This window comes from Haliotis asinina, chromosome 10 (genome assembly GCF_037392515.1).
Source record: "Haliotis asinina isolate JCU_RB_2024 chromosome 10, JCU_Hal_asi_v2, whole genome shotgun sequence".
Taxonomy (NCBI): domain Eukaryota; kingdom Metazoa; phylum Mollusca; class Gastropoda; order Lepetellida; family Haliotidae; genus Haliotis; species Haliotis asinina.
The window spans coordinates 16,613,386-16,668,726 of record NC_090289.1 but is presented as its reverse complement, the minus strand read 5'-3'; the positions used below and the strand labels follow the sequence as shown (position 1 = coordinate 16,668,726).

At 39.5% G+C, this 55,341-nt stretch overlaps 2 protein-coding genes across 3 annotated transcripts; one reads left to right on the top strand and one right to left on the bottom strand.

Moving 5' to 3' along the window:
* The first annotated feature begins 8,431 nt into the window (after window positions 1-8,431).
* On the top strand, window positions 8,432-26,317 carry LOC137298375 (peroxisome proliferator-activated receptor delta-like). The gene is made up of 8 exons (XM_067830620.1): window positions 8,432-8,886; window positions 20,371-20,603; window positions 21,205-21,306; window positions 21,560-21,704; window positions 22,303-22,511; window positions 22,947-23,162; window positions 23,555-23,753; window positions 24,039-26,317. The coding sequence occupies exons 1-8, from the start codon at window positions 8,832-8,834 to the stop codon at window positions 24,287-24,289; spliced, it is 1,410 nt and encodes a 469-aa protein (XP_067686721.1). The 5' UTR covers window positions 8,432-8,831; the 3' UTR covers window positions 24,290-26,317.
* Window positions 26,318-40,602: 14,285 nt separating this feature from the next.
* Window positions 40,603-54,617, bottom strand: LOC137299022 (uncharacterized). Of its 2 annotated transcripts, none has more exons than XM_067831494.1 (2): window positions 54,411-54,617; window positions 40,603-43,749 (listed from the first exon to the last, which is right to left on the bottom strand). In XM_067831494.1, the coding sequence occupies exon 2, from the start codon at window positions 43,606-43,608 to the stop codon at window positions 41,851-41,853; it is 1,758 nt and encodes a 585-aa protein (XP_067687595.1). In that variant the 5' UTR covers window positions 43,609-43,749; window positions 54,411-54,617; the 3' UTR covers window positions 40,603-41,850. The 2 variants fall into 2 exon arrangements, with proteins under 2 accessions (XP_067687595.1, XP_067687594.1); XM_067831493.1 differs by lacking the exon at window positions 54,411-54,617 and adding an exon at window positions 47,724-47,903.
* Between the last annotated feature and the right edge of the window lie 724 nt (window positions 54,618-55,341).

Sequence of the window (55,341 nt, the reverse complement as noted above, 5' to 3'; positions counted from 1 at the left end):
TTATCAAATACTTGCACAAATATCTACAAAAAGGCGACGGAGCTGGTAATGAACTGCCCTGGCGAAAGTGCCGGATGGAAAATGTGTGACGGCACCAGCTACGTGATGAATCTATACACAGCTTAATGAAACCATATTCAGCACCTGGGCCATCGCACACCTAACCAGACTAATATATTTACAGTCTTCATACCTGAACAGAAGGATAAAAATGAAGTTGATATTTTTGATAAGCAAAAGTATTAAGACAACTAGACGTTGTTTATGTTTATATTAACAGCGACGTAGCATGAAACCTGTTTCATGAACAACAAAGGCGAAGTGCAAACCGCCATCCGCGACGTATGGATTGTTCTGAATATTCGATGCTTTCAAAATTAATTACCAAACAAGAAAGGAATGGAGCCAATAAACGCCATGCTATTCCGCATTAATCCGGTTTAGTCGACGTGCCGGATTGTAGGGCTGATGTTAAATGTACAAGCCACGGACTGGACTGAGATTCCATGTCAGTGTAGACAACTTGCCGGTTTGGACATATGCCGGTTTGGACAGCTTACAGTGTAATGAGATTCTGGTGAACACAGGTGAAATTCTTAATTATTTGCCACCCTGGAGAAGTGGATTGGTTTTTAAAATGTCATTTGCAGGATGGCGTTCCGGTTATTGTCAGGAAGTGTCAGGTTATTGTCAGGGTGGTGCGTTCATAAGATGTCTGTCTTTGAAAACTTGCGTTACGCTTTGCGTCCTATTCAAGTTGAAAGTTCAGGTTCCCATACTTTTAAAGAGTTTATAATCCATAGAAATGATAATCGAAATGTCAAACATGTTTTTATTTATTTATAACATAGGACAAATCCTTTGACCAAAAAGTATGCGTCACAAGTAATCAATATCCATTTTAGGAAATAGAAATTTATTTGAATTATCCCTCCGGCCTTTTTAGTACTTGCCGTGTGTGACAGACTGCAACCAAACGCTCAAGTCAACGATCAACATGGAAAGTGAAGTGGAGTCAAAATATGCCTAACAGTAAAATATATGTTCTCTGGTTTACACATTGGTACCTTGCTGTCCGCAAATAATGCTATTACATAGATGTCCCTGAGAATACGATCTACGTTCACGTAACGGATATTGGCCTTTACGCCAGGGGCAATAGTCGAACAGTGGCACCTCATTCAAGAACAAGAGTTCAAGAGCCTTGTGTCAAACCTTACGCAGCAATGACTAAACACTAAACACTAAATCAAAGAAGGGTCTGGTCCACCGCACATTGATAAGGACATCGTTCCCAGTGAAAACCCTTCATCTGGCCATATAGCAACGGTTGGCATATGAAGGTTAATTGATCCCCCAGGAATCTTGGTAAAGTTCAAGGATTCTGGTGTGACACCGGATGCTTCCCAACGTCTAATTAATCGTCTTTCTCCGAAAGTAACACTGAAAGTAACATTTGCAACTAATAAAATGAATAACATCAAACTGTGTGATCAAACCTACTGATTATTTGTAAGGTGAATTAGAAGCACTGTTTCTGAAACATCATTCACACATCATTCGTCCTTGGCGGTTTGTCCTAAGCAAGGTAATGAACATTGTCTAAGCTGAAGGTGGCGTTGAACATCCTGCAATAGCCGTTATAGTTGTATTGTATATACTGATTCATTTGTGCAATTCCCTTCGTGCACTGAGTTGCAGGTTAGTACATTTACGTCCACTACCTATTACAAGATATATCCATGCAGAAAGTATGGCCAGTAGGCTATTTGGGAAACCATTTATACGATCATAACACTAGTGTTTCTCTTTCTCGTATTTCGACCTCTTGATATCTCCTAATTTATATAAATATGTACCATGGCCACTTGCATAGTTTAAAAGCTGAGTTAATTGTCGCAAAACATATGGCTGAAAGTCGAAATATTTCAGATAAACTGTGTGATGCTGTAGAAATAACATCCATCCAAATGATTGCATTTTTGTTTTCATTGTGGGCGTGGGCTAGAAGGCATCAATTTATCCTGTTCACCCCTAGAAAAATGTCAAGTTCTGCTTTCTAGAGGCCCTCCTTACACCAATCCAACCCGAAAAGATCCAAATCAGCGTTCACAGAAAGCAAAGCCATCTGTGATTTATGCATACATTTCGAATCCAAGCATCCGTTGAAAAGCAGAAAACAAACCCTGTCTGCACCCTCACCACATTTTCCAGCCCTACCGCAGAAATTCAGCGCCCACACATACGCCATTTATTCAACCACGACCCATCAAAGACAGGCTTCTTCCAGCATGATAAACAAAGGCCAACAAATCCGTTATAGAACCTATCCGCATCTCGCTCATATACATCTCGCACCATACCACTTAACAATGAAAGCAATTTCACAAGCTCTACACAAGTAAAACTTATATCTGAAAGCAAATTTCGGGAACGCTTTAAAACTATAGGACACCAAAAGTGGTGTTTTCAAAATCAACCGCGGCTTCGTCAAGGTCAAAGCAGGTGAAATTCCCCATCCCTTAAACATTAGAATCAAAGACCACAGAACATCTATCTACCTCCAGTTATTATTGTCCTGGTGAGCTACGTTTTGTATCTTTTATAATTTCACTTTTTTGTCGATTTTGTGTTTCAGGAAAACTGTGAAGTTTATTAGCGATTTCAACACCTCTTTAGTATTCTCGTTCTATGACGCGTTGGTCTCAGATCTCCGTCATACATACGTCATCATCATGTGAGGAGTTTATCACATTTCTTAAATATGCTGATGACACATATTGCTTCCATATCAAACATTAATGGTCATGATTTGGGAGAATGGAGGACAAATGTTTCGAACTAGGTTAATGAGTTCCTAAAAGACCTCCTACGTAAGAAGGTACATGCAAACTATTTGACATAATTTAACAAAGTGCGACTTTGAAAGACTAAAGTCTTACAGAATTCCGAATAATGATAATTGCAACATTCTGAACAGGAAGAAAATCCACCACCCAAATGGGTTAATTAGGTGACGGAAGATCATTTTGCTGTGTCCTTGAGTATCGATCGATTTTACCTCCTGGAGAGCTGGATGAAATGTGATGGAAGTGATGGTGAAGCTATCTCACTCTGGCAATCACCAGCCTGTCAGTTCGCCATCAGTTCCAGTCCTGTCAAATCAGGACAGGTAAACTTAGCTTGTTATACCACAATCTCCCTCATGATGCAGCTTTCAGTCCACTGAGTACAACAGTCTAACAAATTAATTTCTTTGCCGAGATGACATATACCAAATGGATGCTGAATCTTTTGCTAACTAAAGTCGCGTCAAGCAAAGGAGCTTATTTTCTGTTTCCAAGAAACCCTACGTGTACAATAAAAATTGATTAAAACGTGCGGTTGGAATATGGGTCTTAAAACTAATATATCCACTATAACAGATAAATGACCACTTTTTTGTCACCATGTAGCTGTATAACTTGTACGACTGTGTAATCTCAGTCATTGAGACCTATGTGCCAAATGCTCGATTTGATATATACTCGGACACTATACTGTTTAGAAGTTTGGCCTTCAGTGTTTGTGATGACCCAAGGACTTGGTGAGGTCGTCATCATGGTACATTTCAGAACAATGTTAGATAGATGTGGCCGGATTACTGGAAAGCGACGTGTTTGATCTAATTTACTAGACCCAAACGGCATGATCAGAAAGAACTGCGACTTTGATTACTGGGCCTCTGCAAGTCTGCATATATGGAAGACAGCGAGAAAGTCAACTGTGCGTGTTTTGTGTCTTCAGTGCAAATATACTATATCTAAAATGGTGTTTCTTACTAGTGGGTAGGAGCACTGGTGTCTTTCATATCGTCTGAAGTGCCAATTGCCTACTGACATTGGCTAGCTCACGTGAGTGTTAGTCAGTTGTTTACGTAGAATCAAAGTACATGAGGTGCGGAGTCTAAACTAGCAACTTACACCTGTAGGCAGGTGCTAATAAAGGTTTCGTGACGGATGAATTTGCGTGGCATTGCTCTCTTCCAGACACAAGCAGTCATATTTATCCACTTGAATTTGGTAAATGATGCCACATATTATGTTCCTTCTTATGTTGGAGTAAAGACCACTGTTTACATCATACATTTATCATTTGGGTCGTTTTTGGTCAAACGCTCTTTTCTTCATTTTTAGTAACGTCAGCTTCTCATGTGCTGTCAACGCGACACTTTCAGACAGGGTGCTCAAACGGTGTTTGTGTTAAGATAGACTTTCACTGACCAACCACACCGGTCATTGGATAGTCCTCAATTCAGCGTCAGTTGGCACCATTGTGCCTTTCAGACCTTGGGTCATCATCTATTATCGCTTACATTCAGCGGTTCATTTTTCATCAGTTGATCGTGAAAAGCAGATATCCACAAACACGCTTCTTATCAAATTCTAATCAAACCCTCGGAGTTGGACTGCCCCCTGGTGGTCAGGCTCGGTGACGTGGATCGTTGTTGACAGTCACTGGATTATCTGACCTTGACTCGATATGTTACAGACCGATGTCAAGGGGTGGAGTATTACTGAGTGAAATGTGTAACAATACAGAATCAATCAATTGGTCTTCAGCATGAGATAGTGCTGACAAACGACCTGCTAGATCCGAGCAGGGAATACGACTCCAAACACTCCAACTCGAACCCTTGATGAGACAATAATAAACTGCACTGTAGACTTAAGTGTAACAATTTTCCTTATCGCAAATATTTCTTGGCAATGGGGCAGTAGGTTATTTAACTTGGATGTTATGGCGAGGCCCTGTCCAATTGCCCACAAAGGTTGACGACGCGATAGGTCTAGAATACCGATGACACATTATTCACTGGCATTGACAAAAAAAGGTTCTAGAAATGTGAATCTTGATATTTAAATTATTCTGACCTAAATTGTTTAGGTGTGTAGTGCTGCATACAGATTTGTGATGATTTCTGTCTGCGTTGTATGAATATATAGTTTATGGAGCGTTGGCTGTGCTTACCAATGCATAAATAGTCTGGGTTTTAACATGAAGCATATGGGATGAATCAAAGTCATATCATCTTCGTAAATCATTTCTGCTAGCAACACAGTGGTTTTGTATGTTAAGCTGTTGCTCCACCATGACACGACGTCAGTATGACAGAATTGTTAATTGTAAGAAAAATATTAATATAACAGCCTGAAGTCAGGTGAGCCATAAGAAAGGTAAGTGGTAACGTAAAAAGATGTTCTCCTGTTTATTATTTAAACACTCCCTTCCCCGTTTCCCCGCCTCTTTTCCTCTACTTCTCACTCCTCTTCAGTCTCTCTCCTCTTCCCCATTCTCTTCATCTGCTCCCCCTCTTTCCATCTCCTCTTCTTCTCTCCTAACTGTCTCTCCATCTCATCCCTCTCTCCTCATCGCGTCGTCACCATATTCTCCCCATATCCTCCTCACCCTTCATCTTCTCTTCCTAGCTCTCTTCCTCCCTTGTTCCTTTTATCTTCTCCTTACAGTCCATTTCCCCTTACCTTCTCTTCTAACGTTCTCTGCTCACCTTTCTCTCCATCACCTATTCCTCTCTATCTGCTCACTCTCTTCCTCTTTCCCCTCCTTCCTGTGTCATCTACCCTGCTCCTCTCTCTACTGGCTCTCCTCCCTCTCTCCTCCTCACCTATTTTCTCATGCTCTTTCTTCCTCCTCTCTCCTCACCCCTCTCTCTTTCTCTCGTATCGTAATATTCATATCTCACAGTCTGTCTGTAGGAAATAACTCCATCCAATAATGACCATTGTATACAATATCGGAAACATGTATATTTGAAGATAAGATCAAATAAAACATCACCCGACGTTAGAGAATTTTATTTTAATTTGATGCTATATGCGATTGAATTCATAACTGTAACATATAATACTCTATTCTGTCAAGACAGTAACTCGATATAATGCACAAGATAATATCGTGTCTATATACTGCGGCTAAGTCAGCCTACCAATTGACACACATTAATATTCACCACGCTTTATTCAGGAAAATGTCAGCTTGTAACGATGTGTTAAATATTGTCAGCATGAGAATATATCTAAGGTTGTATTGAATTTTTCTTTGTGTTGAATATGATGGAGATGATGTGGTGGCAGTGTCTTAGCTGGCAGAACGTACTCCGTTAGATACCTGCTCATACAGTCAATCCTTGGTTTTTCAGGTGTAGATTCGATAACTGTAATATCAGTGGTAACAGCGTTAAACCATTTGACTGTCTTTCGCCTTTTGTATGTAGACACTTTCCTGAACGTATGCACCTTTCGTCGCAGAGAACAGACATGCCATGGAATTGCATATGTATATGATAAGCCCACAGACAGATAACAGTGATCGATCGTACTGTTCATATATCATACCACAGCCGTTGATATCCTACAGCTTCGCGGTAACTACAACACAACATCATACCACAACCCTTGATATCCTACAGCTTCATGGCGACTACAACACAACATCATACAACTGTTGATATCCTACAGCTTCATGGCGACTATGACAGTACAATATCATGCCACGACCATTAATATCCTACATCTTCATGGCGACTACGACAGTACAATATCATGCCACGACCACTAATATCCTACATCTTCATGGCGACTATGACAATACAATATCATGCCACGACCATTAATATCCTACATCTTTCATGGCGTCTACAACACAACATCATACCACGACCGTTGATATCCTACATCTTCATGGCGACTGCAACACAACATCATACCACGACCGTTGGTAATCATATTGTGATTATGCTGATTAACTTTGAAGTTTCACTAAAACAGCATCATCACAGCTTGAAATGGCACATCATAGACCTTTGCATAAACTGATATAAACTACACCTCAATGACCGCAGAACGTTTTATGAGACACTGCTTAAACTGCACTTATTTCCCACAATTAGGTAAATTAGGGTGTTTCGTCCTTGAATTACACGGGCTGACTATCCCTCACATTGCCATTGATCATTGTACTCAGTAATCTTCAGTGAATCTATTCAATGTGTCACTGGAGAGCGCTTGGATTTTCCATGCTCAGTGGTTTCAAATGAGACTTCCATGCTGCTCTCGTCATGAACTTTAATAATCTTTCAATACCGCTTTCATCATGACATGATGCTTTGATGGATGCAATATGTTTCATAAAAATATTTGGAAGAGTCCCAGAATTCATTAGTTCCATAACAGGGAGTATGCTTAAGTGATACACTTTGTAAGTAGCTGAAAACAGCAAGTAATTAGTACAGTTACCCGGGCAACGAAATGACAGCGCGGATAATCATGACAAAGCAACTATTACTTACGACGCCACAAGCAGCTCCTCCTTCCTGTGATGTCGACGGTGTCGTGGTTTTACATGCTAGCTATTGACTTGGAGTTGCAGGTGAAATCAAAGGTAGCACGTGCTGACAGAATGCCATAAATATGACATGCTAATTGGCGATAATGGATATTGGATGAATTGATAAATTGCCATAAATACAGATATCTATATAGATAAATATACGTTGGGAGGTATGTTAGATGAAGCATTCACGTAAACTGATGTTGAAATGCATAGAAATAGGGCTTTAGAGAGTGCGAGCTAGGTGTAGATGTATACATGTACCGTGATTTATACGAGTGTTATGGATGGGTGAAATGTCGGCTGGATGGAGGATGTGTGTGTGGATGGATGAATAGATCGATAGCAGGTAGACAGGAATGGATAGATAGACGACACTGATAACAGCTATATTAATCACAGAGCGTCAGGCCCAGTGTCTTTAATTGTCAGGAAAAACAAAGTACGTTAATTTCTTCTGAACGGGTTTATATCGCGGTGAGGGATATGTCGACCTTTCGTCCCGGCTACGTGCCGTATATTTAAGTCTACGGTTATTACGAACTAGTATTAGAGTTCGTTAAAACCGTAGTTGTTGTATCAGCTGCTGTTGTTTCTGTTGCTGTAGCTCTAACTTTCAGTTTGTCCGGTTCAGACTCGATTCCTTACGGACCTTTATCATAAAGCTAGAATTAAAGTAACTGCGGCTCTAAACAGCCAAGACATAAGCATAGCATGTGGAGAGGAAACAATAGTTAAACCTATCTATTTCTATGCTAGACTCGGCCGGTAACAGAAAGAGGGCACGCGTGCTACACACGAATATCTATCTATCCGAGAAATCGGTGTACAGGGAAGCAAATCAAGGCACATATTACAGTTCTAAAACCCTGCCAATAACTTTATGACCAAGGATTGATTCGCCAATAAAATACTAGTCAATCGCGATCGTCATTTGCAACAAGCTGGTGCGAACAACACGCCTCGTGACCTGCTATGAACACCGACGGTTGGGCTGCGTGCGGCTCCTCGCACGGCCAGTTAAGTGGGTCAGTGTGTCAGTATAACAGTGTGTCAGTGTTACAGCTAGGAAGTACATTCAGCCTCGGGCCAAGCCTCGTTGCAGTACTTGTCGGCTGGCCTACGCGATAGACGTGCATCCGTGCATTGTGCTGGCCTAGTGTTTCAGCGACAGGGGACGTGGAACTCAGTCTCGCCGAGACACCCAAGGAAGACGGTCTAACACCACACTGGTAGGAACCAAGGGAACGCTTAACCGTTATATAATAGGACGGCAGTCGCTCAACTCCCATCAGCTGATCGTACAGCAACCTGTGGATTTCTCCGTCCGACCAACACGGATTTCTCGGCTCGTGATCAACAAACTTGTTCCCGTGTAGGAGCTGGTCTGTTCTCCTGACAAAAAGACTTATCTTCGACATTTTTCAAGATTCGGTGTATAAATGCTACTCCCAGAAGAAAACCCGTTGCAAACTTTGCCCCTGTCTAACCAGTACGGTAAGTTTTTACACTATATTTAAAGGACCTGCTGATATGTATTTCCATGTGGAGGGTTTCCTTTATATATGTCAGTGTGGTTTTTGTAGCGTGGTCCTGATTGATAGTATCTAGTTATGAATTCCTGCCTGTCATGACATATTGTTTCGTTGTTGCTCAGTGTCACGACTGGGTTAGAGTCGCCGGCTGCGAGCGGGCATGTTTTGTTCAGATTGTTTCATATTCCGTATTAATTTACTATGATATTGATATGATTAAACTTGTTTGAATTCACATTTCATCTGCTTTTCTACACATCTTCCAGTACAAATAAAAATAGTGTTTCAGAAACTCGGAAATGGTTTTGACAGTAAGGGGCATACATTGTTATATGGTATCTGCAACCTTTTCCTTCTTATCTACTGTGATGAGTATCAATGAGTGCTACCGAATCTTCTATTTGACAGTGTGGTGCCATGGCAACCGTTGTGACACTTCCACAGAAAACATTTTCTTTCATTAGTTACTGTCAGTCAATAATTTACTGTTTATATTTAACAGAATATTTTTAGAAACATACGTCGGGAAAAAAATCAAATGTCTTAATCAAATCATTTGCTTCTGAGTGCTTAATAGACTAACAGCTAGTCTCTGAAATGAACATAATTTTACTGGATAAACGTCCATAGTGAAAAAAAAATAATATAATGAAATGGAGCCCTGAGACTTTCTTCATTCCTGAAGCTAAGGAAATCTAGACTTGCCACATTTTCTAGACTTTCGTGGGCTTTCTTGGATATTTATACTACAGGGTCTGTACGACAGACTAAGTACTTATAAACGAATACAAATATCAACAGATAAGCATGCCGACGTATTGATCCTTTCAGCGTTTTAAAATGAAAGAAAGTTTACGTCAAATAATTATAGTAGAGGAACTGAAATATATAAAAAATACTGATATTTTTGCATGAAAATAAATTCCAAACCTGATTTCAGTAATACAACTAACTTGTTAGTCCAGCATATCTCTGGACAACTTTTCACTGTACCAAGGTAGGTCTTGGCTTGAATATTTATTTATATGAACTACTCATTGGTGTCATATTGTTTATATTGTAAACATGGAATTATGTATTCATATACTGTTAGCCATTATCATACAGTTAAGGCGATGTGTTTAGGGTTTCAAATTATCAAGTTAAGTACACTGGACTTCATTTCATGCATGCGATAGTCGGAGATATATCTGTATGCATAAGTAGTGTGACATATGTGGCCATCTGTACGGCTACTTAATCTATATTGTTATTGGACTATAGATATGCAATTCATCTTTCATAAACCTATGTTTTATCATGTTTGTAACATTTCATGTAAAGAGTTGGCTTCAACCAGTCAGCAGATTCAGTTATAGATCGTTCTGGTACTGAGCGAAAAGATTTCAATATCCTGTCCTTTATCAATACGTTTTTCTTGTTCAAAATCATTGAACTGATATGAGACAAAATACTTTTAACAACAAGCGACAGACGACGAAGGTTTTTAAACTAAACTTTGCCTTTGAATGATTTCCGAACACTCGGTGTAATAAATGTGCCATAGTGTTGAAAGCTTGCATTGTTTCCACGGTGATTGCATCGAAAATGAATGTGATTGAGATCTTGATCGTTATTTAATTGGTCAGCCTTAGTACACTATTAAATCCAGTAGTTGTAGTGGGAGACTCGTCAATCCGAATGTAAAACAGCTGTTGCAAGCACATGTAAAATGTAGAATCTTTCTTCAATGTGACTCATTGCTTCAATCAAACCATCATTACACTAGAGGTAACATGTGTTGGATATTGTTTGGTGGATGTTATCCCCGAGATGATAATATTCTGCTGTTCCATCCGTGAAAAAGGCATTGTTTAGTGCAGCTATTTTTGACATGTTCATTGGTTTGTATGAAGAGATTCATTGTAGCTTCTGAAACTGATCAATAGCACGTGGCCTCAATGTTTTAAGCACATTACAAAGCACATTAATCATTGATAAAAATCGTCGGTGTCACCAAACAAATGTAATAACACCTGCTGATACTGGTCTAAAACTTTCTCTCTCTCTCTCTCTCTCTGTCTGTCTCTCTCTCTCTCTCTCTCTCTCTCTCTCTCTCTCTCTCTCTCTCTCTCTCTCACTCTCTCTCTCTCTCTCTCGTGTACATGTATCACACATGTTCAGTGACCAGGAAGTTGCCAGATCTGAGGTCGGGGTTTGATCAAATGAAAGATATTGTGGTTATATATATTGTTGTTGGTGTTTGAAGGAGGATATACTCGGAGCACAAGACCGACACTAATAACCATGTCCTTCTTTTGAATACCGGAATTCCATCAAATGTGTTGTTTTGCTGTTTTTCATCTTACAGAGCTCATTCCAATTCCAATGGCGCCTGTCCACGCACCTCAATATAAAATCACTGCTTGACTCCCGCTCCGCTGTGTTCCATTTTCCTTTCACCGATATATATTTAAAGACTTTGAAACAGCCACAGTATATCTTGCAAGAAGCTTTATGTAAGAGCGCTCTAGTGTGTAAAGCAAGGTAGAAGGGTAACAGATGGCCAGAGGTTCGATACACTAGCTGGCAATAAGTGGATGATGTATCTTAAACATACCCAAGTCTTGGACAAACACTTCCGAATGTAATGCTGTATGGTGGTGCACAGTGTTTTTAGCAGTATATTAACAATTATTAATACTCTCTCTCTCTCTCTCTCTCTCTCTCTCTCTCTCTCTCTCTCTCTCTCTCTCTCTCTCTCTCTCTCTCTCTCTCTCTCTCTCTCTCTCTCTCTCTCTCTCTCTCTCTCTCTCTCATGAAGTTACACACTACTTTTCATCGTGTCATTAATTACAATTCTGGATTGGCTAAGATTTGCTGTTGTGTCTATTCATCGTCGGCCCTGCGTTTCATAGCAGGCACAAAGAATGCCTTTCATATCCCGATAAGCTATTTTCACATGACTATGCTACACATGTTCTGTATTGCTTGTGTGCCTGAACTGCGCACTAGTATGACAGGTGCAGCTGTGTCTATTTATGCCATTTTTCCATTGAAAGTGTTTGCATTAAAGTTCCAGATTGCTTAGATATGCAAATTTTAAATAATTATACACATGTTAGTGACTATTATAAAGTTTGGCTGGATTGTTGATTTTCACAGTAAACTGATTACACTAGTGACGTTTGGAAATGAAAGTAAAGACAATTCCTAGGTTTGGGGGTGATATTTTCAACCATTCAAAGAACACGTTATCAGTGGATCCGCACATCTCGACGTACTTGCTCAATTGCTCATTCTACAGTCTAAACTGTCAGTTGTATTGTTCAGATTCCATAGCAATACTCCTGATAACGTGGAACTTTGTAAACAAAAATTGTTTCCACGTTAATCTTAACACAAAAGAAATGTTTACCACTTATCAGTTAACTTTAATTTCAGTTTTTCACAGTGAGTGAGTGAGTTAATATTTAAGGTCACACCGACAATATTGCAGCCATATCGTGACCAGTTTGCCATATGTTTTATGTTGCAATATTATCATTTTAACATTTAAAAAACGCCGCAGAGATTAGATATTTTTGTTATTAGTATTAATATTGGCCTGAGATGTGTTTAATTCAAGGGCTCGGATGAACAGAAAACCGTTTTTACTGTAAATTCGTATCAATGCGACTTTGAAGATTATGATTAAATAGCGAGTTGTCTCCACATATTCATCATTATACCTCTGCAATTTTTATTACCATTCTTATTATCATGTACAGACGGTGATTCACGAATAGACATTTGTGGTCATTGTGGCATCACCATATATTAATACCTTCAGATACACCAGGTGTATCAATACCACGTCTGCATATGTATATTTACCTACTTAAGACTGAATGAACTGAATTAATTATTGAAGTATTATTTCTGAAATGCATCAGAGGCATTTTGTTACTGAAATACAGGTTCAATGCGAACTATCACGGAACGAACGCATACTGAGAGAAAAAGCAGTGTATGCTTAACTTGCTTGGGGAAAATATATTTACAGTGTGTGATAAGGTTCATTTTGAATTAAAAAATGTTTAGAAGATTGTTGGGCTGTCACGAGGTAATTGTTTAATTTTTAGTTACATATGACTAAACATACAGGGATCACAGACATGCAGGTTTTGCCATGTACTTGATGTGCAAATGACGTGAAAATAATGTTCTATATACTATATCATGGAGTGCGTAATTTCAAGAAAGAAATTGTGATTATCCATTACCTTTATTGTTAATCTCTCACAAAATGATATCTGTTTGATAGGACCATGTTATTATTCTGACAATAAGATGGTCATGGAAAATGAATGAACATTAAGCGAAAAGAAACATTCCCCAAGAAACACTTTATAAAACATAAATTCTGTTGTAATTGCACTGCCATATGATGTGTCAAAAAGTATACTCATTTTCACTCGCTTGATGAACTTAGGTTGTATGCCCTTGACCGATTTGACAGTATGAAGTGTGTCTATCTCGTATAATGTTGGTTTGGTATTAATACAAAAGTTGACGCTGTTAAAAGCAAATCGTTCTTTAAGTGAACTACCTGTTTTCGACTGCTTTAAGTCTTAAATACTTCTCGAAGGATCTGGAAACGAAACTTGATTTTAAGACTACAAATGCAGATCATATCCAAACTGGATTGTACAACTAAGTTGTTAAAAGCGATTAAAGTTGTAAAACGATGTCATGGTTTCAGTGTGATCAGTTAACTTTGCAAGAAACAAGCTAGAAGTGAGTAACTAGAAAATATGGTCCGCGAATGAGGTTGATCCTCAGAAGGAATCGTTTATGACAAGACCTTAATAGTTTTGTTTACTTTGGAAACAATTACAGAAAATGTAACATTAGTAAACCTCGTTCTTCTACCTGGAAGTTTCATGTTGACGAAGGTAATGTAACCTGACCTACAGAGAACAAACATACGGATATCCTAAAAACTAATGACTAATGGTTCCGTTACGTGAGCAGCGTACACAGGAATAGGAAGTTGTATACTAAAATTCCGGACCTGGAATTTCAGCTAGCTTTTGTTTTTCTCATTTCTCATTATTTATATATTGTTTTTTTTTTAAGAAATTATCATGTTACACTATCAATTATTACCTTAGAGACTTGTACAAGTGTATGTTCTTCGTAATGTACAGTTATCACTAAATGTAAGAATTTCCACACATCTTGCTCAGTGTACACATCGTTTTGACAGCCTGCTGTGCAGAATGACGTATGTATGGGCCTTGCTTCAGTTGGCACAAAAATCAATAACCCACATCACACTGTATGTGCAGGTCGTGTTTATTCCAGAGTGTTAAGATTCAATTGGAAGTTGTGTTCTGTGAGCAGTTCCCTGAACATGTTACGAATCCTTTAATGTTTTAAACCTGCTATTTCGAAATGCAACACACAATATATGAAGTTTTTATCATAATATTCCTCCATCTGTGAAGATAGTACATCTCCCGGTTTGATATTAACTGGAAACCTCTATTGACAATTTATGATATGACACTTTGAAATGTGAAAATGTGTCGTCAATGCGAATTTGTTTCAGTGTGTCAGTTGCTTTGATGGCATGTTATGATAAGGTGGGGGACATTGTACATATTCAGCTTTCTCTCTTCTTTTTAACTCCGCTCATTACATACGTTAGTCTCACGCCACCAAGTCGTCCCCAATCTACATTCCTTACTATAATCCCGACTCATCGATGAGTGAGAAGAATAAGCTGATCCATACACAACTGTGTATAAAGACGTAGTACCAGCCGAGGTCGCTTCGTCCCGCAGTGCGTGAATTCCGAACCAGAGGGTCTGTCATAGCTAAATATAGATTTGTTCTAGTTTCAGGCTAGGCACAGTAGATCAGTAGGTCACCTGCGATCTGTTGCCAAGGTCGTGGCAAGTTGCCCACAACTTTAATCATTCATGACCTAAATTGAATTTGACTGAATGCTTCGAACAGTGCAGAAGAGTACGCTTTGAAAGGTATTTGGCTGAAAGAGTTTTGCTGCACGTTTCTACAAAGGACGCAATCGACTTGGTGAAACAAAATCGTGGATCGGAGCAAGCTTTCATGTGTACGGTTCCATTACCCTCTCTCTCAAGGTTGAACATGTTGTAGGCTTCACTGGGATGCACGAACCGTTACACATACATGGCTCGGCACCATTCAAGTGTTTTCATATGATGTGCAACCCGCCATATTGTTAGCATTGAACATCTAGATAGATCCAGCTGACGCTGTTATCTGTTCATCAGCGAACACCGTGATCAATCAGGAAACGCATGGGCACAACGTGAGACCCAAATGTCGCCAACATGTAAACTTCGATCCCACAAATTCTGGTCAATACTGCGCGTTGCTATGTATTTTCCTGTCTCAGGACTATGCCCCAACAAACAATCTTTATCCACGTGTTGCTGTCTCACCATCAATTCCAATTTGTATAATTAACATAAATTTACTTTATTAGTCAAATCTAATATCTGAAAGGTAGAAGTACATCGTACGTTGGAAGTAATACGGAAGGTTTGTCTTTTGTTAAAGTTTATGATAAGCCAGGTTGCCAGGGCAGAATTTCAAAGAGGTACGCGTGTCTCTCATACAAATGGAGATATTTATATCCTCATGGTGCGCGGGTTATGGGATAAGGTTATATCACATTCAAAGTTTTAATAATACGTATGGCAGTGTCAATGCAATATATTCACGAAGCCGTGTGTCAATCCAGCCAGTCTGCAGGGGAAGTATAAAGGAATCATGCAGCATGTGACATTCTTCTTGGGTTCTCATTTGCTTCTTGGAAACACATTTTCTCTGTTTACAGTGCTAGGTGTCGTAAATAACGTGGTAAAGTACGATTTGTGGAAGCTTGAGGTTAGAGCTCGATTGTCACGTGACCTGGATAGTGACTTGTGAAGGTAGTGTGTAGCGTATCACCACCGCGGGTTGTTGCATGTACATGTTTGTCATGTTCGCCAGATATTGGGAAATGTGACCTCGAGTACGAACATATAACGAATGATGATGCTTGTGCTATTTTACACACATGTGAAATGAGTGCTCTCGTGATGTGTAGGGATAACACAATGCAACGAAACAGATGTTACAGATGTTTGACTCGAAAGACTTGAATATTTTATTTTTATATATGTCTGTGTATCAAAACAATGAGATCGGACATGATAATATTATGTTATAATTTCGGACAGAATAAATCTTTGTGACGGGAATATTGCTTTTCAGATTGAATGGAAGTGCATTTCCTTTCAACAATCAAACCTTGACTTTGATTCTTGAAAGGCTCAGTTCAGACTTAAATGCACTCAGACAGGCACTTTCTTTACACAATAATTAACGTTCAACAACTCGGTTAGAATTTCGTAACATCCTTGGTGCTGACAGTTCGGTCTCGGCATTTACCGCAAAATCACGTGTAGGCAACGACCTTCCCCTTCGAATTGCTCATTAACGGACGGTAGATCTGGGGCAGACTGATCTTGATTGTGGATCGATATCTCAACGGCCTGACCTAGTTTGTGCTGTGATAGTGGTACTGATGTCTTGTTGATATCGATTTGTGCTGCAGGCGATTTATCTAACGCTGATAAGGTAGAAGACCAGTCTATTACTCTAAAAAATGAGGTTACATCGTACAGAAAAAAATGGCTCGTCTTGGAAAATCTTTCTTGAATTGAGAGGTGGCCGGAGCAGATCGTTGGATGAGGAGTGACATATGTCTATTCCTTTGTATAATACTACCAATAAAGGATATATGATGAGTGGGTTGAATGTTGCGCCTCTTTCAGCAATTCATATCAGCCACCACCAGAAATTGGTTTTTGCACTGGAACCATGAGGCAAATGAAACCTTTTCTTTGACGTGATTAATGATCCACGGGAGGTTGTAATGTATAAAATACTACAGCCCAGCTGTATTGATTGTATTGCACGCACACACCTCTGTAGTGTTTCCTGGTATTGTTCACGTTTATGAATAATTAATAAATACTGGTCCAAATGACAGACGTACCTAGGATAGTATACCATACAAGCAACTAGAATACACAAAGACTAACTTGTTCTTAAACTAAGGATTAGTCTCTGAAATAATATTTTGATGGAAAGAAGTAATTATTTATTTAGATTTTATATTAAGACAGGAAAGGAGGTGGACTGGTAGATTCTGTTCCCAAGGGCGATCTCGGCTTCATTTAGGGATTTGGCAACACAGAGCTGAACGGAAGAAAAATAGTACGCCACAGAGACTGGGAGACGGACTACACACTTCTTTATGTGAAATTATAATGCGCTGTATGAAACTGCGTTAAACGTTAACTGTTTAGTGAGATTTCGGACACGTTTTTTAAAGTTTAAATTTAGAGAAACAATAAGATTCGCGGGACAGTTTGTATATTTCTCATCACACAATAATTTGTTTGAAACTGAAGCAGCAGGCGAATGGGGTGCGATATGATATGTCTCAACTAAGTGATGCTACGTAATGTCTGGGGGTTAACGTCACCATTGCTGGTGTGTGTACACCATCAAAACAAAGCATCTGGTAAATATGGGAGGTAGGGGAGAGCACGATGCTTGTCTATCTTATATACGTATTGTGCCTCGCCTACGGATTCTGAATAATGCATAGCTTCAGTGTTCTGTGTCAAGGCCATCGTGCAGCTTCACAACAGAAACCCGATAAGCTGCGGTCGAGCTAATGGTTTAACCGTACACATACAGTCCAACCAACTGCTGCTGACCTAGTGATCTCTCATCACCGTCTTCTTGATTTGACCAGGGGATTCTGGCTTGACCCGAGTGTTCGCTGCAGGTCATTGACTCAACTAAGAGAATCGGGTTAAAATATTCCGATAATAATGCTAATATCTGTGCGGTATGCTTAGGACGATAAGTATCGTCAACTACACACGTGGAATCATTTGGGCTTGATTTGAACAATGGTCCATTTTGCTTGTTCCTGATTATCGTTATTGATGATGATGATGATGATGATGATGATGATGGTTGTGGTGGTGATATCGAAATATCGAGACACGTTCACATAATCAGTTTCTCACATTTTTCTTGAGAATGTTACAGTCGTCGTTTTTGCCCCAACTAAGTTGTTTCGACGAGGTACAGGATACATGCGTATACTTTGCTATCAAAGCAGAATATGCTTTAGGTCAGTTGTTGTTTTGTTCAGCTTCGTGTCATCGCGGTAATGTTTTTGCTCAAAATCCACCAAACAGATGTTGAACACCATCTGAACGTCATGTTTGCTCCTAAACATGAATGAATTCTTTAAAACATGAAAGAAAAAACATACTACATTGCTTATGCATGTTCTAAATTTTGTTCAAAAGCGAAAGGTCGATATAAACATCAAAATATCGCACACCGCTCTTGCGTTGCGTAACTTTGCACAAAAGAAAATATGCACAGCGTGTAAATTATATATAAGTTTTCAACATACATACATAGTTTGTTTTGTTTATGTTTTACTGTAATGAGCTTGTATAGTATTCCCAGAAATTATTGAGAATCATGTTGCGTCATGTAACTCATTACGTTTATTAACTTCTGGCGTTTTACTTACATGAACATGTTAAAACATCATCCTTTTACAGTCTCAGTCTTGTTTTAGTACTTTGTTAGACCTCCTCGCTCAGCAATGCATGCCTGAATACGCCTAGGCACACTACCCATCAAAGTTTGTAGGTAATCGTGTGACAGGGTATCCCAATATTGGACCACCTCGGCCTTCATATCTTCAATATTTCTCAGTCCCTTTTGGTTTATTCTGTCCTCCATGACTCCCCACACATTCTCAATTGGGTTTAGGTCTGGGCTGTAACTGGGCCGGTCTAAAACTTGAACATTTTCGCCCGACAACCACTGTTTTGTGTATCGTGCAGTGTGTTTTGGGTCATTATCATGCTGGAAAATCCAATCATCTTCATACAATGTTTGTGCTGTCGGAAGAAGGTGACCATTTAGAATGTCAACGTATCTTTCTTTTGTCAAGTTTCCCGTGAAAACACACAATGGCGTCACTCCGCGAGCCGATATGCCACCCCACATGTGAAACTTCGGGCTATGTTTTGGTCGCTGGTAGATAGGTTTGACAGTATCTTTGGTCCAAATTTTCACACAATTAGGGAAAAGCCAAACAGAACTTTCATCCGAAAAGAAAACATTATCCCAGTCTTGATTTTCATGAGCCCGACACCAGTTTAAACGTTTTTCCTTTTGTGCATCTTTCATCAACGGCGAGGGAATTCCACGTTTTTTCACTCAATTAAGTCTCTGTAATTCCTGCCTAACTGTTTCATTGCATACCTGAGGACTTCCTCTGCTAATCATTTCATTTCTGATGTTCTCAACACTTTTCAATTTGCCCCAACTCACAATCTGCCCCAGTCATCGGCGATCCACAACACTGAATTTCCTAGGCCGACTGCCCCTGGTTTGTGCTCTATCCCGGTTCCTGTTTGAATATTCTTCAAAGTTCTGTATACTGTAGACAGAGGAATACCATGTCTACAAGCTAACACTTTAGCATCAGCCTCACCCCTTTCAAAATCATCTAGAATGAGCTTTCTTTTCTCTCTTGCTGTAAATTCTGCCATGTCAACACAGGAAGCCGTCTGCTCAGGCAAGGGAGATAACTCTTGACGTAATGAGCTGCCTTCTAAGTCTTCAAGAGTTGTCTCCCCTATTTAGTATGCTTAGTGCATAGTGAAAGCCCTTTTTCCAATCTTAGCATCATTAGAAAAAAACAAAGATTTTCTCAATAATTTCTGGGAACACTGTACAACTTGTACATTTAGTATTATATTCGATGAATGTCTTAAAAAAGAAGGAATTTTGATATTAAATGTCTAACATGTGTCAATGCTTGCTCTACTGTTTTTCATTTCCTGAAATGGTTTTGAGATTGAAAAATAAGCATTCCTTCACATCCGACTCAGAGCAGTACTTTGCATGTTGTGGAGACATTCAATATAAATGTCCCCTCAGTAGAGCAATATGTATTGTTCAATGCTACACACATACAACTAGATTCGGATGTAACGAACGTTGGGTGTGACGAATAAAATTGCTTCTTTCAGATGCGATATATGACACTTACGTTTATTCCCTGAATACGTATATATTTTTTATAGTAACAAATAACCCCATTTACATTTAGAAGAAGTCCCAGTGCGGGAGGTTCCTGAAGCTGGGGACATCTAGACTAACTTAATTTAGCTCTTTAGCATTGCAGGGATGGTTGTGTATTTGGGAAAATCATATGTTTCAGGGATTGTGAGACAGACTAGCAATATGTCTAAGCTGACTGTATTAACTATACAATTACAGTATAGAAAAAGCTAAAATTTCAAACCATTCTCATTAGTCTCTACTTGTTTTTCAGATTTCCTCGCGGAACTGTATGACAGTTATTATGCTTATTCCGCGTGCTTGATGCCCCCCAATATGTGTGTTGAGGCCTACAGCACGACGATGACAGAGGGTAAGCACAACATCCTGCCTTATGACGACTCCCTGCCATATGGATCTTCATTTCACAGGCAACTCGTAATGTCGTCACCTTTACCCAGAGAGCACCCATCCAGAAGTCCTAGTGTGTCTTCAGACGGGGGAAAAGTGAGTTGTCTCCCTTTTAGTTGTCCTACCAGAGTTATCCCTCTTGTGCGTATTGTAAATATCATCGTAGGCCTCGTAAAGTATATTTTACAGTAAATGCAGCGTGTTCACTATCTCGGATGGTTTATGGTCCTTCTTTCTCACCAGGAGAGTTGTTAATTTCGAGAACAAAGCAGAAGTGTCGTAAACTCGTCACGTTTAAGAAATTATGGGATTATGACTACACGTGCCAGTGTTATTCACAGTATAAGGGTTGATGGCTTTGAAGTGTCATATTAGGAAATTGAGTGTTATGTATCTCATGTCACAATTAATCCACTTGCCACGTTTTGTCACGATCGCACAACATTTCAATATACTTCTTCATAGCCGTATATATTCCATCGTATAATACAGTTGAACTCAAGTGATTTACATAATGAATGTCAGAGAAATGAAGACGACACTGAAAAGCATGATGTTCCAGCAAGGAGATGCTATCGGAATACAATGACACATCTCTGCATTGTGTTTAAGTTTCAGGTCAGGCGGAAGTAAGTGTTGTGTTTGAATTTTTATATGAAAGGATGTGATTCAAACGCGTTGCTCTATTTCCTTGTAGGTGAAGCCACAGTACACAGCGGAACTGGATGTTCTCTGTCGGATTTGCGGAGACCGAGCTTCAGGCTTTCATTATGGCGTGCATTCGTGCGAGGGGTGTAAGGTACGTAGTATGCAATGACGTCATCAAGCAAATATATGGATTTATATTTTTTTACTACCTTGAATATAGGGGATTTTAACAAATGATTATTGAGTTCACTGATTGTATTTTTGAAATGTGTGTTGGTCAATACATGATTCATTTGAAAAACTATAAATGTTTTTAAAACAGATTTTCTACGAACAGGAGACATATATTTAAGCTGTATTAGATAGGAGAAGACATGCTTAGATAGTATTTATTTATCTTGCAGGGATTCTTCCGGCGTACGTTGAAAAAACAACTGACATATCGGCCTTGTCAGATGGGATCGCAATGCAAGATAGATCAGAACTCACGAAACAAGTGCCAGTACTGTCGCTACCAACGTTGCCTCAACGCAGGCATGTCACAAGATGGTATGTGTATCGAATGATCAGCATTAGCTTCTTTCCATTCGTCTGAAACTACTGTGTCTCACACTCTCTTCTCTCTCTTTCTCACACACACAAACACACACAAGCACGCACGGATGCGCACGCACGCAGTCACACATGTGCACGATAGAAGTACACACAATATGTGGTCACAGGTAGTTATTATAGTAATGGGACGCTGACAGAGTTTTGAAGAATACTCATTTAAGTGCAATGCATTCATTTTCAAATGAAAAACAACATACATGCATTAATATTTACATAATGTTATTACATTCTAATCAGGGGATCGTCTCAGGAACAAAAGTTGAACTGACAAAAAGCAAGAACTTTTGTCTGCACCGAAACATTAAAACAATGATTCCAAGTCCTTCAGCGATGAGCGAAAACATTGAGATGCTTCAAAAATACCAATATTCTGCGCTCTGTATATCTTTAAATGAAATACTGAGCAAGAAATCATTCTTAACGTCTCAGAACTGCAAGCATGTCAAAAACAAAGTGTGGACATAAATTCTTGGTTTGAAATGTCAAAAAAGCCGGACCAGGTGCACCATTTTGTTTTTGTGTTTTTTTATAGCTGTTCGGTTTGGTCGGATGCCGAAGGCCGAGCGGGAGAAGCTGGTGGCTGACAAGGAGGTTCTATGTAATACCGATGGGAAACGAATAGTGGAGCTGCGATCCCTATCTGACCTCATTACAGCTGCATTCAGAGAGATCTTTATTGACACCATATTTTTCAAAAGGGAACACTGCCAACCATCTACCTCCATACATCTGGATGCTAATGTAGGTCATAGCTATATATGCTATTTAGTTTCATATCAATATTGAATCAGCTTTCCGTGAAATAATATTATGTTTTTAAGTGTTGCCAAGGTTTGTAGCTGGTGCCAATAAAGAGATGCAGACTTTGAATATTAGTGTATTCTGACTATAGAATGTAAACATTAATTACAGCTCAGCCTTTTGTCCTATACAGTAATATATAATCGTGCACAGTTACATATTTTGAAATTCAATGTAATTATCATGCTCAAATGTATGAATATGGTATGAAATGATTTTGATATCATATTCGTAATAACATCATCGTCATATTCACTTGAATGAAAACACTTATTTAGGGCGTGGTTGATGAACGTATATGGCCCGTCAAGAAGAGCGTCATGTGACATATAACAGTAACGCCAAGATCACCACAACTACCATATTCTATTCCAGATGATGGACACAGAAGATCAGCAAACCATCATGGATGGTATGAGTTCCGAGGAATTCCATGACAGGCAAATATTCGGCTTGTACCAGGAACTCATACTACCTGTGATGGAGGCTAGTGTGAAGTTCGCCAAGAAGCTACCGGGATTCACCAACATCCCCATGCATGATCAGATCAACCTGATGAAACGGAATGGGTTTATGGTTGTCCAGGTCGCGGTAGGTTATCGATTTGACTTTAATATTCAGAATTTCTTTTAATTGAAACTATTTCTTATGTGAGACCAATGTTGTGCTGGTAGGATATATTTTGTTTCTAAACATATCTTGGAATGCGCCTTAGCTGATACTGAATAACCTTGCTGAGTTTCCAGCACCATTAAACAACTCTAATATTTAGCGTTACTGCCATTATTTTTCATTCATACTTATATGCCAGAAGGTCGAATTGTTCAAATACTGATTGATAAGGCCAACTGATACAATTGATTTGTACTGATACAAAATATGATATTGTAATTAAGACACTTTCCAAAACAGTAACGACGATCATTGTATTCATGTTGTAATGTTGTCCACGTTTCTTGATAGGAATGTTTTCTTTGTTGCAGTTGCATTCAATTATAGACAGAGAATTCATCAATATTTTCACCCAGCGAGGGGCCTTGCGTCTTAGTCGGATGTCCCCCATGTTGTGCGAAGAGATTAAGTCACTTTTAGAGAGAACAATTCAATGTGCAGACAGAATCAACTCCATGCAGCTTCAGACAGCGGAGCTTGCACTCTTCTGTGCTGTACTTTTAACTCAAGGTAGGCATCGTTTTTTTCAAGAAATGATTTGATTTCTTCACATGATTTATTACAACCAGTCCCTGTACACTCTGTATTTGGTGATATATATTATGACTGAAAACATTTGTCGATATACTGCATTGTGTCATAATATGAAATCTTAAAACATGACAGTTAGGACACGCCACTATCCTGGCGATCCAATGCCAGGGACGTCTATTCATGAAATAAATCTAACGTTAATCGCAGTTATCATTTATCACAGAAATCACTGAAACTAATCACGTAATTTCTTGTTTCCAGAATCTCCCAATCTGTTGAACCCTTCTTTGGTTGAGGACTTGCAAGCTGATCTTATAGAAGCCCTACGGATAGCTCTTAAACACAATCATCCTAAACAGACTGTTCTACTCCCCAAACTGTTGGTCCTTATCTCAGATCTAATTCAAATTGTGGAAGAATTTCGAGATCATCTCAAGAAAGGACTATACGACAAATCTGGTGACTATTCAAATGTTAAACCTTTACTGCGAGAAATATTCGACTTAAGTTGAACGTGTCCATTAACTGAACAATCAGTTGTCCAAGGCCCTCTGACATACTTTTCTTTGTGTCTCTATGTTAGTTCTGCAAGTGTTCTGCTATAAAACATTTTTGTCCAGGTAGACATGCGGTCTTGTATCATACGAGACTTCCATCGATTTATGTTATCATTCAAATGTTAGAATTATATCACTAAACCGGTTTGTAATAGGTATTAATCTGTTAGTCACGCATGTGTTCATTTAGCTTTACGGTAATAAAGTGAACATCATTCGCCCTGTAATTTATGATCCAAGGTTTATGTCAAATTTATGACATAAATATCCCCGTAATTGTTAACTGAAAACCTACATAATCCTACGACTGCCTATAGAGAGCGGGTTGCTGGTATAGGATTAGATTTGGTAGTGACTATACGCATTACACTGCCATTAATCACACGTGGGATGGGAAAGGGAAATGGGAATGGGATTTGCATTATCTTCTGGGCAAAATTCTCTTCACGTACATTTTACGGTGGCCTGTTTTATACCGACAGGCACGTATAAGACCCACAATAGAGGTTTCAGTATTTATTAAACAGGAACGATGTGAATTGCCCGGTGTCTTGCAGATGGTCAAATACTGCTTTAGGTGTTATAGAGTTAGATACTACTGGCAAGTTTGTAAATGTAGATAACAAATAAGCGCCAGTGGTTATCGATAACACGTTTGCTCATATCGTCAACTGCTTGCAGCAGTGTGGAAGGTTTTCAGAATAATATATATTTTATCATTGCACAAGTTCAAAGCATAATATTGTCCCATTTGACAGAAGTCATCTCAGCTCAAATTGTTATGAATTACAGTATTTATTTTTTTTCAAAATATATTTGTGTATTTCAACTGCAATCGTAAATATGTCCAATATAAATGACGTTTGTAGGAGACCTATCACTAACAGCTGATTGGTAAAAGCGGTCAGAAGCAAGTAGTGGTTCATACCATTGATAGTGCCTCCATGGAAGTTGAAAATAAGTAACTTTACTAGAGGAGACAAATCATTTCTTGTGTTTGATAAAAACGGGAAATGGCAGCTACAGAGGAAGAAATATAACCATTCAAACTCATAATGAAAACATATATGTTTATTCTCAGATCACGATATATGTTCATTGTGATGCTCAATTTGTACAAAAGCAATGTCACAGTACTAGAAATCCGTGTAGCTCATTGTATAGTCTTGTGTTCTACATATCACCTGTGTTATGTTCCTGAAAGTCTAACAGAGAGCAATATGTTGAAACGTCCTATTGTTTATATGATGTTCGTCTATATATAACATGTAGAATATTCTACTGAGCTGCTTTACTCATAAGATCGTTGTTTTGTTGTTGAACCGTGCAATCTGAAGCAAAATTGTATGTTGTTTGTGCCATATGCGTCTTGGAACCTGTACAGCGACACCCTGTTTGTCAGGAACCTTCGCTTTCCGGACGACTCTCTCCACGGCATGTATCTATGTACAAAATACATTTATTTGAAACAACCATTCAAAACTTCGGACATTTGTAAATACGGAACGATGGCATGTGGGTTAGCAAGGTTTCCTTGTATCTTGAAGAAATTCGGAAATTCCAGTGTTACAAATACCCAGATCTGCACCTTTTGTTTGGACTTAAAAACATAACGTAATCTCTCATTAGTCAGCTTTTTCCAGCTGAGGACTTTGTAAAGATCCCTAATGAATAATAATGTAATGAATAATGGTCATTGTCAGTATACAGCCATATGTGGTTTGACAAGGACACGACTAAGACATAATATGACCGAAATATTACTATGCTTAAATGCATGAGACTGCACCCGTTTTAAGCAAAGTTGTTAAAAATGATATACTAACACCATTTGTGTAACTGCTATTTTTTCAGTTTTATCTTGGATAGAAATAGCGACGAGCGTTTTTCACAAGTTTGATTCAAATATCATATGTGTTTAGATAAGTATATTTGAGGTGCCAGTTGCCTTTGATGTCAAACTTGAAGAGAAATACAAAAAAAGAGTGAACGAAGAAATCTTTTGCTAAAAACTGCTAAGATTATGTAGTTAAGAATATTTTTAAATCTATTCTACAGAATCTGCAGAGGGTGTGTTTCAAGTAATTGTAGACATGCTTAAGACAACCAAGCTGAACACCTTTTAACCAGAAAACCATGTAATGAATCATTGATCTGTCTCAAAAAACACGGATATGACACCACTGTCACCTTTCTCTCTGTCGTTCTGTCCTGGTTGCTCGTGGATGGATGTCTGGAGGGTGCAAGGAGGGATAATTAGTGTGGGATAGCCCTCAAAGGTAACCCCACCACCGCACAAATGTCAATACTTAAGTAACTACCTTAACTGTTTTCACCATTTCAAACTCGAGAAAATATTAAACACATAGCTGCAGGAAACTTTGTCATCTTTTTTAGTTTGTTTTTATTTATTTATTTATTTATTTATTTATTTATTTATTTATTTATTTATTTATTTATTTATTTATTTATTTGTTTGTTTCTTATTCTTTCCTTTTGATTTTTTTATTTTATTTTTGTTTTCTTTTTTGTTTGGGTTTTCTGTTTCTTGGGATTTTTTTGTCTTTTATTTCGGGGAGTGGGGAGGGGAGCTGTTTGGGGTTTACTGTCAACAATGGTTTGTTTCGAAAAGTAAAGAAAAAAATAACAAAACAAATTTATGAATTATTTTTGGGAGATTATTCTGGTCAATTTTGTTTGCGTTTTTGTTGATAACGAATGGTTTGTCGGTTTTAAAATACTCATTTCATTTCTTATCGACTTGAATCACCAGCGCGAAGTTTCTAGCGGATGTGTTCCCGGTGAACTGTTTGACCCCTGTGTGACTGAATGTTCAACAGACCTATTTCATCTGTATTGTGATAATTTATGACATACCAGTTGTACATATTATATTTTTTTCCTTATGTGTCATAGCTAGCATTTCGTTTTCTTGACATTGTGGCAGTAGCCAGATGCCAGTTTCTCCACAATATCACCATGAAAGTGCTAACTGATTATTTATACTAACAAAGTGCTATAGTATGATCACGGTCATACATACTGTGATATCCTATACATGTATATTTAATTAGGACATATTATTTTTTTAATTTAGAGACGATAATCCAAATGTATTAGATAGGTTAAAAGAAACGGAAACATTTAGTTACCAATCACAGCCTTATTCTGTGTTGGTAGCGTCGGCTGTGGAATAGATTAGTTCTTCTTGAGTTAATGTAGAGGTTAAACAATATTCATTCACAATCAAAGTAGCGACGATTAACTGGAATAGGCATGATGTTGAAAAAAGATCAAATTAATTTTTTTAATACAGTGACTTCGTAAAGCTCGAAGCAAGCGTTATAACTTTTTGTTCAGTTCTCCAAATTTAACAAAATTTGTGTCAGTAACATTGTTTATTTTTATTGAAAAAAATCGATCATGGCAGTTTATACTTTCCTTCAAAGGAATACCTAAGGAAAACCGATTTAGATTCAGACGCGACGAATCGTACACTATGAATCATGTCTGTGTATTATAAATTAAGACTGAATACGGGAATGGTAAATCGGTTTAAAGCACCGCTTGTTTATTACAAGGGTAGGGAGGGATGTCACTGGAATTTGTCCCAGTCAATTTCCTCATGTAATTTAATTATCTTAAATGCTTGCTGATTTTATTTCTTTCCCTTTGTCCATGTCCACATGTTTTATTACCCTCCCAGAAAGGAAATGTGAAATAAATCTTCGTTTTATTAGCAAATATGTATACATGCAGCGTGTTTGTCACCCGGGGCTTTATTCTTGAACCGCTTTTAGCCCTAAGACTTATTTGGTTAAATGTGTTACAAATGGACTTAAGAAGTTCGAAAAGACCTAGCCTGGTCTTTAGCCTGCCATAATTTTGTTGACCCTCAAATGATCCTCTGCTAATCATCTACCTTTAAATGGGTGGAATGACCGGTCCTTTATCACGTTATTGTCCATAGTAATGCCTACCGTCGGATACAACTTTCTAATGTGTGGACGCTTCGAGTTGTCGTTCTGGAAGTATGTATCACGAGGCAAGATGTTTAGGGCTTGAAGTCGTGACAGAGAATTAGAGAGTGGCCACATCTGTTATCGGCCAGAGTGTTTCCAAAACAACATCCGAGAGCTATAAAACACCATTCTGTTGACACAAGATTCAAGAGAAATAATTTAAATGAAACAGTGGGTTTTTTTCCAATTTATGTTATTTGTACAATGTTGAAGTTCACCTACTTTCACAAACGATGTTTTCATGACTATTTACTGTCGTTGCATAACCACCATCGCACTTGACTATGTTTCCCCTATTGATCGCCCTTATTGTTGTTGTTGTTATTGTTGTTACAAGCGTCAATGTACAGGTCATCGCTCATGAATATTAATAACACTGGTCCATCGAATGTAGATATCAGAATATATTTATAACTATGTTGCTTCATAAATGTAAGATTTGGAAGAATATGTGTTACAAGATATGTTGAATAAATATGTGCCTTATTCGAACTACTGTGTTTGTGCTGTGTATTCCTGGAGTCCAGCTGTTACTAGACACAGTACAGCTGCCATTGTGGACCGTCGAGACTGAAATACACCGATTTCTTCCAGCTAGGTAAAACTATGCAAGTTGTAACAGTCGTCCAGACACAGAGCACGGTGACAAGCATTTAAATGACGTTAGAACCACCCAATCCTCCATAGCTTCGTCTTACAGCACGCATAGATTACACAGAACCGTGTAGCAGCTGCAATGGTCATCTTTGGACGTAGGGATAGGGGTTGCTATATCCTTTCGGTAGACAGAAAGTTGGATGTTTCATGAGTAGGCCTATGCCAAACTAAATAGTCACCTCTTCCTCTAGTAGCTGTGGGGAGTGGGGTGGTGGACAGGGGGCTCCCCTCTAATTCTCACGGTTTGGATTTTCCCGCGAGCAACATTATGAAAGGAAGCAAACCTGCAACGTGCAAGGTTTAATTTAACCATGTGTCATCAAAGTAGCAAGCAAATGTGGATCTAACTGTTGTTTTCAACGTGTAGTTGTTGTGTTAATTCCATCCATCTTGAAATACAAGCATAAAGTCTATGGAAGACATACAGTATAATACGAAGATCATTCAAAGTTAGAGGAATACTGAGGTAAAAACATGGACTCCTAATGTTCTCCTTGAAGAGCAAGGACTTCAACCACTTGGTTATCCTGCTTTCAGAGAGAACCCTTACACTTGACTACGCGTTTGGTCTATCGTATCTCACAAATTAGCTTTATAAATGCGCAGAAATAAACGAAAAAAGATGGTCCCGATGTTTCCATGGCGATGCATCAGCATGAATAAGCTTTGCATTCAGTGTATCTAATTTGCATGACGCACGTATGAGGAGAATAATACATCTCTGGAAGACCAGAACATGTCTCGGAACAAGCCGCTGATCTGTATTACTCGTACCAACTACCCCTGCCAAGTAAGTGGGTGTAGAGGCGCAGACGACACCGTGCAGCCATATTGTGACAGCTTGTATATAATCTGAAGACGACGGGACATGACTGCCCGACATCGTCAGCAGGAGACAGAGCCTGTTATGCCGATCTCCAACCATCTCCTCTTAACTTATTTACACGATACGGTTATTCTGCCCGCTGTGATTCATCACCCCAACCCCACCCGCCTCTATACAGAATTTAGAGTCGTTAGACCTGCATGATCACATGAAACTTTTCATCAATACTGACCGCTACCAGCCTCACCCTTTTAAACGGCACTTGAACATGTCAGTGTGGTATGTTATACAACGTTCATTGTCTAGCACCACCATGTTGAATTTGGAATGCTGTTGCACTCAGTTCAGTTATGTACCGACGCTTTATTTACCCTGTTCACATTACAAGTAGTATTACCATCATGCGTTTTATTGGACACCCTAAACGTTCAACGACAATGAGATTCCTAAAAACTACCACAGCGTATCAGTCACATTGATAAAAATATTTCTCAGACCTGCCATGACGCAAGAATGACGTTTTTGCACAGCCTGTCTCATAAACAGAACTCGCCGACCTTCCTCTAAAAATATGTTTTCATCAATTCATTGCCTGCTGACATATTCACGAATAAACGTGATAAATGTATTCAACAGGTGGTGCATATATTTTTTTGTGGACAAAAGTCAAGATTCAATTACTTCAATGACTTTGATCATGTCGAACTTTATGCTTGTCGAGTTGACAAACTCTGAGTTGCTAAATTAAAAGCAATAAACCAACTACACCCACGATATGCAGCACGTTCCAAGGGAGGTAACTCTCACACTTCTCAGTACCGCTTTTCATCACAGCGCGGTGTCTGGATGGTTAGGCTAGTCATATTCGTGAAGGAGGACAACATTGTAATATGGTGGCATAATGCATCGCTAAAAATGTTGTAATTCTATTACATTGTTTCTGATATGCTAGACGTTCGTAGCTTTGTGTTTACAGTGTGTTTCTATCTATGTGTTTGTGAGGTTGTTGTATAACGCCGCACTCAGCAATATTCCAGCAATATGGCGGCGGAATGCCTGGAACAGACAATCCAGTGATCAGTAGCATGGGCATCGATAAGAATTTGGGATACGATGACATGTCTGCAAACCTGACCACCCGATCCCGTTATTCGCCCCTCTGTACAAGCTTGGGTCCAGGAACCCGCTATGTAGGTTAAACATTGAAAAGATTTACGCACGTCATATATATAAATAGAGTACTTATATGTGACGTACATGTGGATCTATGGTCTTGCCCAGTGGTCTATGTTTAACCTACAAAGCGACAATGGATTTCTATTAGCATGGCTTAATGGCAACCCATTTTAGTCAGGATCTTGACAGTTTGTAAATAATGTAAATATTGGTATGAATGCTACGAGATTGTGATGCTTTAGAAGTAAAGTGTAATATGTTTTTTTTCTAGAACAGCTAAGAACTCACCCAGTTTGATATGTTAAATTCTGAAAATGAATTGAACTTGGTAGGAGCTTACCTCTATCATGATGGATATCCAGTTGAAGAGTCACGTTTTACAGTAGTTTTCAATTTAACACTAATGGCTCTCTTTGAATACCATACAGTTTACATTTTAGGTGGTGTGGCATTGCCACAGTAGCAGGAATCTTTCAAGAAAAGATTTTCACAAAACGATACTGTCTAGTCAGATCTCTCAACTCTGTGTGTATAATATTAAATGTTCTGATTTAACCGAGTAATCAGATGGAGATACAGGTTGCTCACGCCTTAAGTATGACATGACGCTTTGTAATGAACGTCGAGTCCTTTAGGTATTAGAAATTATTGCATTCCATAATCTTAGAGTTGAAGAAAAAAGGGAATCACACGCACGTCATAACCTTGGAGAAGAAGTGCCAATAATATTAACAGCCCGTAGATTAAAATTATGTCTTAATTATCACTTCCTAAAAACGTTTAGGATTTTCATGAGATTCTTCTAAGCGAAGTTTTTACCACGATTTTGCTGAAAATTAAACCCCGGGAGATCAGAAATTAGAAACTATTCGGTAGTTTTGATACTTAAGCTTGTCATTTCCTTTCATTCGTGAAAATGTATTTATTAAAGTTAGAATAGTTTTACATTACATTACATTAAACCCTGGGTCAATTGTTATCCTGTCAAAACAGGCAAAATTCTAGTAGTTTTAAGATATTGTTACATGCAAAGTGAGGATTAGCGACACATTCCATGCATGTCGATTGCGTCAATGACTGGATGTGGAATTATGCCTTTTCAGCAACGATAACATGGAGGCGGACATCAGCTATTGTACACATAAAATGAAGGGAATCGAAATCGGATCTTAGGCGTGACGAGCGAACGATTTCACCACTTGACTACCCCACCGCCCCCGCGAGATACGGAGAGGGGTCATTGGTTGGAGCCAGCCTTTATTCAAAGTCAAAGATCGTCCGTTATATGAAATGCGAATAGACACAAATCTAGACCATTAATTTGAACATTTGGCTAATCCATTGTGTCATATTTGTGTTCGCTGGAACGTCTATGACTCTCCTCCTCGAAAACAATACAAACCCCATGAAGATCTGTTAGAATTTATCTTCAGCAACTAATGCTTGTCGTAAGAATAAAACAGCTCGAAAGTATACAGTGAGGATAGTAGGTCTGTGCAAAACGGAAAGGGGAGGTGTGATACATTTTGGAAGCGGATATTTTAGGATGGGTTTTCGAATTCGCTGCTTAAATCATTCTGTCTAAACTGGTTGTATCCAGTCACAAAACACCCACGTGTTGAAAACCTCTTGTGGTGAAAACAGATACGATATATATTATCACACAAAAATATGATTGATACACTTAAGGGACGAGCTGCTATGAATATAACTATTGGCCGGGTCCAGAATAAATGTATATTATTAAAGGTACACTGTAAATTAATGAACATGTATCGAGCACGACAATTCTCACGACATTACTAAGCACACTGTCGTAGATTGACGCTATCAAATATCCTCACAGTCAGCAGTATTGATATATAGCTGCGCTCAACTAGGTTAATAGCCATGTGCTAGAAATGCTGATATGTACGTATATAGTTACGCTATTGTCAAGCAGTGTCTCTTGTATATGTCTCTATACAAGAATATAATGAATCGTCTCATTCACATATTTATTGCCCGTGACGATTATGGCGATGTCGGTGTTTTCTGAGGTCACAAGGTACAGTCCAAGCATGCACATTTTAGTTCAAACCAAACAGTAGTTTATGACAGTAGTTTAAGAACATTCAAGAATCCCTTTGTTGTACCAGAACCCCTTTGTTGTGCCAGAATCCCTTTGTTGTGCCAGAACCCCTTTGTTGTGCCAGAATCCCTTTGTTGTACCAGAATCCCATTGTTGTGCCAGATCCCAATTTCGTGTTCCCAATGCATATTTCCAGGTTTGTCATCACGATAAAAGTGCCGAACGTATAAGACTTGCATGTCTGAATGCTCTGTTCCAGCTGACGGCCCAATATTACCCGTGAAAATCCGACAAGAACTGATCTTGAACAACACATGTTTGTCGTAAGAGGCAATGGAATCGGGTGGTCAGAGTCGCTGACTTGATTGATACGTCCATCGTATCCCAAATGCGTAGGTCGATGCTCATGTTGTTGATCACTGGATTGTCCGGCCGAGACTCGATTATTTACCGGCCGCAGCCATATGACTGGAATATTGCGGCGTTCACCTAAACTCACTCACTCAAAATTATTTATTTTGAACAGACATCAAATCTTACATCAGATTCCCTGCAAACAAACATCAACCGAAACATTTTCATACCGAATAAATATTTGTGTTATATGGATAAACAGTTCTGGTTATACACACAGAGTTGTTAGAGTGAAACACGTGTTAAAGTGCTTTAGAATCGAAATAGTTGGTATGTTTTATGCGATTTCCCGCCAGCTTGTGGATATAACAAATTGATGGCAGCCTCAAGTACACTGGCTGCAAATAATGCCACTTGCCTATTCAATCTAACATGGCGTAGTATTACTGGTTTAATTCGTGTTAATCCACCGCACTGACTAAATAACTGTTTCATTTAAAATGATAATTATCTTCTAGCCTGGCTGTTCTATATTCATGGAGTGTGTAAGTCTAATTACTTTGTTTATATTTTATCTGAATGAAATGAGCTGTGGCTATGACATATTAGCAATAGTCAAGCAACATCACAGTGGGGAACACCAGAAATTGTACTGATGACGTAGGGAATCGAACATGGGTCTTCGGCGTTACGAGCGAACGCTTTAGCCACTAGGCTACCCCACCCACCTCATATACTAGAATAAAGGCCACACATACCAAATTGTAAACCAAAAGTTACTGTGTTGTGTAATCTGATTGGTTGAAAAACATGATTAAATGGTATTAGATCCCCGGAAACTGAAAGACTATTCACCGCGTATTGACACGTAAACAATTGTTTTGTTATGTCATCAACAGTGGTGACATCATTCAAATCATATTGTGACGTAAAGTTAGAATGACGTCACAAATGAGCAACTCCAGATGCTACCATGAGAACCAGCTGAAACGGCCAGCTGATGACACTTCACTGCTGTGTCCGTATTCGCCGTCGGTTCCAAATGCATTCCCGTGCTTCAAATACTCAATAACACCCGGAAATTGGCCAACACATGATGTATATCTCCTAAGTATACACCTTCTAGGGTGAGGTAGAGAGTGAATGAGTTAAACTGGACGTCCCTCTCTGCAGTATTCAAGAAACATGAACCCGGGGGACACGAACCAGGTGTAGTTCAGCTACGTCGTTGGATAAGTGACCCTGGCAGCTTGACTCCTTGACCCGTGAAGGTCCCGGGGTAGAACAGGCCTTCAGCAACCCATGCTTACCTAGGCGACTATGTTTGTCGTAAGAGGCGCCTAACGGGATTGGGTGGTCAGGCTGGCTGACTTGGTTCACACATGTTCCCAAATGCGCAGAAAATGGGTACCAGGTAGGATAAAGTCATGGACTATAACCTACCAGCGCCTAACACGCAGCTTGGGTTATCACGGATAATAAAAATCAGATTCTGATTAAGCGCCCCGAGCAAACTTCACCAACTATATTTGTACGTACCTTTAATGTTTGCAGGTGACAGTATATCAATGTGTTCTACACGTGGAACAACAATCATTTTCAGGAGCCTGCAAACTCATGAAACGATGACGTCACGATCAGTGGTGACACATGAATCCTAAAGGGTTTGTCTTTGGTCGGGAGTGTTGCAATAGACTAGACTATTTATTCCAGATGTCTGCAGGATAACTGCCATGTTGGTTGCAGCCAGACACAGTAGGCGTGTCTAAATCTGTACACAGAAAAACAGGAATAATGTAACCGTTTTTACCTCACCTTGCTCCGGGGTTATGCAGTAGGTTATGGCATAGCACCGGTCAGTAACGCCTTACAGCAGGAACCGTGGCATAAAAAACACGTGCCTGTTTATTATACATGTGCAATGCTGATCTACATTGAAGACAGGGCAGCAGCGATTAAAAATTAATATATTTCTTAATCCAACTGGGTTTCTTCTTCCTTTAATTACGGGCAAGTACATTATTATAGACGGTAAAATTTTAAAATATTTTATTTGGATTTTTAGGCTATACTTCGCATGACGAGCGATGGTCCTTTTATTCGTAATGGGCTAGATCCGACGGTGTCAACATGAACGATTTTGTTTTAGAATGAAACGTCCAAAATGAAACAATTAGCTGTTGTGGCACCACCGGGGAGCAGCTAAATGTTGGCCTGCTGAAATCGTGTGTGTGATAGATATAAACAGAAACAACTCAGTGCAATTAGTGACATTATCGTCAGTTTCTAGGTGATGTCTGTAGCCTAATTAAACGGCCATGGTATTTGTCTGTGTGTTGAGGACGTGAAACAACATCGCAATAAGATCACTAAATGTTGTTTTTTATTTGAAAAAGTATATTGACGCACAACATCTGCCATTACCGTTACCGGACAAATATATGAACAGTTTTTATTATTATTGTAATAGGCTAGAGCAGCGTCCTATCAAAACAGCTTCTCTCGGAAAAAGAAGCACGTTGCATTGATCTTGCAGATGTAATGTAAATGATGGTGATAGAAATTACACAAAATAATAACATTCACAGACACAATAATTTAATGCATTGTTACGAATATGTTGACAGACATATATGAATGAATGTCACAGCTGCCAGTCATGTGTTTATATTTATTCATTATTATCATAGATGGACGTAAGTCTATCTCACAGTACCTGAACCACAATGTTCCCCTACTGCCAAGGCGTCCATGCAGTGCCATAGTTCTAAATAAAGCAAGTCCAGATTTCCTCAGGTTCTGGTTTTCCTGGGATTCATTTTCTATTTAAATGGGTTTATTTGTTACAATCAAAATGCTACATTTAGAAACTAGCTACTAGTCTGAGATGGGCCAGACGTCAGACATCATGGTCAACTGTATTCATTTTACGCTGCTTCCGCCACTTTCCTCATGTCACCGTGACCATTTTGCCTTTCAACTTTTACGAGTGATTTAGGTTTGACATCGTTTGGGTGAGTTTCTAGTTTTCCAGTTATATCAGGAAGGAAATTCTCGAAGTAATGCATGTCTCAGAAGTTTTACCAGTGAAACGTTGTGATGTGATGACATGCGCAGAAGGAAAGAATAACCATGACATCTAACCTCCAGAGGAAATTACCCAAGGCAGTCTTCAATTTAACCTCAAACAAATTGCAACAGAATTTAATTTGCGATGAATATGTATATTGATATTGCCTAAGTGATACATAACATGTTTAATCAAATCTAAAGCGGGGAAGCAGCAAAATAATTAAAACAACTTTATCCCAATACCAAACCCGAAAGTTGACCCATTCTGGACAACGTAGGGGAAAGGGAGACAACCCTGTTTGATTGACTAGGCTACTACGTCAAGTTCATCAACCTACCATTTCCAGGTCAGCTATCATTTCATGTAAGGTCATTTCATGTAAGGTCATTTCATGTAAGGCTAAATATAAAAAAGTGAAATGTTTCTCGGGCATCGGCGCGTCACTTTTATTTGTGCGCATGACATATTTTATTGCCATTCGAAAAGACTAATTTTGACTGGGCCGCGTCCCGATCATCCATTTATCCACCACAAGAATGAGTGACTGTAAGAACGAGTGTCACTGAATTTACAACTCATTAACACGTGCTAAACTCCCCAAGCTGTATTTCTGAGGGGAAAAATTAAAAATGTGTTCATCCCGCGTCACTTTTTTGTCTATCACAAATTTAAGAAAAAACACTTTGAGAAACATCTAATTTTTTTATGCATCCTAAGTTATTTTCTACATTACTTATGCATGGTCTCCGCTCATGATTCAAACATGTGGCATGACTTATATTTTCCCTCTTCTCGGAGTTGGTACACCGTGTCTAAGTACAGTAGTTATGCTATTATGCATCGGCATGTAATCACCACTGGATAGCACAATGAATGGGTCGTATCAGGAAAATATGCACCCAAACGATTATATTCAACCGAAGTCACATGAATAACGCTAAAAAAATAAACTGTGCACATGACATTGTGAGGCAAAACATACCGAGCATCTTAAAGTAAATATTCAGAGCACTTAAACAGTGACACATACTTTAAACCACGCCTTCCAGCACAACAGACGTAACACAGCAATGAAAACCCTTATACCGACTGAATAATACAAATGCTTCTCAGGCACTGAAGCGTTTCTTTCGTTATTACTTACGCATCGTTCACTTTAATATCCAACCGAAAAAACGTTTTCAAAGTTTATAGCGTACTAAATTATGCCTGTTGGGTTTTTGTAGTGGGAACAAAAATGTAAAATTATCATACGTCATCATGAAATATAAGTGACCGTAAATTAGTTATAATTTCGTCTTGGGAATGGTTTCCGATATGAGGATTGAGTGAGTTTGGTTTTTCGCCGCTTTTAGCAATATTCCAGCCGGCGGACACCATGGTCTTCACAGATTATACCCATGTAGGGACTTGAACACGGACCTACGGCGTGACTAGTGAACCCTTTAACCAAAATTCAAAATGAAGTAACGACATGAGTCATCGTCATCTATCTACATGCACCCAACAGATAATAAAATGCTAAATGTTTCTTTGCCAAGTGAGACGAACATCGTACTAGTTAATGGGAGTAAGCCGACCTTTTCAGCCTAAAACAAGACTTCCTTCTTTTCAACAGAAGACAAAGACCAAAGTTTCACACGTGTCATCTAAGCTGGAGACAGGAGAGTGTTAGGCCGTGTGAGTCAAAGCAAGTAATTATCCGAGCTCGTATGTTTCTAAACGCTCGTGTAGATGGCCCTCCAGTTAAGGTTTAAGTTGTAAAACAAGCTCACCTCCAGAGATATCTATGTGCCAAGTTTGGTGAAGAAGTATTGCACGGTTTTCGTGTTCACACGCACCCATCCCACTCGCCACGTGTTTTCTGGGATTGACAATAGATTTGAAGACATCAGCTTGTTGATCCCCTGAGAACGTATATATAAGATATCATAGAGAACGAAATATCAAGATATTTACCATATTACATGTTTTAATTGCAGAATATGTGTTCTTTAAATCTTTGGAAAAACGGGCGTACAATCGCCAACGACTGATGGGGTTGTATTGTTCAAAATAAAAAAAAGTTAGAGATAAACGAAAATATTTTCTGTGATATTCTAGTATTTTTATACTGTCATTCGTCAACAGCTGTTATTGATTTAACTGGATTTATTACGGCTATAATTTTACATATAATCTTGATAAAGCTGAATGATGATGCTCGAGGCCGTATTCCACTAATTGTCTATGGTATAGTGCTTGATAAGCTCATAATTATATACTCTAAACGACAAAAGAAATGTTACCTTCATGCCTTTATGAATTACTTAAAAACTTTACGATAGGTTAAACGGTGTTAGTTTTCAATAAAGCTTAACAATACAGCTTTATGCAAATTACGAAAACAAATTCTCAAATTCATCTTTTCCAGAAGAGTTAATTTGTCCTATTTTTTAAATGGCAATAAAACGTGATACGCGCACAAATAAAACACGCGCCGATGTCCGAGAAACATTTCACTTTTTTATTAAGCCTAAACTGTATGACAAAAGATATAAAAAGTGTTAAAAAATATAATAATTTATTTCAATACGAACATAAGATTTTCTCGTCTTACAGATTTCAAATTCACTACAACTGTTGTTGATCCCTGGATTGTCTGATCCAGACGCGATTACTTATTTACAGACAGCATCCACATTGCTATATTTAACAGTGCGGCTTTAAACAGCGAGCACTATCAACTTTCCGAATACGTTCATGTGAAAGAGCAAGAGACCTTAAAATCCTTCAGTTGACTCTCATTGAACGAGTGAATGACTTACTCTGAGGAGAAGCCTGTTGAAACGTGTTATTTCGGAGGAAGCACAAAAGGATGGGCGTGGTTTTGAAGGAGGCCGCACCAGTTTCCTAAACCAGCTAAAAAATGCCAAATTAAGGGACGCAACTCCTTCTGCCAAGACTGTTTCTCCAGCCGCTTGTAGTTAAGCGACACCGACTCAAACGTCCCTCTTGTAGCTGAAGCCATAATAAAGAGGACACACATGTTTTCATGTCTTGGTTTTCAGATATATTTCTGACAACGACCGACCAGTCACTTTTCCCGTCTGTTCATCATAACCACGTTTGATTATTTTGCCAATATGGCGGAGTTGTCAGAATATGTTTACAACATAAATTTATATTGTAATCAAAATATAAGTTTGAAGGAAAAGGGTACAAACACTGGCACATTCTTTTCTACTGCACAGACAGAGGAAGGTATAGGAGGAGCACAGGGGAGAGAGCGTACTCTTACGTTTCCAGGGTCCGTTGGAACACTCTGGGGCCAGGAGAATCGTGTGAGCGTTTGCTGTGATTTATTTCCAACTAGTTGTTTCGCCAAGAATAGTAATACAATCACAGTATGGGCGCGGAAACACGTACTCATCTCTTACACTGGTTAGGAAATCGTCTCACGGAGCGACCAGTACATTTGTTTGCATTTATGAAATAAATTTAGACAGGAGTTCTACATGGGAACAATGGGAAGTTTCCCTGTTAACCCCGTCGCTCGTCAGGCCTTCGTTCCGGGTTTAATTCCCCGATGGCTTAAAACGAGAGGCTAGCTTGTTGGCATATTGTTACTCGCACTGCTCAATCAACAGTGTCACTGAAAGATACAAATACTAAAAATCGTTGTCAGATAGTATCTATGGCCAGTTATTCACAGAAAAAAACACGTTCATCATGCAATGAGCTGTGAAAAGGCGGGGGGAGGGGTGAGGGGCGCTTATTCGTCTATTGACAGGGGGCATAGGAACGATTCAGTGCCTTTCACCATTCCAGTTTATCATTTGCTCTGCCAGTATGAATGTCTCCTGAAGTCTTTTGACAACCATATATCCAAGATCAGTGAAGTAGGATATCCTCTTTTCTATTGCCCCAGCGACCAGTGTGCATCACTTCACCCTCGCATAGGCTTGTTTACGTCTTGTTTACGCTCCAGTAGAGTATATCAATAGTATTGACTCTTAGCAAATACGTGGCAGTGACTCATTTTACATTTTATATAATGGTAACGATTTTTATGGATAGGCGATGCATGTACAAACCGGAACATTCAGAGACATGTGAGAATGGTTTTAATACAACGCTGCCGTTAGTGAGGGAGAGAGAGAGGGTGAGTTTAGTTTTACGTCGCACTCAGCAATACTCCAGCTATATGGCGGCGGTGTGTAAATAATCGAGTCTGGACCAGACAATCCAGTGATCAGCAGCATGGGGATCGATCTATGTCGTTGGGATACGATGACGTGACAACCAAGTCGGCGAGCCTGATCACCCGATCCCGATCTTCGTCTCTTACGACAAGCATGAAGTTAATGAAAAATGTCGGATCCTCGCGGGTTGCTAGCGCCGGCAGTAGCAGTAGTTACAGCTGTACCACAGCTGCATTCAGACAAATGGGTCTGGTATAAGCGAGCTCCCTGACTGAACACAAATAAATAAAATAATACTGTGATAAAAACATTGGCGTGTAACTGGGTGTTACTGAAACTGCAAATTTAACTTCGTTAGTAAATGACGGGTTAAATTATGTCTTGACTGAGTAATGACTGAGAGAGTGAGTATGGTTTTACGCCGCTTTTAGCAATATTCCGGCAACATCACGGCGGGGGACAAGGTATCGGCTTCACATATTGTACCCACAAGGGGAATCAAACCCGGGTGACGTCGTGACGACCGAACGTTTCAACCACCAGACTACTCCACCGCCCCCTTATGTAATGTAACTGAGACGTTTTCCTGCTTAAAACGGTAGCAGCTGAACTGGGTTGCAGCATGTCGATGTGAAGTAGCGGCGTCTCACGTTGCCCGTTCCGACAAGCTTTTCAAGGTCGAACAACTAGGGACCCACATTTCCAACCTCGTGTCGCCTTTGCAGAGATAGAGCTGTTTTACTCCACCAAAGTTATTGCTGAACACGAAAATTAGGCGTTAAACACAAGCCTGAGATGAAATAGAACCCGGACAGACTGACGAGTGAAAGCCTTAACTGCCACAGCAACCCTGCAACCACAGCAACCACCAGTGCCCAGTGCCTACAAGAAGCTTAAATGGCATTTATTACTTCCGATGAGGTAGCCTCGTGGTTAACGCGTTCGCTCATTACGCCAAAGACCCGGGTTTGATTCCGCCCATGTATACAATGTGTGAAAAACATTTCAGGAGCTCCGTGCTCCTGTTGGAATATGACATAAAACGGCATAAAATCACACTCACTCTCTTCCGAGGAACACAAAGGCGAAATCCCGACAATTTTACAGGGCATCCGTACGCACGTGAAGTTAGTTCTTTATCTTTTCTTAAATTTTAATCTTTGATGGAATCCAAAATATGTTTCCCTATTTCAGCGAACATTCCAGATCCATTGTTCAGAGTTGCTGAGTTTGTATATTCTTCTGGATCCGGATACGTGAAGTGTATTGCGTAAGCATCTGTCCTCCAGTTGAAAGGCTGGGAATGTTGAAAGTCTTTGAACTGTGGGTGGAATATCGGATGGCAATGAAGCCGAAAGCACATCACCTGCAGTCGTGGTTCTATTTTAACCAAATTCGGGTGCCTTTCATATATTTTGTAAGGAACCTCGACTGGATTATAATAAAAATCATCTTTCCTGTATTGTCGGTAGGTTTTTCTCCAAATGTCAATAAATTTTGATCGTGGTTTTGAGAGCACTACTCCCATATTGATAGAATCTGGATACGGCTCGCGAGGAAGATGATCTATGTCAACAACTACGTCATATCCGGCGGATATGATGTCATCAACAGGTCTCAACCACAAAGCATCCCAGTCGGCATAAATGCCACCGTACTTGTATAAAATGTCTCCCCTAAGGATGTCACTTTTATGATGACGGAATAATACCTGGTTTCCGAAAATTTCCCTTGGAATTTCCCTAAAAACCAATCTTACTTTCGGATTGACCTTCACCTTGTCCCAGTAAAACCCCTCAAGTGCATTGTTACCGTGAATAAAAACTTTGTCCGCTTTTAGCACAAATAGCGAACTCATGATGCTTAAATACATAATAAATGTCATATTAGCCTTGTTGTACCAAACATAATGGACATTTTTGGGAATGGTTGATGAAGTGTCAGTTGATGGTAACACAGGTTCCCTTTGACCATAAGCAACATACCGTAGATCGGCAGCTAATGGACTGTCAAGTGATATTATATGCTTCGGATATGATGGCAGGGCAAAGAAAACACAGAGGGTAGGTTGGGAAAGTTCACTGTCAGAAATGCGCAGGACCCTCTGGCAGGATTTCATGACATTTTTGTCAAATTGGGAAGGTTTATAAAACTGAGAGCCTTTAAAACATGGCAGCCCATTTAACTTATCATTCATTGCCGAGCTGATCATAAGTTTCGGAATGTTATTATCGGCTAAATATACTGATAACTGTTCTTTTCTAAAACTTGGCAACGGATTCAGAATTACTGTGTCTTCAGATACGAAGATGCCACCCGTTTCGCGTAACAAATCACGGCCGAAGTCATGCGAATTTTCACATCCAGCCCAATCTGGCATTTGCTTCAAACCAAGATTGGCAATGGAGGATTTCAGCTCATCTAGCCAGTCGTTATATTTGTCTTGTCGGGGCAGGATCTTATAATGAATTTCTAATATATCGGGCTCCATATGTGTCCAAACGCTACGAACACTTAAGTAGTGAATGTACTCGAATGTTCTGTTCCCACACCAAACGTAGTACACCGTGTTGGGCACTATGTGTTGTCCGAGGTCGTCAGAGCTGCGTGGTGGCAACTCACGAGGCAGGTCTAGGCTTCTCATTGACATCTTATCTACCAGTCCACCTTCCTTACTAGATTCATGAGAGGGCTGCCGATTAATCTTTAGAAGCGATCGGTTTTTAATAAGTGATGAGAAGTCTCTGATTAGAGGTTGCTGAGCCATCGCATTGACGTCACCGCCGTATCGGCGAAGGTCAGACGCTGCTTCCTGGAACGTATCATTACCACTGAAACGCAGTACACCCAGGACAAGGCACGAAACAGCTATTGCAAATAATCCCACGTTCTTCTTCTTAAACCGAGGCATAATGACTGATTTGTCTGAGTGTACAGATACAGAATTCTTGTCAGCACCGCAAACTTCCTTCCAGCTCCGGGACGATTCTTCTTCAAAAGGAGGGCTGGTCAGCTAATGCTCCATAAGTGTATTTTGGATGACGATCCAAATCTGCAAGACAGAAGGGAATATGCTAAGAATCTGATAATTCCTTTAACGCAGGTCAATAATGTAGTGCTGTGTGGTACATGAGATATCCTGAAAATGAGTTCAAAGAAACCATAGTATTTTACTTATCGTGCAGTGTAAGTCAGTGGATGTTGATTTCAACCACCCCTGATAGCATGAATCGTTTCTTGCTACCTTCGGGGCGGTGGGAGTAGCCTAATGGTTAAAGCGCTCGATCGTCACATAGCATACCCGGGTTGGATCGCCACATGGGCACATGAGCACATGGGCACAATATCTGGTGGTGATATTGCTGGAATATGGCAAAAAGAGGCGTAAACCTTGGCTCCCTGACACACTGATCTTCCGTCATCATTAAATGGTGTCTTGGTGAGTCTAATGTTTCCATTCATCCTATGCTATTTGGTCCTCACTGACAACGACTACGATCCAGCGCTAGAATCTCAATGTTCTTGTATCACAAAAGAGGCAACATCTCTACCGGGTCCCTTCTGACCTTCACATTTCAACCTGGTATAAAGTTACAAGATTGAAATTCTGTCCTGGGTGACGGTAGGGGAAAACATGCGTTTATCGACGATGCATAAATGGACGAGGGTGACTACCAGAGAAAAGAGCTGGCCCCTTTGAAAGATACGACAGCGGCTGTGTTTTGAGAAGGCTGAATAATGCTCGCACACATATAGTCCTCTTCGTTTCGCTGCTGTGACTGGAATGCCAGTCATGCAACATAGAAAGCATGACCCATTACTGGTTTCACTTACCATCGTATTGAAAACGTGACGTGGGGCGTGACACAAACTTACTCCACATGCACTAATCATGTGCATGTAGCAGCGCCATGAGCTTGTTTTCAATCACAGACAACCTACCTGCTGCAAAATTAAATTTCAGAATCTCGTATTATGCACGCCTACAGGCCTTTGTATAACTATATGACACTATGACACCTAATGTCTCAATGAGAGAATATTTCTTTCTTTACTTTTTAGCGCAGCTGATGCAATATCAGCAACATGCAAAGCTCTGGTACTTTCAACAGGTAGTTTTTATGACATCAGTATGTTCTGAACAAGTAGCTTTGAAACATTGTGTTACATGTGGATGAAACTAATACAATAGTTAACCGGAAATCAGCACGAAACTATGAAACAAAGTACCATAAAGCAATTTAATATAATTACCTATTGTGTTCTAAAATTAACCAAGTGTACAAATTAATATAAATCACTACAAGGGTGTAACATTTGAGGCTCAAATATAATAGCAGCACAAATTCAAAGACAGTGTAATGCTAGAGCAATGATTACAGCAATACAGACAGAGTTGGATATAGTTTAAAGATATATTGGGTTGTTGTGCCCTGCAGTACTTTCCAGAACTCTGTGTAATAATAGTACATGTCTACACACTCCCGCAATGCCACATAAGACATGCCTTTCACAAACTTTCCTGCACCACGTTGTTTCAAATTGAGATGTCCTTCGCTCTTTTAATGTACAGGTCTCCAGCTGAAATTTCAGACATAAAATACATGAAACCCTGAAACCCAATACACCAAAACAACAAAAGAAAAAAGCAATTTAGACTGAACGAGCCATTTAACAAAAACCCAGGCCATATATCTGCCGCGCTTCGTTAGCCAAGACGACGATCACCACTGGCATGAACGTAGTAATATGCTCTCCCAAGAAATCCACGCACGTTTAGACCAAGGAGTGTAGATGGTATAGTATCACTCTCAAACCAGTGGTCGGTTTTTCTAAAGAGAAACAGCGATATCAGGGCAGTTAGTCGGGTCTGTGTACCGTGTAGGGCGTTTAAGGGACAATGTCACCGACAACCTAAGATATTTTACGACATCCACGTAACACAAGACACCGACGTATGAATAAAGGGTGGATGGCAGGACATAATGTATTATATTAGTAGCGTTGAGACGAATGGAGGGTACTGGCCAGTGTACAGCGACCTTCGGCACCCAATGCTAGTCATGAATCATGCTTCCACGCATGTCAGTCATAAATAACGTTTTTAGAGATTATTCGTAGTCCCGGACGACCATATGAATATATGTATGCGGTGAGATTAGTATACTGTTATAAGTAATCCGTGTAAATATAGGTCAAACCTACAAACAAACAATACGTGCTCACAAAATCATCGAATATGCAGTATCGCAATAGGATGTGTGCAAATAGTACTAGAAGGTAACCCTGTTAGCATACGGAGACAAACGCAAACACGGCGCTGACACTCACAAAACGCACCCCCTCTGTCATGGCAGTGTGAGTGAGTGCAGTTTTAAGACGTTTTAGCAATTTTTCAGCAAAAGCTGGTGACACCAGAAATGGGCTTTACACATTTCACCATGTGGGGAATCGAACCCAGGCCTTAGGCGAGACGGGGTAAGCACAAAGCAACCACGCCGCCATAATTCGGCATCTGTAATAATCCAGCTTCATCGTGGAGACATCTTAGTGACCGGATCTACGTCAGTCGTACCGGTGGTCGATGGCATAAAACCGATCAATGAGGATGAAAATGACATTCACTTAAATCATGTCACACAACGTAAATATTTTAGAGGACATCTTGGATTTTGCCGAGCTCATTTGTCAAGTCAGCGTAATGATCATTTTTTTCTACATCACACACAACTTTCGAAATCCGCTCTTTTTAAGTTAATTAAAGACCAGAACAATCCGGATTTCACGTGTGAGTAGCTGTGACGAAACATTAATGTTTGTAATATTTAATGTTTATCTTCTAATTTACACCAAAGCTAAAAAATGGGACCTGGTACGAAATATTAGTCCTGTATACTACTCGAGAGCCATGTATGGATGTTTACGTGTCCTCAGTACAAATTAGGACTCACGGGCCAGAGGTCGACTATATATTCCGTAGGCTGCCCACACCAACAAATATGAACATATACGACTAAATATAGGATAAGGTATAAATATATAATATCTGACCTCCCGTGTTGTAGCGGAATCTGTTGTATAACCATACAACGCACACGTGACAAGGATATCGACCTATCAAACAAAAGGTCCATGCATGACTAATGAAGACTTCAATAACCGACGCTGCGTCGATTCACTGAAAGAAAGACTCGGCAAGTGCCTAGAGTCGCCGTCTAAATGATTTTTATCCCTTATTGATTATTGCTGTCAATGTCGTTTGACCTTACAACCGTGGTCCAGTCAACCGTAAGCGCATCCGTCGCTTTCCGTCGGAAACCAGTCCGACTGGTACAGGCAGAGGAAGTCTTATTTGATCAGATCAAGGTATATACCTCAGCGTGGAACGTATGAATTAGTATTCGTATAGAATGTCCCAAATATCCGAATACGGCAGGACGGATATTGTCATTACCGTCACACCCCTGGGTGGAGCCCGAAATGGCGCATGTTTCATCTGACTGAACCTACTACCCGACATATGTGTCGTTCATAGTGACAGCTATAGCGAGTTACGCAATTTCTAAATGAGATAACGAATACAAACAAATAACCTTGAGTGCCTCGGTCCTTGATCTACAAAACAGGGTGAAGATACATGGGTCGTCAGGGATAATCATCAGCGTTAAAACAAACGGCAATCTGTACATCTAATCATTTCTAAAACAGATAAACACCTTTAATCAGGGATTGAAAGGAACGAAACAGAAATCACATTAACTCACTGTGACGACCCCTGAAGCGGCATGGAGAGGAGAGGTGTCATGTCATGTGTTGACAGTTTGCGCCGACAAGTCACAGACCATGGTTCCATGTCAGTCACCCATTATATACAACATCCCGATTTAGGAATATCATGACTACACACAGTCGAACAGCCAACCTTTCATAGTTTTACCGTGAATATCCGAAAACAAAATTCTGATTTGACAACAACAGCATATGATAACATTTCCACGTGTTTAAGTCCGAGAGTGCTGCACTTACCTCGCCTCGGAAGGTCCAGAAGTAGGTTCGGGTATCAACAACCAGCGGGAGGGTCAATCGGATTCGATGCCAGGCTATTCAATGCTTTATCCCCTTGCTGTTAGAACTGGCCAAGGGCTCGACTCTCCCACAGCTGATACAATACCATGCTATGCGCGATGGTATCATCATACTATTAACGCTTCAAGGAGTTTCGCCTCTCGCGGAGTCTATTGCTCATGCGCAATCCTGTGTATTTGAGTGTGTCGGGGAAACCAAAGCAGACGATCTGGCTCGACAGGGCTCAGCACAATAGACTTGCTCGGGCTTTACGTTTAAGTCAGCCAGCTGGATTTTGAAATTGAAAAAAAATCCCACTAAATATACTCGACTCGTGTTAGGAGTGCCAATTTGTGGTGAGTTTAAAAATGTTTAGGTTGTGTTTTTACCTTGCGCTATTTTAGAACGGAAAGAACACGTGATTTCAATTTGTTGGCGGGCGGAGTGAGTGTGAGTAATATATCTAGCTACGAAAATAATTTCAGTGATGTCAATCACCAATCAAAAGCTCATAATTTTGCCACCCTCATCACTATTTCCGCACCAAATCTCTCTTTTTAATTAAATATGCCTCCTTTCGACCGTTACATGCAAATAATGTGTATATAGCCAATTCATAATTCCCGAGTCAAAAAGGGCTGACATGCATTTATTATGACGTAGATTGTAAGGCCTGTTGTCAAGGTATAAATATCAAATATCTAGCCGACCCGAAGCTCACGAATGAATTGATGACACTCCTCGATAATGGTCTAACTCCACCTGAAACAGTGTTCAGTTATACAAGGACAGTTCCCAGTTGACTGCAATGAGCATGTTGTGGTCTGTGGGAACTGAAAGAAACTGCGGAAGAATCTGAGTGATGAAGCGAAAGAAAGTGGAAGATGGAGAACCTGAGATATATTTAATGGCAGAAACTAAGAGATGAAACGGCAGAACCGGACAGATGCAGAAACTGACAGATGAAAAGCAAGAAACTGAAAGATGAATAGGCAGACACTTGTTTGTGAAGATGCCGAATCTGAGAGATGAGAGGGCAGAAACTAAGAAATGAAAGGGCAGATCACCGGGTGATGACGTGCAGTCAACCAAGTTGCCTAAGCTGATAAAACGATTTTTGCCGCCCCTTACAACTAGAGTATGCTTTTGTTGACCTGTACCAATTCGGTATCACGGGGTAGTACTTTAAAGCTAGCTGTTTGAGACGGTCCTCAATTTTTTTCGTTCACAAGCCTTGGTTGTAATACATCTTAAAACAATACCTCTTGCTGTTAAGATTCTCAAGCACGCCCTCGTTTGATAAGATGATTTGATTCACTGATATCACCTTCTCTATCATGTTTATAAAATATTCTCTCTCGCTAATGTAGTGCATATAAATACGATAAACATAACATTTATTTTTATTGGTTATTTTGGCATGTTGCAATAACTGAAACCTGTGGAGACTGGGTGCCCGTAGACCTGAAATATAATTCCCCTTTATTCGAATGAGCGAGTTAGATTACGACCTCATGGAACAGGACTGTCTTTGCATGAAAACGCGAGGTGGGTCTTATACCTTTATCACTTTGAAGAAACCCAACGGCACGGGTATGGAACTGAAATCGCCAGGAATATTCGATCCCACGATCACATTCGTAACTACTCGTGTCATTCCGCCAAGTCGGATGGCGACTGGCACCCTTCTCATGGCCATGTTTTCGACTGGGCCTTACATTGTCTATGCGCCAACAGGCACGGAGGTGAAAATCGTCTAGTACAATTTCCAAAGTTCTAGTTCTAGAATCTTCCACATCCCTTGGGCAAACCACCTATACAGCCATTCCCCTTGTAAAGATGTTTCAGTGTTGAAAGTTGCTGATCCTCTAGCACAAAGTTTATGTTTAACATGTGCTTTGCATTGTTTAGCGAAGTTATAAAAGTTCACTTGATACTTAGAAATCGATTTGCCACGATTCTACGCAATAACGGCGTACCATACCAGTACGAGTCTTCTCTTAGGTCACGGAGAGTGACGAGAAGTTACGAAAGACCATGATCACATATTCATGGACGTCTAAGGTCCGTGACTCTATACAGCAAATTATGACTCTTTGGATAACACACTACGCCCAACCAAGCCTAGGAGACCTTTCGAATAACGGTACTGCCAAAGCAGTAAACTCATGGGTTGATAGGTACAGTAATTTATACAACTTTTCGAACAAACGTTTTCCTGAATTCGACATGCCAAATGCTAAATGCTCTCCACACTGACGAACAACAAAAAGTGTATACACCTGGTGTTTTGACCTCTCAATCTCTGTCCCTGCAGCTTTCATTGTTTCTACATTCCATCTTTCAGTTTCTGCCCTTCATCCCTCAATTTATGCCCATCACCTCTGTTTCTACCCTTTATCCTTCATTGTTTGTCCTTCATCTTCCAGTCATTAACCCGTCAACAGTCATTTGTCTTGTGTATTCGTCGTTCTGGGCTTGGTCGCACTTGACGCAGTATTTGGCAAGACTGAGCGTCTGCTAAATAACATGACTGTACGTCAGCTCAAAGAAACCTAGGGTAAGTTACCACAACGGAGAGCACTACTCTCAATGCAGTCAGCGTCTGATAGCCAAGATGGAACTTTTTGAATCAACACTGACGTCAAAGGAGAGAACCAAGTTTCTTGTTAACAATGGTATTGCATCCCGCACGTCAAGCGCAGACGCATCTTTCGAAAGATGGGCTAGATATTTTGGTAAATTGTGACATTTTGCGTCAACATATTTTAAATAGTTACACCTTATACCTAGCCTTATATGCGGGTAGTGCAGTGCGCAGCGGCGTATGCAGGCTGTACGATGGGAGGGCTATTGTTCACGTTGACGCTGATGAACCTAGGTGATGCCATGCCTTTTAATGTAGAGCAAAGCCTAGTCTCTGTGTTTCTCCCATGCATGACAAGTTGTCTGTAATGGCCTAAACTCAGCTAACAATATGCTACTTCGGGTTTCACACTCAATATGTAATGTATACAGGGCATTCTATCAATGCATTAGGGTTACGAAATATGACTTTATATGGTTGTATACGCACGCCTATCATCCTGCCATTTTCCCAAAACGTTCATCCTCTTTTCTGATATTTCAAGATGTCAGGTACTCTCCCTTGTAAAACGAACTTGTTTTACAATTACTAACATTTTGTCTACAAGATCTGACGTTACGCGATGGTTCTCTCCTTTGTGCAACTAACGTGTTTTATAGTTACTACCATACTGATACTGTCTACAAGATCTGACGTTACGCGATGGTTCTCTCCTTTGTGCAACTAACGTGTTTTATAGTTACTACCATACTGATACTGTCTACAAGATCTGACGTTACGCGATGGTTCTCTCCTTTGTATAGTTCTAACCATCATGCTGTTCATTCAGTTCGGTCCTTTCTCCAATTCTCTCATCTCTACAATTAACTGTTTCCTATCGTTCTCTCTCAAACAGTACACTGGTTTATGCACTATTGTATACTTTACTCTATTATACGGTTCATTGTTTTGTATAGATCACTAATGTATATAGTACATTCTTTTATTCCGTTCTGTCTTTCATGCAGTTCATTGTTTCATCCAGTTTTATAGTTTACACAGATTACACTCTTTTTGTGGTTCCATGTTTTATCCACACTACAGTTCCCTCTGTTATACAGTTCTCTCTGTTATACAGCTCTCTCTTTACACGGTTCTGCAATGAGCACAAGTGTCCCTTTTCTTCAGCCCTCTCTTTAATAGTTCACATTTTCTAACAGTTCTATCACTTATACAGTTCTGTCTTATTTTACAGAATCTCGTATGTGGTAGTGCAGATATCTGCACACTAGAGTTGATTATAGATACAGACTGAAGTTTTGTTATTACACAACACTAACACAAGAACTCCGGGTTCCGGGTCAGTGCACATCTTTCACTTGATTTAAAGTCCAACTTAAGCTCCTTTGGATTATGGCATGCATGAAATAATGGGATTGGGTATGTGCACCTGACTGAGGAGTGTATCTTTCATGTCTGGTTCATAATGATGTTTTTAACTGTCGTAGTAACACACATGATGTTATTGTGCACAAGCATTACTCCCTTTGAAATAAGAAATGAGATGGAATTTTTGTTGCAGACAAACCATCAGTCAGCTCATCAGGACGTCACTTTCGTCCCCGAAGAAAGGAGGCACATGACAATATATACTGAACGGCAAAATAGACTATATCTCTTCTATATTTGGTTTTATATATAGCGGTATTATTTCAAATGATGAACTGTCCTGGAACATAGACAGCAATCACAAAATTTATACTTCTACGTGGTTCTGTTTTTCACCATTTGATTTGATTTTGACGTTAAACGATATTTTGTTTGTCAGGACACCAAGTTACTGTGGAGAATCTTAGTCATCTTATGATTCAAAAGCAGATACATAGTTTAAACTTTCTAAGTACGATAGGGATTATGTGTTTGCAAATTCATATATACTCATCGACACAAATAACGGAACACGTGGAATTAGAAGTGTTCCTTTAATTTTTACCAGGTTTCTTCAAAAGGTATGTTTTGCATCGTGTGTTACACTTTGGAAATAAATAAAGAAACATTTATACTTTAATGTGTTCCCTTATATGTTTCCATGAGTATATAATTACTGTCCTCATTGAATCAATGTATTAATACACAAATTTACCAAGTCACTGAAGGCATTTAAAAGTCGGATGGACATGAATACGTTGCACGTTTCATGGATACTAACGTCTTTTTATTCTGTTCAGAGCTAATTCTTGATCCGGCGTTCTTGACGTTGTTGCGGAGATGGGTGTCGACTGAATAGTTATATTTCGATTAAACAAGTCCTGAACACTTCCTTTTGCATTTCAGATTATATCAGAATATACAAAGAAGAAAAGCTGAATAAATACTCAAAACGATTAGCTTTTAACTCAGCCTCACCAAACTTCGCTGGAAAATGAACCTTGCCCCATCACTGTTTTACGACGCTCAAGGAATGATCAGAGAACTGTCTCTTTATTATTACGGGAAATTAAATCAACTGAACGCACCTTAACGTCACTTTCATGTTTTAACGTAATTTCATAGATTATGGATAACCATATTCCTGGGATGATGATTTCCGATTTCCCCACACTTCGGAGGACGGTACTGGGGTGTCAGCCAGGTGTTTAATCTCTGGCTGATAGTGAAAAAACCACGACTTGTCACTGGTCACAAGTGGCTCAACAAAATCAGCTTTTCAAGAGAGATGATTACAATACTTACTCAGCTGCAGTCTCGACATGTTGTAAAACGATCATATTTCTTTAACGTTTGTCTTTGCTCTCACAAAGAGCAGTATTAACATTACACTTCTACACGGTAGACGTAATTCAAAACATTAAAGAGGCATTTTCGTGTCAGGAGAGTCAGAACTGGATGTTCTAGTCCATCATCTGACTGTCTTGATTTACAGGCCTCCGTTACATGACAAGAGTCTTCAGGCATTTTTATGGACATCCAATGACAACCGTTGTTTAAAAACGGTGCGACAATCAGATGTGTGGGGTAGTCATTGGGGACCATACCTTCCGGCTTTGCTGATATTCACGTTTTTACGTGTTCATCTCAGATTGCAAGTAATTGATTACAATGTGACAATATTCAAGGCCTAATTAGTAAAGCTTTCTAGACGTTTGATCTAGATACTGCTGAAACAAATATCTGGTCATGATATAGACACAACTGCGCAATCGTCTGCGCTGTTTCATATGAATGACGAAAGGGTTTTGCCACGTCTGTTTGTTGAAGCGGAGTAAGGTGTTACACTTACAATTATATTTTTATCCGCGGGATTGGGTTTTCAAAGCATATGCAACAACATGTAGTGTTTTGTACTCATCTTTGAAAAAGTAGGTCGTGCATCATTAATGGACATGGGTATTGAGGCGCCATTATGGCGTTAAGCACGAAGCTCAGTTCAATACCGTAATTTGTCATTTGTGTCATAACTGCCACGGGGGCCTGTTAGTGAAGAAGATTATTATGTCTCCATACATATTCAATTTCAACAAAAGTATTTCGTGATCAGATAATGAGTTTTTTTATAATCAACAATTGAATTGTTGTTTTCTACTATTAAATAGTAAAGGTGCAGTTCAGTTATGTTTTCTAGAATAAATAAAAATACAAACTTCGATTAGCTTATTCACTTACCCTTGAGGTTGGGGGAATCATCTCTTAGAGTTAATATTGTTCAAAACATCCAAAACCTTAACTCATGTCATATTGTGCTTGGGGTCGTTTGCATGTATTTTCTGTCCAGCATTGAACAGGTAAAACCATAGCATACTTCCGAGAGAGAGGAGGGAGCATCTATATTTTGAGGATGTTTTACATTATGTGAATGTAAAATTCAATATTTCTTCTCTTGTCACGTAGCTATAAATCATTAGTTAATAAATTACTGGTGAGTAATGATTGACAATGCTGATTTTCTTAAGAGTGAACACTGAAAGTGACATTTTTTGTTTACAGCACGTGTGTGCAAGGTAAACAATTCATGTGTCTCCATATCCCACCATGTCTCCTCTAGGTGTGTAAAAGGTCAGTTACATGCGCAATGGTCTACTCACTTGAGTGGTAGAATGCCGTGGCCGAGAGACTTCCAGGAAACATGGATCACTTTCAGTGTGGTTGTAGCTTGTGATCAGGCTTTACCTCAAGCAAATATTTGTCGGTCTTGGCTTCGTTTTGATTCTATGAGCATATTTTCACAAAAACAACCAAAACCAGATTTCCAACAATGCAGACGGTCGTGTGGCGCGTGCAACAGGGTTGGCTAACTCCCAACAACGATTAATATGAAACCTAATATTGAGAGTTAGATTGTGTTAAATTTAGGTTGACGCTGAGAAAACAATATAAATTCTCCTAACCTGTCCAGCAAGTAGTCAGATATTTTTAGACCTCGTTGTTGTACGATAACATAGCGGCATAAATTTCATTCACTAATATAAGATTTGGGCTGATAGTCATTCATGAAAATAAAAGTAAGGATGATGAGTCATGATCAAACTGTTTTCTTGCCCTCGGGTGGTTTCACAAGTATTACAATGATGTCATAGTATTTCTATATCCTGGGAAAAATAAATATGAAAACATCAAATAAAGAAAACAGAGAATAAATAAATAAAACAAATAAATCAAATAAAAAGACATCAGCAACAGCCCTCGAATGATGTTAAATGTTATAATAGATTTGAATTCGTGTTTACGTCAATGTGATACTACCCATCAAAAGTTCTCTCACTAGTGTAAATGCAGCCACTTACTTAAGCCAACAGCTCTGAGCTAGATGTTGCGAAATATTCCATTCCGTTTAAAGGTACTCTTTACACATGAACTGACGCATTGTAAAACAATTTCATAACATTGAAAAGATTATTGACATGTGTTCAGTAAATGATGAAATTCAGTGGAAATTGGCACATTCTCAACAAAACTATGCTTCAAAAAGCAGCTGTTCACATACATGATATTTGCACATGCTTTTAGCAATTTGGC

Bases quoted from the DNA above. Each gene is read 5' to 3' on its own strand.
- LOC137298375 (XM_067830620.1), top strand. From the start codon at position 8,832: ATGCTACTCCCAGAAGAAAACCCGTTGCAAACTTTGCCCCTGTCTAAC. The intron at 21,307-21,559 runs GTACGTAGTATG...TTTATCTTGCAG, and splicing joins ATTCGTGCGAGGGGTGTAAG to GGATTCTTCCGGCGTACGTT. The intron at 22,512-22,946 runs GTAGGTCATAGC...ATTCTATTCCAG, and splicing joins CCATACATCTGGATGCTAAT to ATGATGGACACAGAAGATCA.
- LOC137299022 (XM_067831494.1), bottom strand. From the start codon at position 43,608: ATGCCTCGGTTTAAGAAGAAGAACGTGGGATTATTTGCAATAGCTGTT.